Below are 72,089 nucleotides of genomic sequence, written 5' to 3'. Positions count from 1 at the left end.
CAGCTGTCTGATAAAATTTGCACTCCTCTGAATTTTGCAATGCAGTTTCCCAGATACATAGTGTGTACAAAAATGAATATGCTAGGGTAAAGTATACATATACTCATGAAAATAGTGTGTGTGTGTGTGTGTGTGTGTGTGTGTGTGTGTGTGTGTTAGGAGAAATTAGCACTAAAATGCTTATTCATTTTCAAGAGGATTTTTTTTTAAAAAAGTTGCAAACTGCAGAATGTGGAAAGTGGAAAATTGAGAAACTGAGACCAAAACTGATGTATCCATCTATCCCTAGTTGAAAGCCAGTGTAAGGCAAAATTAGGCCTTAGGTGGCAGGATTCAACTCCTAATTTGGCCACAAATATTATGTGCCAGTTATTGGGCCAACCCCTATCTCTCTGCCTAACCTAATTCACAGAGTTGTTGTGAAGGCAATATGTTCATTGCCCTGAGTTCCCTGGAGGAAATGTAATAAAAATGTAATTAAATAATAATAATAAATCAAATCAAATCTATATTAATGTGCAGAGATCATGCTTTGGAGTGCTAGGGAAGACCGCGAAAGCCGAGTTGTGTGTGGCCACAACACACCACTTCTGGGGAACATGAAGTTAAAGAGAGGGAGTGTGGGGTGTCACCAGGAATTTATTGCATTTACTTCCTCAAGAGTTTTCCAGATTTTTATACATTGAAAAGTTTACATTAGGCAAGTTTATCAGCCTCGCCTTGAGCTTTTAATAGATTTGCAGCTTCAGGCTGTGTCAGTGAGTTGTGAAAGCAGTATTCCCCTTGGCTCATTCAGGAATCCACTGCCTGAGAGTTAACATAAGCTGAACTCAAAATCAAACAGATGGAGATGGAATCTCTATGCATGCCCTTTGAATGTGCAGTGCCAATGTGGATCAACCAGGCTGTTTTGTTCTGTCCTCATTTCTTTCCTTGTTAAACTATGGCTTTGTTTCCAGGTGTCCCCCGTACCTCCCATTCACTCTAGTCAATAATGGATATTGTGAATTGGAATGCTGAGTCCTTGCACATTCATATATCTCATTTATAGATTTACTTTCTTCCTTGCCCACTTCAAGGTTTTGTTTTGGGTTTTTTAAACTACCTTCCAAGGGCACTTGGGTACATGAATCAGATATACAGCAGGCCTCTCTGGAATGAGCTTGCGGGACAACTAAGAGGGGATCCACTCTCAAACCTATGTCCTGCTCTTCTGTCCCGTTGTGCTGTTTCCAATGCTGTCATGCTGGAGCATCCTACATTGGAATTGTGGTTTGAGAGGAAGCCCCTCTGTTTTATTTATTTCCTGCCTTGCTCCTGAAGGGGTCAGGGCAGTGTACACAGAGTACCCACATGATCTTCCATCCATGCACAGACTTGACCCAGGCCACCAGCACATCCCTGCACCACATGTCTTCTCCTGGCATCCATTGAGGTCTCTTTCATATACAGGCCCTGCTGCCATATACACAAGGGATGTGGAAAGGTTCTCTGGTAAACTTCAACTGTTTTTTTATAATTTTTATTAAATTTTCTGTTTTGCAATTTGAAATACTCGTTTTTACATCCTTAAAATATCAATGACTTCCCTTCTTCTCTCCCTTTCCACAGTTCATTTTACATGTCATAAATCCCTGCATATTTTACAAAAACTATCCCATTCAGTATTCCATTATTACATCCATCAAAACTTATTTACACTGTTGAATTTATCTTAATGCTGCCAGTGTTTTCAGCTGTACACAGTTATTTCCCATATATTCAATAAATGCTTATTGAACTTCAACTGTTTTGAACCAGTTGAAGAAAGGAAGGAGAGGCAAACTACTGCTGTACAAACCTCTTTTAAATGAATTGGAGTTACCGGGAGGCACTGTTTAGAAGGCATTCCCAGTGGATTGCGCCACAAGATTTGCAATTATTTTGCATGGCTATGAATCACGAATACTTCTGGCTTTCTCCTAGAAATAAAGAGGCATAACCATTTCCGGCACAACCCTATGCATGTTTACTCCAAAGAAAATTCCACTGAGTTTCCTGGACTTCATCTCCAGGTAACTGCGCAGCAAGGATAGAAAACCTGTGACTCTTCAGAAGTTGTTGGACTTCACCTCCCATCAGCCTCAGCCAGGATTGCAAATGGCTCAGGAACATCTAGGGGACCACAGGTTCCCCAGCTCTGCAGCCTTAGGATCCCACAAGATTCTATTTTAAAGTTCACATTTTTAAAAAAACCACACATATAAATCTGTGTGCAGACATTGTACAGGAAGCACACATTCACAAGGCGTCCGTTGGGTTAGTCAGGGGCTCAGCAATCCAAGCTCTAAGTATCTCTCATGGTTAGTGGCTGCTGGTGATACACTAGCATATAAACAGCTGTGGCCAAATCCTGTTCAGTATTGTCTAGGAGGAACTTCAGCCAGTGTAGGGTAATCCATGGAGGCAAGCAAAGGCACTTTCAGTCCAGCAAATATGGGGTTTCAATCACACTTTTACTTAGTGAAGGTTTAGTTCTTTGCCAGTTTTGGACCAGTCAAAATATAACGAAGCATATTTTACAAAGATACATGTTTCATATAGACAGATTTTCTGCCAACCACTCTTGGAGTTGTGTCCAACCACTGCTACACATTTTAAAAGTTTGTGTTAACATTTCTTATTGGCAAATGTAGTTAATGGCAAAAGTTGTATGTTCTTTTAGAAAGCTAGTTGTCCCTGATTCAAGAAGGAAGGCAGATTCTTTGGGGGAAAAGAAGTTATGATTCACTTGAGAACAAAATGTAGACCTCCTCTCCATAAAACCATCCAATAGTGAAGATTTACTGCTGTGGACAGCTCTGTCCAAACTGCTGAAAGATAACGCCCCCTCCCCTCTGCCCTTGCAAAGAATGGTACCAATTACATTTACCTTTGATGCTGCTGTGGGTCTCTCTCTCTCTCTCTCTCTCTCTCTCTCTCTCTCTCTCTCTCTCTCTCTATCTTTTTTTTTTTTTCTGTGTGTGTGTGTGTTTAAATGGACAAAATTAAAGGAGCATGCACAGCCTGCTTTCATGTGGCTAACTGCAGTATGGGCCAGACTTCTCATTGCAACTTGATGTCAAAATGAGTAGTTCCCTGTTGGATCAGACCAATGGCCTATCTAATGACTCTAGTCTCATGGTAGCCATTCAGGTGCATCCAGGAAGTCCATAAGCAGTAGATCTCCCTCCTTCTTTGCTCCTGGTATTTGCAAGTATAGTGCCATTAAAAAAAAATTATTGAGGTTTCTGTTTAACTAGCGTTGGAAATAACCTCTGGTTGACCTACCGTTCATGAATCGATCTAAGCCAGGGGCAGCGGGTGAGATCCTTGTCTTTAATCTGTGATCTTTCTTCAAAAGTATAATATCAGGCCTTTGGTTTTACTGCAGGTCCAGAGATGTGGCAGCAGCTGTGTGTTGCATGTTGAGGTCCCCCAAAACACTCCTACCCCAATAACTCACACATCACACAGAATTTTTGTTTAAGGTTTTTGGCATAATTTTGGCCACAACTTTATTAACATACATGGATGTGAGTGGTCACTTAGGCATTGGTTAGGACTATCTGTCCCCCCACCTTGGGGACAGAACTGACTTCCGGATTCCAGCGAAAGTCAGTGAGGGGAAACAATATTGGGGAGAACTGGAGCTGCAACACAGGCCCTCAGCTTCTCCCCGCATGCTTACGCGGCCCAAACCCGATTCCAAGGGTTTGGATAAAAGGATGGCAAGCCCCTGAATTCCTTTAATGGAATTCCCTTGCAGCAGCAGCGTTGGAGGGGCAGGCCCAGCCAATCCTTACCCCTCCTCCAACCAATTTTAACCAATGCCTAACCGCAACCTTACAAGTTGTGACGATTTGCTATGCAGTAGGCAAAAACCAAATAGCACCAGCCAATCAGCCAAATGGACAAAATTCCTACCAGGCCCCTGCCCCAACAGCAGACGACCCCATGACAGGCATAGCAAGGTCAACGCACAGGACCCAAATCAAGGGAGGGAGGGCGGGTGATCCGGTGCACACAGTGAAAGAGAAAGCAGATCGCTGTGTGCACTGCTTAAAAACCTCTGTTCCCACCCCCAAATTGGCAACATCAAAATTATCCCAGCAACTCGGGCTACCAATCCCCGCCAGGGCCATCCTTCCTAAACTGCCTGGCAACAGCGGGGTGTCTTGTCTGGCCCCCATCGCAACACGTGCTCTCTTTTAATGAGAACACACTTTCTTCATACCGTCTAGTTCAATGGTTCTCAAACTCCCTCCACCTACAGACCACTTGAAAACTGCTGGGGGTCTGGGGAGGGCACTTAATACTTTTCCCCCGCTTGCTGTAACAATGCACTGTGCAAGATGCTGTATGATTTTTAATTGCTCTTTTACAGACACACTGCAGACACCTGAATGAAGCTCATGAACGTCTGGTGGTCCACAGACTGCAGCCTGGGGACCCCTTGTCTAGCCCCAGCTTCATGCACTACAGTCAGGTTCGGAGGGTTTGCCATCACAAACCTCCTTGAGAACCGACTGTGCAAAACGGCAGGTCATGCTCCAGGCAAGCAAATTAGATAAACTGCACTGTATGAACCGCGGAATCAGCATGGAGGGAAGAAATAAAAGCATCTCTCCTCCAGATATGTATTTTGGATCCTCTGGGACATTCTGTGTGCAAAGCATGTGACCTGCTCTCCACTGAACATGATGCATTCCAAACAACTGTTTACCAGTGTAGAAATTGCAACAATTTTATTTTATTTTTTTAATATGAAACTGCAAACTTTACAATTCATCCCTGCTGAGGTTTTTCTTCTTGTGGGTCTACTAGCACACTGGAATAATTAAAGCACATCTCTGCCTGGACTCCTCTGCCATGAAGTTACAGGCTGGTGCTGCTGGCACCTTCAGTTGGACCAATGTCTCTGGGTGAAAGTACATGTGCATTCTTAACCAGCCTTCTGTCCACCCATATTCTATGCTTGGCTGACTCCAGAGAGTCAGAAGGCTGGTTAATTAGCTACCTTTGAAAGATCAAAGTAGCCCACACATTCTCAGATTTATTTATTTATTTTATTTTTTTTAGAAAGGCATCAAACAATTTCCTGTCTTTGAAAGCATGTGCTTCAGCACTTTGTGTCAGGCGGAATTGCGGAGGTCCTTTCGTTTCGTTTTGTTTTTTCATTTTCCACATATAAAAGGTGACAGAGAAGGATAAGAATGCACTCTGTTTATGGCTCTGTGCCTGGAGTGATCCAGGAGTCTCCCAGGAAAAAAAATCTCCCTTGGAAATGGGATAATGCGCACCCCTGTTGCTGGGATTAGCAGCCATAGAGGGACAGCTGAATCGGGCACTCGGACTTTAATAGGATTACTTACTTGGGAACTCCAATCAAATCAAAGCTTGCCAGCCTGCGATTCAGCTCAAGGCACCCTCCCTGCGCTGGCTGGGACCCTGAAAACTTCCCCAAACATGAGACTCATAGTCACCTTTGATTGAAAATGTCATAACAAAAGGGAGTTGGCTGACCATTTGGTTTTGATATGCAGGCAGAGAGAAGGAAGAGCAGCTTGATCTTCTATTATGTTCAAAGGGATTAGGCCAGTCACACTGTGCCACATGCCACATGAAACAACTCTCTGCACTTTTGCAAATGAGGCTCTGAATACAAAAAGACTGCTCTGGAGAGAGGCTGGGTATATTTCTCTTTGTTCCTATCCTGTGCTGCAAGCAAGAAATTATACCATGCAAAAGACAGTAGCCATTGCCTAAAATTCAGCAGCTTTCTATTTTATTTTTACTTTCATGGACATATCTATAGGCTGATCCTATTTACCTGATATTCTCTCTATTTTCTAGTCCCTGACAAATCATGCTTTGCCCCTGTTTTGTCCCTATTTTTGCCTTTCACAGACACCTTGTTAAAACTGTGTTAATGGGATTTCCTTGGCTTCTCATTCTTCAGGATTCATTCCACTCTCTTCTTCCTAGCCATGAAATCCCAGAGGCCAGAGTGGATCCATCTTGCCTCTGGTGCACATGCATGTAAATGAAACAAATCAACATAATCACTAATACCAATGCTGCTACGGTTGTATCAGTTTACTAGATAAGGAATCTACAAGTGACTTACACAAGTTTAAAAGTGTAAAGGATAACATAAAATCAGAACAAGGAACAATTCATTACAATAAAAGTCATACCAAAAAACCTATGCAACAGACTCAAAAAAACTGCAGCAAGAACTTCAGCAGCAGCAGCAGCATCTCATCAATAGACAGTAAGATCATCATAATGCATTAAATGCCTGGGAGAAAAGAGAAGTTCTTACCTGGGGTTGAAGGGATGTTAATGATGGCGTCAGAGGGACCTAACAGGGAGTGCATTCCAGAAACAGGAAGTCATAACTGAAAAGGCCTTCTCCTTTGCCGCCACCCTCTGAACTTCCCTCAGAGGCTGGTTGGACACTACTGTCCAATGAAGTACACAGCATATCATTTGACACACTGCAGATGCTGTGTATATTGTGGGGCAATTGTGTTTTCTTTGTTAATGAATGAATAAATTTGAAAAACGCCATACTGTCCTGGATGATAGACCATAGGATCCCTGTAAAGATGATTCTAAATAGGGGTGCAAATCTATACAACAGTTTCCCATTATATGAGAGATACAAATGCTATGCATTTTGTAACCTTATTAACCTTTGTTTTGCATTCCTAAGTTGGATTGTAGTTTTAATTGATATGCATAAAAGGATATACCAAACCATGGATGAATATTGGCACCACTTACAGCATTTTTCCTCGAGCCTAAACCTGGACAAAACTCCAAGGAATGGAAATTCCATAGTCACAGGGGAGCCACTGAAAATCACTATCTACAAAGCAGGGTTGTCCAAATTTGGAACACCAATGTTAAGAGTTCAAAATGGCATGGTGGACTATAGAGCTATCAATAGGGAACAGTGATGGGGGGGGCATTTTCTAAAGTTTCAGTGGCTCAAGTTCAAAGGTCTTGTAGGTGGTCACATGTGTGTGAGAAAGTTTTGCAGGGCAATCCATCCACCATACCTTTCTGCCCAGCTCTGCACACATGTGCAGCCGCTTGTGTAAGCAGAAATGTCCACAGGGCACAATGGAGCCTTTCCAGTTTCCAAATGGTTTTGTCTGGGCACACAATGTTTCCTGCCCATGCTTTCAATAGGTGCCTATGAGTCAGGTCCCTTCCAAGGCCTTAATGCCTTCAGTATGTAACAATCCAGAACTCCGGTTCTGTGAGACTTCCAGTTCAACAGCAATTTGCACCTCTTTCAAACCTTCACGGCAAGTAATGATATCTAAGTCTCCAGCTCTTTGCACTTCAGCGCCAGCATTTATCAGAGCAAATAGTTAAGAACTTGGCATCAGAGAGGCTGAAAACATAACACATTGCCTTGATTACCCCTTAGATTTGGGGAGTAGGGAATTGCCAACTGGAAAAGTGATTGGCTCTGTGTGAGCAGAAGTTCATTATCTAGCAGTGCACGGGATGACTTATAAACATAGTCCAGCTGCTCCAGGCTTGCAGAATGCCTGGCCCCAACACACAAAAAGAAAAGAAATGTTTGTAGGTGAAACTGAGCAGATTATGGGAAACCTTGAGGCTTTCAAAATTCACTCTTGCTGCTGGCTATATATAGGAGCCCTTCTCTTCTTGCCTAAAAGAATGACTATTGAACAAACCTGGATAGTCTAAATTGTCCCACCAATATTTGTTCTCTTTTATTCTCATCTATACGCAGTCTTAAACTCTACACCTGTGTAGGGAGCTCTTAACCCGACCAACTCCACACTTGGTATAGGTATTTCTCAAACCAAATGACCATTTTAAAGATGGCTGGTACAGTTGCCCCTCATATGTGTCTTTATCTCTGGTTATTGTGGATGTATACAGCAGTAATTTTGCACTGTGAACGTAGTATGCAGCAGACTTTTTGGTTCTTGCTAGGAATTTTGTCTTCTTCTTGCCTGCCCCAAAACACACACATTACCTAAAACTGAAAACATTCCAGTGTTGTTATTGTTTTTATTGCACACCAGCCCAGAATCTTACTCTCGATGGTGGTAGGTAAGAGGGTCAACACTGGTACACAGCATCTTTAGGAATCAGCCCTGGCCACAGCAACTTGGCAAACTTAAAGGTCAGCTTTGATCTGATTTAAGCACAGACCAATTATCCTGAGGCTACAATCCAAACCCAATTAACCTGGGAGTAAGACCCATTGAGTTCATTAGAACTTAATTCTAAGTAGGCATGGTTAGGACCTTACAGTGAATGGATTAAGGTGGGATTAAAATTAACGGGTTCATGGTACATATAGCAAAACAAAAGGGGCAGGGCCTTTTCAAATATGGGCCCATATTTATGGAATGGTCTCCCCTAGGAAGTTTGTATGGAACCATCACTGGTTCTTTTTAAAAGAAGAGGTATAAAGTCAATTTTAACTTGGTTAATAGCATCTTACTTATAGTATATTTTATATGATTGTGTTTATCGGGTGATTCCTTATACAGTGGTACCTCAGTTGTCAAACACAATCCGTTCTCAAAGACTGTTCAATTTCTGAAACGTTTGACAACCGAGGCATGGCTTCCGATTGTTTGCAAGAGCTTCTTGCACTCAAGCGGAAGCCGCGTTGGACTTTCAAGTTCCGAGGAATGTTCGAAAACCGGAGCGTTTACTTCTGGGTTTTCAGCGCTCAGGAACCGAAACGTTCAAAAACGGAGCAGTTCAAGAACCAAGGTACACTACTTTGTGAGGGGGCAGGATCCCATGCCGCTGCTCACAGCCTTTACTTTTTCATCTAAGGATAAAGAATAAAGCCTGCATACATACAACAGTCAGCAAAGCCCTTTCTCCATGTGATCAAGAATCTATCAGGTTCTGTTCTGATCTTCAGATGAATTTGTGGGGGTCAGCAGCTGCCTCCACATAGTCAGTGAATGTGTGATTTGCTTTTTTAAATGTGAACTAAATGATATAATGAGAGACACCTATTTTACATATATATTACCGAGGGGAAGGGCTGTAGCTTAGTGGCAGAGCAACCATTTTGCGTGCAGAAGGTTCAGTCCCTGGCATCTCCAGGTAGGGCTGGGGAGAGGGCTGGGGAGTCATTGCAGACAGTACTGAGCTAGATGGACCAATGGTCTGACTTGGCATAAGGCCTATGTTCCCATTCAGTCTTCATTTTTGTAAAAAAAATCACCCCATACAAGCAGCAGCCACAGAAACAGCAGCTGTCTGAAGAACACAAAGTCAGGTTTCCTGTTATCGTATGGAGAAACATTCATTTATTTCATAAAATTTATACACCACTTGATTGCAAAAATGAAAAATAAAACCCTCAAAGCAGTTTTCAAAAAGATAAAACAATGAAATAAAGGGGGGAATCATAAAACTAACTTTAAAACATTTTAACAGAAGTTAAAATACTAAAATCACCTCAGCTTCCTGGGTAGGCGTGTCTAAACAAAAATCTGAATTTGGGTCTGGGGGCTTTCGTTTCTGTTCTGCTTATACAAAATAATGAAAGGCAAGAATTTATTAAGCCTCTTTGATTCCTAGGATGCTAGTCGTGGGCTAAGTCCAGAAAAAAACACACTTCAGTATTCCAGGTCCTCACACAGATTGTTCTTTAGGGAAGCAAACACGAATCCCCCCCCCCCAAAGAAGCTCAGGACCCACCTAGTGGGCCTAAAGGATAATTCCATAATCCGCTCATATCGAACTACGGCTCCCCCTTTGCCTTCTAGAACAAATGTTTACCATAAAGCATTTACCCGATAAGTCCCACCAGGCCCACCGCAGAAAGGGCGCTGCCCACTGAGAAGGGGGCAGACCCACCACATTACACTTGCCCCTGGATTATCATCTCAGCCAGTCTTCTTTGCAATTAAGCCAGAGCTGCCTCAGCCCAGGAAACGTCCCAGGCTCAGCTTGCTCTCCCCTCCTGCTGTCACAAAGGCTTTGTGAGGCTCAAAAATCATTATGCTGCATTCCAGCCATTGCTATGGCGTCACACTGGGATGCTGTCACTTTAGGAACCGGAAAGCAAATGGATTTGGGAGGCCCTTCTCCCAAACTCCCCCCATTTTGATTTCTGCTTTTGTAAAGTGATCTCCCCTCTGCAATGGCATCAATGCGAGGCCCTTTAACACTCGGGAGCCTGGATTAATGGCGGCTTTTGCCTCTCCGACTTCTAAAAAATTATCCTCCGCAGACAGGAAGGAAGCAGAGGTGCTTCACCCACAGACCTCCAAAGGGACCCAGAGATATTTATGGCACCTGGTAGTGATAAAAGTCAACATGCCCATGATATCCCAACATGTTCTTATCTGAGAGGCCTCAGGAGGTGGGAAGGAAATGGCAGAAACTCCCCTCTCCACAAAGCCTATCTGCTCTTCTCTGACCAGAAATGGGGTCTACACTTTCCATTTGCAACCACAAAGCAACAGCCATTTTACTAAAAAGAGAGCAATTTTCCCAATAAAAAAGAAGGGCTGCCCTTTATCTTGAGCAACACCGTGAGAACTTCGCACCCTGGCTTCATTCAAGCATAGTGCTAGACATAGCTGTCAACTTTTCCCTTTTTTAAGGGAAATTCCCTTATTCCGAATAGGATTCCTCACAAGAAAAGGGAAAAGTTGACAGCTATGGCACTAGCTAGAGCAAAAGTAACACAGCAAGCCACAGGCTCACATGGTGCCTCATTCGTTCTCCCTCACTGTCACAATTGCAAGGGAAAGGAAGGAAGCATCCATTTCCAGTTTTAACCATTCATTCCTGGATTTTAAATGGCTTGATTATTGCCCCGAAAAGCTTGTGGCAAGGATAAATCATTGTAGGAAACTCTTTCCTCGCAGTATAAATAAAGTAGCTGCCACCAACCTTGGGATGAGCTGGAGCCTCTGTATGACATGATGTCACTGAAGGGATTTGACATGGGCCTGTCAGCTCTAAGCTCTCCCAGCTCTGCCTGGTGACAGACAAACTAAGCCACACATGAAGCAGCAATGCAGCCCCGGTGAAGCAGCAATCCTTGAAAGGGCAAAAAGCAGGGTGCAAATCTTGAGGATTTACAGCCTCCCTTTCCCATAGTCAGCCCCACATTTTATCTCTACTGCATCAGATTGGCCACTAAGCAAGGTCTTCATATTTTTCAGAGTGACTCTTCTATTCATTTGGGCACCATCTGAATATTTCAAGTGGAACCTTATGCTGTTTCCTGGGATCAAGCCCCACAGAAATCAGCAGGACCTATTTGTGAATAAGCCCCTGTAGGAATTGTGATGTTCATTACTAAGCAAGGGCCCAATCCAACCTCCCCCCCTCGCCTGCCACCCAACTGGAGGGGCTTTACAGAGCAGTGGGGCCATTGCCCCATCCTCAGCCTCTTAGGAAAGCATGATCCTCTGCATCTGGGAGCTGACTGAAAAAGGAGCTTAATTGCCAAGGCAAGGTCCTGGCCTAAGATAACCCCAGTGAGCCGAGGCTTCCCATATGGTCTTGCAAGAATAAATGAATGCTTTTGGCCCATTTGAAAAGAATGAGCCAGCTTCAACCTGCTGGCTTGCCTTTAAATTCTAGCTGCATTCTGGTTCACAGAACACAGACATGTGCCCCTGCAGAATCTGGCCTCCAGCTGATTCCCCACCCACCTACTGCTGTGGAATGCACAGCCATTTCCTGCACTCTCTGGTGGACACTAGATTGCAGTCCTGAAAGGGAAGGCGGCATCCCTAGAAAATGCATTGCCAGTACTCTGCCATCACAGCATCATGAAGCCTGCTGCATGGGCAAATGGCCTAATAGGACCAATAGGGCCAACAGGATCATGGCCTATTATGTTATGGACAGGTGCTGGGTTAGTACAGTCCCCAGACCACGTGCACAACAGAGACCATATGCAATCAGTAAGTGCATCAGATTCCAAAAGAAGACCTAACCCACAAGCAAACTCACAGGGGTAGCCACAGCTGGTTCCTGAAATTATTTTGGCTAGCCAATGAGGGTCTAGCAAGGGGTAGGGAGTGGCCTGGGCTACACCACATTGGCCTCAACCTGGTGGAAGTTGTTTTCATCCCCTGAGGAAAGGCTCTTTCCCCAGCCTTGGCGGCATAGTTCTATTCCCACTAGGCTCTTAATGAGGATGACCCCCAACCCGCCTGGACATGCAACAGTATGTCATTGAGGCCCTCCAGGGATTCTCTCTAATAGTCAGCTGCAAAGCTTGCACTCAGCTGCAAAGCTGCACTCAGACTGCCTCCCCCAACCACTTTAACCACCAACACCATCAGTTCTCACTGAGCGTAGATCTTTAGCTATCGGGCTGCAACCCAATTCTCCCTTGCAGACTTGCCCAATGAATTGCCCCATTAATTGTCCCCTGAGCAGCTGAAGGCTGGCACTTTCCACTGGCATAGAGGATGATAGGTCGTAGGTTCTGTCTTCTGAACCAACCATGCAGAGCAAACATGTTAACTAGAGTGACATAGGTGAACTTTCAGCCATGTACAAGGCAAAATTCCATACTTTCCACTTCTGTATACAAAAGCCTTCATCGCAGCCCCCTCCCCACTTTGTATGACCATAGCAATATTATTTGGACTGGTTGCCAACAAGAAAGTGAGATGATGACAGATTATCATCTGGTAGGTAGGTAGGTAGGTAGGTAGGTAGGTAGATGATAGATAGATAGATAGATAGATAGATAGATAGATAGATAGATAATGATGATAGATGAGAGAGAGAGAGAGAGAGAGAGAGAGAGAGAGAGATGATAGATAGATGATAGATAGATGATATAGATAGATAGATAGATAGATAGATAGATAGATAGATAGATAATAGATTAGATAGATGATAGATAGATAATAGATTAGATAGATAGATAGATAGATAGATAGATAGATAGATAGATAGATCGATCCTCAGGAAAAAAGGAAATAAAACTGAGCATGGGAACATAGGAAGTTGCCTGATACTAAGGCATTGATGCATCCAGCTCAGCATCATTGACACTGGCTGACAGTAGCTCTCCAGTGTTTCAGTCTCTCCTAGTCCTACCTGGAGATACCAGAGATTGAACCTGGAACTGATGCCGTGCCAGTGCCCACTGTGCCATTATTACCTGATCTGCCACCTACTTGTCATATCTCAACATGGCACATTACAGGCTATTATGGTCACCTTATTTGTCTGTCTCTGTTATGGAGCTGGTTCATAAACCCAGCTGCCATTGCAATGTGCACAATTGAAAAAATCAGATTTAGAAAAAAAGCAAACCAAAACTCCTATTCGACTGCTGAGGCTGCTAGCAAAACAAATAGTAGCCACGGCAGTGACCGCCCCCAGAATTCAACACAATCAAGTCATCGCCCTCAGTGCTGACGGAACATGGAGAAACTCTGAAGTGACTGACCTCTTAAGAAAACAGAGCATTTATCCCTTTGAAGTTAATGAATCATGAAGGCATTTGAAAGCTAGACTTGTTTATTTACACACACTGCAGCTCATGTGGAGAAAACACGCACCCATTTGGTGCAGGCCACTAATTTGAATGAAAGATCAAATGGAGGCAAGCAGAACCGTGGGAGGCGGTTCGAAGGCGAAACGTTCTCTCCAGCGACCTCTCCCCATAGAAGCCTGGCCAGATTCTGACTCATGTCAAGCATCACTGAGCGCTGTTCTTTAGTATGGAAGCCAAACAAGTGAGAGTCTGGTTTAAAACTCAGTGGAGCCAATGGGAGACTTCCCTTTAGATCCCAAGGCTGGTATAGCATGCTGCAGAGAATAGATTTCCAGCATAACTCATTGTGTTGTAAATACCTGCCTTCTGAGATGAGTGAAAGTGAATCAACAAATAGAGTGCTGTCAGCTTGATCCTCTCGATTTATTCTGAGTGAGGGGGACTCCACTTACACATGGAACTTGCCTTCTGGAACATCTTTTCCATTCATATCAATGGAAGGAGACAATTCATGAACGCATTCCTCTGGACCTTCTAACAGCTCCCCACATCCACAGTGAATGAATGAATGTGCACATGTGCACATGTATATATAGGTGTTTAAGGATACAGGCCCAGAGAGAGAGAGAGAGACAGAGGGAGAGAGAGAGAGAGAGATGTTCCTGCATGAAAGAGAAAATCATGTTCTCTGAATCATTCTATCAATCTCCCTAAATGGTGTGTGTGTGTTGGCTTTTGTATAAGAAATGATGCTCATTTTCTTCATATTATCGGCATATTACTGACTCAATTTGAAGACATCAAATTTTACTGAGTTGGTCACTCAGTCTGAAAAGTCCAGATAGCCTGTTTCCCAAACTACTTGTACATACACTTCGTTTTTCCAAATGGGAAAAACCATTGAACTAACCCACGGCACAGTCCTCCTGAATCTACTCAATACATGGCTGCTGTTTAAATAACACAGCGTAAAGGCATGCTGCTTACCATTTCATTTCCTGTTTTCCTTTTTTTGACCAAGGCAAAGGCTGGAGCCTTTGGCTTCTATTGGCAGAGCATCACTAATGGAAGGCAGCTTCTGCCTTTGCCTTTTACCGCAATAGGCCATGAACTCCTCTCACACACAAAAACCCAACCCTGAATGTCAACAACACAATGGATCTGGTCAAGTTTCTGGCTTTCCTGCTTGATCAGATTACAAAGGACTCTTCCGAGGTTGAAAAGCAACATATCAAGGGGTAAGACTCACTATTGCAAAAGTCCCAGGAAAAAAGACATAGCATGAAATAATCCCAGGAACTCCATGGATAGTGCTTGGAAGGCTTTCTTATTGTTGATGTAATAGCAACTTTAGCAGGTTGTGGGTGGGTTAAAGCACACTTAGCAGGCTGATAGAGAAAAGATCCTAGTTTCAAATGACTCTGAATGCCCTGTAGGACAGAACAAGCAGTGTGGGGAGTTTTGACCCTCTCTCTTGTTAATGTGTTTTTTCCTTAAGGGCAGAAAACAGCTTACACTTTAGCTTTGGTCACCTGAGATGAGCAGCCACCTCTTCTGAGCATGAGTTCCACCATGAGGGAGTAAGAGAGGACACTTTGTATGTTACAAGAAGCAGATCTAATGAGCAAAATGCAAATCACTTTCAAATGTATTCAATGAAGCACGATTTTCAAAGTCCCCCCCCCTTTTTTTTTAGTGGAGAAGAGAAGATGCTTAACCATTTCCCAGGCAGCTGCTCTTCTGCTCAAAATCTCTCACACACCCCAATGGCATCTTCCCTCTTGGGTGTTCCAGATGTGCTACCTTTCCATGCACACAAGTGAGGGGAGAGCAGCTCCCTTATACTGAATCACACCATTGGTCCATCTAGTTCAAGTATTGTAGCCATTGAGTGACAGAGGTTCTGACGGCTTTCAGATAGCCCTACCTGGAGATGCCAGGGATTCAAGCTTGGACCTCTTGCTTGTAATGTGTATGCTGCACCACCAGAAATGAAAGAGCTAACTTAATGACCTACAGATGTTGTGGGACTACAACTCCTATCAGCACCAGGCAGCAAGGCCAGTGATCTAGTATGACGGGAGCTGTACATAAATTGAGACTGGAAGTCTTGTCTTCTTGTCATATTGACACTACAGACTTTATCCATGGGCTCCATGAAATTGTTTTGTGAGGATGCTGAGATTTGTCTATTAATGACCACCACCATCCCTAGCCTCCACAGAACCAAGCAAGGATGGGTGTTGTTATAATATATAATTGGGGAATGCCCACTGTGTGGAAGTTGGCTGGGGTTACTAAGGGCTGGAAATGCTCTCCTCAAATGCTCAATAGGACTCAATTATTATATTGCCTCACAGGATCCAGGAAAAAGGCCTGGGAGTCAGATGAGAAGACCTTGTGAAGACCTCTTTCTCCTCTTCTTTTCTGTATCATTTGGGCTTTAAATCAAAGGTAGCTAACCTTTATGGGGGAGGGGTTAACAGGTGCACTCACCCTTCAGGGGCTGGATTCCAGCAGTGGGTGTGGCCACTCTGTACTCTATTGCACATGTGCGCCCACCCACAAGGAGCACATGCAGATGCACTAAATCCATGCAGATCATCTGAGGAGGAGATTATTGCCCCTCTCCCTCGTCATCCAATGAAAAATCCAGTGACCAGGGAGGTGGCAATTTGCATTCTCATCAAGGTATTGAACTGGGCTTTCCATTCATAATTGTGTCTACTTTTGTTTTGTTGTTTTGTTTTTTCCTTTTCCTTTCATCACTACCACCACAATCTTGGGAGGAGTATTGCCCCAAAAAGCTGGGATTGGGCCTGATCTGGCCAATAGGTTGGGAAGGGGGGGGGAGTTATCCATTGCAGCTTTCAATTTTCTCAAAGCAGTGACAACGACATATTCTAGATTGTACACAGCAGTGCTCTGCACACTGGTGGCCCAATTCCGTGTTCAATAGTGTAATAGCATAAAGACATCTGGGGGATCACTGCACATTGCTGTAGGTTAAGGCTTCAAAACAAATGCCCAGGCTCTAGTCTATAAATATCAGTCTTTCTCCCACTATCCTCTCCGCCCTGGGATTGTTTTATAAATAAGTTGTAACACAATCATTCAGTTGGGTCTCAGACAAAAGAGCAGAGTCCCACAGGCTTTTGCTTTCTAGCACTGTAAATTAGAGAAGCCTAATTGGATTATAAAGCAGCGTCGGTTTCTGGTCTCAGTTTCTCTCGGGCCAAACAAAGTCGTTATTTCATCTGTTACAATTGGACTAGGAAGGAGGCTGGAGATTTGGCAAAGGGAGAAAGCAGAGATGCCAGCACTCCTGCTGATATCAGGGCTTGCAACCCTGTGAAATTAATTAGACACAAAGCAGAATGTTCCTCATAGGCACCTGCTAGAATCCAAAACACATACAGAAAAGATTGCAGGAGTTTAGCAAAAGTTTTTTGATGGCCCATGAAGGGGAAAAGGGAAGCATTACCCTAAGGTGGGTTTTGAACCTTGACAGTCGCTTGTGCAACTGTTTTTGCAGTGGGTGACAATGGCATGGCATTCCGAACCCAGCCCAGGGCATTCCACAACTGACAAAGCTTTGAAGTGCCATTAGCCAAAACCCAAACACAGCCATCCTTTGAAATTTGCACTTCTCTGAATTTTGCAGCACAGTTCTCCAGCCAGCAGATATGTACAAAAATGCACACGCTGGGGTAATGTATGCATGAATATGCATCTAGTCGGGAAAATAACATTAAACTTGCATTTGATATGGGAAAATTGCTTTGTAAAAATGTGTATATTAACCTGTGATCATTACCCTTTGAAATTGGCTCCATGAAAACGATGTACATTTGGTTTTATATCTGGAACTGTAATTGTAATTTTTAAGTCACCGAGAGAGAACCTACAGGAGAGCCTTAAAAATATTTTAAACAATTAAATGCTACAAACAATTAAATGCTACATAAAATCAGATCTTTGCTCTAATCTAGCAAGCCTCTTCTTAGGTTCTTATGCTTGGATTCTTCTATTTTTTTTTCTTATAAGGGTCAGTGAAAGCCATCATGTGTCTATGGAGACAATATTAGATTTGGGCATGAAAATTTCTTGATAAATATTTGCATCACATATAGCATTTCCCCTATACAGCATTATGTAGTAAAAAGCAAACCATGCTCGAGAAGTACACAGTGATAGGAAAACATAGTGCAAATGGAATGCTCTCCCTCTCTCCTCCCTCTGGACTCCTACTAAATCTGTCCTGGGGTTTCCTCCAGCCCCTCCCCCTCCCCCGAGCAGATTTGGAGATGTTGCAGGGCATGGAGGAGTGGAGGGGGGAAGTCTCATTGCACTAGCGCAAGTGCAAATATTTTGTCAGATACTGCCCCATGTTTTTCAATAAAGTTGTTTCAGAATCTGGCTTCTGCATAAGAACATAAGAGCCTGTTGGATGAGGCCAAAAGCCCATCTATTCCAGCATCCTCTTCTCATAGTAGCCAACCAGATGCCTACTGGAAAACTGATGGAGATCACCCTAGAATTCACACAGCAGGACCACTCAGTGTGGCTTCAGCATGAACCATCTTTGGATGGACAAAGGTAGGGACAGAAAGAAAATGGGGAGCACGTTACAAATTTATGGGAAGCCACATGAGCAGATAGGATGCAATTTATCCTGTACTGCTATGCATTACTTTATTTTATTTGAACAAGTTACATTTATATACATTTCAAATGTACTGTATATAGTTAATATCATAGTTTCTAAGCAATGTACAATGATGCTACAAAAACTAAGTTAAAATTAGCAATAAAATTGGGGGGGTACTTAAAATGCTGGCTGAAATTATAAAAAGGTCTTCATCAGAAGTCCAACAGGGAGGGGGCCAATCTGATCTAAGCCGGGAGCAGGGACGCGGACTTATAAAAAATATTGGGGGGGCCCGGGAAAGCTCATGAATAATAAATAAGCTCATGAATATGCAAATAAAGTGGCGCCACCTCCTCGTGAGCGAATAGGGGAGAGCGTGCTGCGCCTATTAATCAGCTCCAAAGGAAATTGGGTGGAGCTTTTGCTCGGGAGGGAGGGCAGGAGGCATGCAGCCCGACCCTCCCTGTGCATTTTGGGCTGGGGGAGGGGCGGCAATGGCGCTCTGCTGGAGGGGCGCCGGAGATTATTGGGGGGGCAGAGCCCCCCCAAATGAATTTTTGAGGGGGCTCGGGCCCCCTCAAGCCCCATGGAGTCGGCGCCTATGGCCGGGAGGCAGTTCCACAGGATGAGCAGGATGGGCCCACAATACTGAGCAAGCAGCATTCTGGGCCATGGAAACCCCCCAGCAGCAACTTTCCTGGAGACCTCAGTGATCAGGTATGGGTATAAAGGATTAGGCAGTCCTTAAGGTATCCTGGACCCAAGTTGTTATGTGCCTTGAACCCTGGAGAATACAGGCAGCCAATGCAAGCTTGTCAGTACTGAAGTTGTGTGCTGGTGGTAGTCTGTCCCCACCAACAGACCAGCCCTGGCATTTGGCACAAGATAGAGTATCTGGACCAGATCCACAGGTAGCCCCAAATAAAGCACGTTGCATAATGAAATACCGTATTTTTTGCACCATAACACTCACTTTTTTCCTCCTAAAAAGTAAGGGGAAATGTCTGTGCATGTTATGGAGGGAATGCCTATGGGTGGCATGCCTACGGATTTTCCTCCTCTAAAAACTATGTGCGTGTTATGGTTGGGTGTGTGTTATAGAGCGAAAAATACGGTACTGAAGTTACCAGTGAATGAATCACCACGGCCAGGTTTCCCTGTCCAAGAATGGCAGTAGTTGGCATATTGACTGCAGCTGGTGGAAGGCAATCTGAGCCATTGAGACTACCTCAACCTCCAGTGACAAAGATGGATCCAGCAGCACTCCAAAACTATGAACATGATGTTTCAGAGGGAGTTTGTCCACATTTAGAATAGGCTACTGGCCAATCTCTCAGACACAGGAACTACCCATACACATTGCCTCTGTCTTCCCAGGGTTCAAACTCAGTTTACTGGCCTTCATTCAATCCACAACTGCACCCAGATGATGTTGATGCAGATCATGCACAGACTCTCCTGACTCAGGTGGTCTGAAGAAATAGAGATGTGTGTCATCAGAGTACCAATGACACTTTGGCCCCAAACTAAGGATTGGTCCGAAAGGCTTCATAGAGAACTTGGTACAAGATTGTGCCTTGTGATGCACCACAGTGCAGAGACCACAAGACTGAAACACAATCTCTGAGTGGTCTTGCAGGTAGGAGTAGAACCACTGAAAAATATCACCCCTCAATACTAATTTCATGGTATTGAGAGCTGCTGAGAGATGGAGATGGAGAAGCAGAAACAGAGCCACACTCTTCCTGTCTTGTTCTTAATAGGCTGAAACAGATCCAGATAACTGGTATTCTCCAGAAACTCCTGTAAGTGCTCCACCACCACCCTTTTCACCATGAATGTATAGCAGTGGTGAGACCTGAACAGCTCAGTGGTATAACTTTGCAGGCTCAATCCCCCATGTTTCCAGATACAGTTAAGACAGTGCCTGTCTGAAACCCTGAGCAGTTGCTGCCAGTCAGTGTAGATCTTACTGAAATAGATGGAGGAAAGATCTGACACAGCATACTATGCTTATGTCCCTGACCCCTTGGGGTGAACACCCTCTTTATTAAACAAGCCCTGTGCATATGTGGCAGGGATGTGGGTAGGGGAGAAAGGAGTTATGTACTGGAAGATGTTAAGATTTCTGGCTACACCCCTGCTTGCTTGGCCTGGGGGGGGGGTGCAAGAAGATTATGGGCCAAAAGTCCAGGGTGCCCCTCAGCAGCAGTCTAAGCAAAGCAAGGGGATCAAGTTGGGGCCCCATTCAGTCCCTGATCTAAAATTATCCAGCTACACCGCTGCAAAGCCCCACGTCTAATATCAAAAGCTCCAGCCTCCCAGCCTGTTTTCTCCCTCGGGGACTTGGATCAGGAGCGCAGGCTGAATGGGCAGCGACAGGAGAGGCGCTAGGACCTCCGGGGGAGGGGAGGTGGATGCTTGCCTGCGCCTGCCTATTGCCCAGTTAGGGAGAGTTCAGCAGCGCCGTCTCTGATCTCTTCTGGCTCTGGCTCTCAGCAGCAGGTGGTGCCTGGGAGGGAAAAGGTGAGCGAGCTTTCAGCGAGCGAGGGAGGGAGAAAGGAAAGGCTGGGCGTGCGGGGGTAGGGTGGGGGGGACAGAAAGTGAGAGGAAGAGAGGAAGAGGCGTCCCAACTGCGTGGCTGTGCCTGCTCTGGCCCCAGCCTTGCCTTCGTGCCGGGGCGTTTTTGCCCAATGAGAGTCCACCGGAGGTGTCCGTCTTCCCCGCCTGCCCCCGAGCCCAGCCCTCCGGCGTGTCCTCCTCATCCCCCTTCCCAGCAGATGCCCGTCCATGGGGCTGCTTGCGAAAGGCTTCTTCCAGCCCCGACCACAACCAGCAGCGCATCTTGCCAGGGAATCGGCCGGCCAGCGGACAGCCGCCCGCGGGTGCAGGGCGTTTGACGGCGCCGCCTTCCCGAGCCGTGCCCAGAGCAGCAGCAGAAGCAGCAGCAGCAGCCGTCCAGGTCTGGGCTGCGCTGAGCGGATCGATCAGGCCCCGGTCGTCGTCAGCCTCGCTTTCTCCTTCGCGCCCGGTTGTAGAGACCCCAGGACTTGTCCTTCTCGCGACTACCTTCCCTCGGCCGGGGAATTATGCTGGGCTCCAGCCGCTGGGCTCGGATTGCCTGCGCGCCCGGGGACACTCGACGGGCGGCCGTGGTCCCCCGTGCGCCTTCGCGCCTCTGCTTGCCCTTGGTCCTGATGCTGCTGACACTCACGCCGCGGGCGGACTCCTCTTGGTGGTAAGTCGGCCCGACGCCGGGGCTCGCTCGAGCTCTCCTTCGGGGTTAGACGGCGGCTGCCGGCGAGGAAACTTGTCTCTCCCCGACGTCTAACAACGAGGCACCGCGAAGCAGCGGTGGCTGCTCAAGGTTCCGATTAGCTTGGCTGTGCGCTGCTCTGGGCAGCGCGCTGCTCGAGGCTGGAACTCTCAAAGCGTGCCACGGTGACGCAGTGCTCCTGAGCATGTGCAAAGCGCACGGTGCAAGCGCCAGGACCTGTAGGAGTTGGGGAAAAGACGGGAGAGTCGGAGGAGCTTGTTCAAACTACTTACCAGTGATGTCGTTGGGTCTTTTTAAACTCTGGACTTAATATGTATTGCTTATAGTATTTATATTCCGCTTTTCAGGCGGACTTCACAAAGAGGTTTACCTAAGGTATTACCCAGACGGTACTAATGCGTAGAATTTCACTTATTTCAAAATGAGGTTTAATCAGTCCCAGTCCTGCTGCTTTTGAGGTCTGCTAGGTGGGTCCCTGGACTTTTACCCCGAAGTGCCCGATGGCCTGGCCCCCGTCCTTTCGACATACAAGCAGGCCAGAGGGCCACAAGCGCCGTTGGTGATGGGGGCTCCTCGCTCCGGAGAAGCCCGCGGTGCCGAGAGGGGCAGAGCTTGGAGGGGGCGATATCGGGGTCCAGTTTCTCTCTCGAAGGGTTTCGGCTTGTCCTTGGCTCCTTCTTGGCTTAGACAAGCAGAGAGGGGAGCGCTGGTTTTTCATAAAACAACCAGGCGGGCTTGTTAGAGAAGTTAGGGTTTATTTATTGGGAGTGGGGGCGGTTGCGCTGCTCCGGAAGCCGTAGTGCGAGGCGTCAGTGGACAGAACCGAGAAGGGAGGCGGACGGGATGGCGCTGTCAGATGGGAATGCTGCTCAATGATGGGGCGATTTGATGAGGACGGGGATGGGGAGATGCCCGCTCACCGCGTAATTTTATAGAGTTCTTTGTTTTCTTAATTGTTTGATTGTAAGCCACTCTGGGAAAGGCGGAGATAAGTTTTAGGATTCGAATTTTTCTCCATCTCCTCCATAGGATAGGTGGCTGCAAAGCAGGTGCTATAAACCCCTTGCACACCTACAAATGCCCTGCTTTAAACACGCGCACGAGAGCACGATCCAGCCTAAGCTAAGCCCGCGTGCAGCCCCATCCTTACTCCGGAGTAAGTCCCACCGGGGGAGCCTTCCAGGCCGTTTCTTTCAACGGACGGATTCTGCACGTCCTCCCCTTGGGAATCAATGGGCTTCGGTTTCGAAGGGCTTTGGACGCATCCTGCTCCTAGTCTCAAAAGCGACGCCGTCCATTAAATCAGAGACCACGTCGTAAACATGGGAGCCTTTTCTACGGTCTGGCTGTCAGATCCTGAGTCTGTCGTTCTAGCTTGGATCTACCTGCCTGCTCCAGCAGCTAAGGCAGATCTCTGAGGTTTCGAGAACTGCCTTGTCAGGGGGAGGGGGGCGTGCCGGAAAAGAGGGGTAGAGACGGAGGTCCCTTCCAGCGCGTACCTGGCGATGCAGGGGGATCGAAAGCGGGACCTTCCGCACGCAAGGCAGATGCCTTGCCACTGAGCTATTTGGCCTGCAAGTGACAGCAGTTGCGCGGGCATGGCATTATGATGGGCTGCTCTCCTATGGGTTCCTTCTCTCGATCGTCTATGGGGCCTCCTCTTTTTACCCACCTGCCTGTGGACTCAGTCAAGAGTCTCGCGGCACCATAAAGGCTCACACCTTTTATTCCGGCGTAAGCTTGCAGGTGCTAGAAAGTCCGCTTCATCAGATGTAAAATGGAATTCACCGTTGCAGGTATAAATATACCTGGTGGAGTAGGAAGCGGAAAATGTAATGCAAGAAAGCGCAGAGAGTAACTTTGCTACAGCGAGCTAGAATGTGTGCGCAAGAAGCGCGCGCGGGGGGGTCATTTCCCCCAAAGAATCTTGGGGACTGTGGTTTGCTAAGGGTGCTGGAAATTTTAACAACGCGAAGGGTAAGCTACAGTTCACCGGATTCTTTAGTGGAAATAATGTGCTTTAGATGTGTGGTGTGTGCAAAAGCCTCTGAAAAAGCTGAGTTAATTGGGAAAGGAAAGCTTAGAATCGTAGAATGGCAAGAGGGGGAAAGGGTCATCTAACCCAACCCCCTTGTCTCTCTGCCCAAGCCCAAATGAGCCGAAGGTGGCGTCCCAGGGCAATGCCCACCATGTCTGATTGGCAGCGCAGCACTGTTTCATCCCGTGGGGACGACCCCACGGGGATTGGTGTTTGGATTACAGCCTTATCGATTCACCATCTCGTCCTCCTTTCCATCCCCATTTCTGGGATGTTAGCTATCTACTCTAGTCATCCTATCAATCGATCTGTAAAATGTCCCTGGATATTTCCTCTCCGTCAGGCATGGGGAGCCACTGCCCTTTATTTCCTCACTGCCTGAGTTGTGTGTCTGTCTGTTTTAATTCACCCTCCTATTCATCCTTAGCTCCCTTGAACTCTCTTACTCCCCCGACGTGGTCTGCCACTGCTGTCATTTCGACTTGCCCACTCACTTGCCCAGCTTTAAAGCTCGCCCCGGGCTTGGGTTGCGGGGAGCGCTTTATTGGGCGCCGGCCACCATTGTCTTCGACGGGGAGGAGTGGGGGCGATTCCTCCAGGCGGAAGGGCACATTCCCGTCGGGCCGGGCCGGTGATGGGCAACGCGGCCCCTTTCCAAGCTGCGGGTCTGACTCCCACGACATAAGCCAAGCCTACAGCCTGTTATTGTTAGAGCCGCTGCGGCCGGCGTAAACATGACTTGAGCCTTGTTGATGACAGAGCCGCTTTAATTTAAAACTGTTTTTATTGTTCATACTTGGGAGTTAAACAAGAGCTCCTTCTTAAACGGGAACAGCTGTCAGTCTGCTCCCAGGTGCGAAGCTGCAGAAAGCGGGTTGTTTCTGCAATTGCGGAGACGCGGGGTCGGTTCACAAGGACCGAATCGTCGCTTGAGGACCACAGCATCAAGGGATGACTTCCGCGGATCTAATTCCTTCTTTTCACATTCGTATCTCGCCCTTCTTCCACGGTCCTGGGGAGTCCCACAAGCAACCCTCTTAATTATTTTCCACAACAACCCTGCGCCCTAGGTAGGTTAGGACTCGAAGACAGAGAGACAGTGTCTGGCTCAAGATCACCCACTGAGGTCCGTAGTTGAGTCGGGATTTGAACCTAGGTCTCTCCAGAACAACACTCTAAAACCACGGGATAAAAATTATTCAATTTGCTGAGGGTTGAGCGGGTTCACACGCGCATGCTCATCACTTGAAGACTGCAGAATCAAGTGATGACTTGCGTGTTCAAAACAGGTCAGGACGCCCAACCAACCACTGCCCCTCATCCCCTCTCAAACCCCAGACTTTCTCCGTGGAACTAGATATGCACCTTCCACTGCCAGAGATGAAGGTCCGGTTCACACGTGTGTGTTCCGATGAGTGCCGCTTGAGTGTCTGGTGACAGGCACAACTTGCCAAACACGCTGCTTTTCCAGGCGTCTGGTTCACACATTCATCCACAACTCCAGAGTACAGTACCGTCAGTGATGCGCGGTCCTTTCGCCTTAAGCGGTAAAGGCAAGCTGGCTCTACATTTCCCAGCGATAGCGACATGCCAAATAAATACCCTATTCAGGGGGTGGGGGAGAGAGAGAGACATTTACGATGGTTAGATGATGGGAGCCAAATAAAGACATCTGTTTGCTTCCTTGGAATCATCTGCGCTTAGCACATACTTAGCAAGGAAAACAAAATGTTGAATAAATAGGAGTGCAGATTTGAAGGCAGAACGAATATAAACACCTAACTGCAGCATATATCCGAGGTTTTATTCAGCTGGAGTCATCTGGTTAGTGGTCTAACAAGGCAGTCCTATACTCAGAAGTAAATCCCACTGTGTCCAATGGGGTTTTCTCCCAGGTAAGAGGTTGCAGAGGTTGCAGCCTTACTGGAATTGAGCTAAATGGTATATATTTATTCTCGAGAAAGGATCCCTAGAACGGGTTGCATTAGGGTGTTTCTTAATTTCAGATTTATAGGCAAGATTTTTTGTTTAATTCTTTCATGATCTAGAGACATTTTAATTTTAGAAATCCAACTCCGGGTTGTATCTGCTTCTATGCGCCGTTTTTGGATTCTGAAACCCAAACGGTGTTTAAGCCAGTGCTGCAAAATTTAGGAGGGAAATCCGTAGCGTCACTCACAGAATAATACTCTTACTCTCTTATTCTTATTCTGGCAATTTAAAAGACGGTTCGGAATGCACCCTATTAGCCGATTCCCAAGACCCTGAATAGCAAGTGTTGAGACCGAGGCTGTAAATTTACTGAGGAGTAAGTCCCATGGAACCCAGTGGGGCTTGCTTCCGAGTAAGCAGAACTAGGTTTGCTATTCATCTTAAAAGACATCTTAGCCTTAATGTGCAACCCAAAGCGCTAGCTTCTAACTTGGCAATGCCTGTTCTGATGCGATCTTCTCAGTTTTTGCGTGGTGCGAAACCCAACAGGGAGCGTCGGCCAACCATAAGTACCAGTGACTCAGCTGATCTAGTAAGTCTAGCCCCACACCCACCCCTCTAAATAGCAGCCGCAGATATTTCCCTCCCCTGAAGTCTTTGTGGCTACGGTGGTTTCCCCATGGGGCTATAGGTTCCCCACCCCAGAACTAAAAGCACCTTGCCAGTCTGAAGGTGATGCTCTTAGCTTGTCTTCAGAAGCAGCTATCGCTGAAACATCTGCTACAACTGGGCTGCAAAGCTACCCCTGCAAGCTAGAGGAGACTTCCCTCTAAATAGGCAATTGTAGGAAATTAGGAAGCTGCCTTCAACTATTGGTCAGTCAGACCACTGATCCTTCTAGCTCAGCAGCTCTCCAGGATTTCTGGCAAGAGCTTCTCCCAACCCCATGAAGGAGATGTCAGGAAGCAGATGTTCTGCCATTGAGTTATGGCCATTCTCCCCAAAATAGGATTGCACTGTAAACATCAGTGTCCAGCTTACTTTCCCACCAATGGGTAAAGCCTCTTGTAAGTATGGCGACTTGGAATAAGGACTTCTCTGCAGTTGCATTCTAGTTACTGAACTGCCTCCCCCCTAGAGACATAGTTGAGGCAACACTGATGGGATTTCATACAGTGTAAAGTTCTCTTAAAAGCTTATGTTACTTGCTTGAATGTTTGGATCACTTTTAGCATTTAGTCTAGCATTTTAGCATTTAGCATTGGTGTATTGTTGAATTGATTAGCATTATGGTCAACATCGCAATTGTATTTTATAATTGGTACTGATATTGTTTGACTCTTACATGCAAACTGTGGTCACCTGTGAAGGAAAATGGTTTACAAATCTCTACATACATTTTATTGTGTGTATTATTGCATTTATACCCCACAATTCCTCCAAAGAGCGCAATGGTTCTCTCCTCCTCCTCCATTATCTTCACAACAATCCTGTGAGGTAGGTTGGGCTGAGAGTTGGTGACTGGCCCCAAGCCACCCAGTGAGCTTCATGGTCAAGTGGGGATTGAATCCTGGTCTCCCAGGTCTTAGTCTGACACTCTAAACCACCACACCACACTGGCTAACAAACCAGTTCCTAGATTTCTATATCTCCCATCCACAAAATAGATACAACTGCTTGGTTACAGGTCATCAGCAGAAAACCTCATTACTTACTGCCTCATTCCACACACACACACCCCAACACACACCATTCAAAGATACTGAGACAAGGCTAATCAGGTCTTTAAGAATGAAAAGCTTCAAATCTCTCAGCTCAGGTGGATATCTGTATGACTTCCCTACATAGGAAAGAACAGAGGTGGGATGGAAGCCCTCTATTCATAGCTCTTTTAGGAATTCAAGCTATAATTCATTGAAATCAGGGTACTGAGCACCTATTGTGTTTTCATAACTTTTCTTTCTCAATTAGCAGATTCATTTTAGCCCAGACGACTGCCTGAACTGTTATATATCTAATGCCATTAATACATACATGGTGCTTTTACAAAGAACAAATATAACATGTTCCTGCTCCAAGGATCTTACAATCTAAAACGTGGCTCATTCCTGATTTTGACTCAAGGTAAACTTTTTATTAAAGTTACTCCAGGCAGGTTCTTTATTGTTTGTTCTTAGTGAATTCTTAGAGACAACATTTTAGTTGACATACTTGAGAAAACAAACCAATGGTTGGAAGATTTGGGAGCTCTTGATTCCAGGTACCCTGGCTGTTTTCTCTTCAGCCTTCCATCCCTTTCTAAAACTGCTTCCAAACAATATTTAATCAACAAAGTATCCTCTCTTGGGGAAATAGCTATATTGCAAGCATATATGGGGATGCTAAACTTGGATCCAAAATCTGGAGCTGCCATTTATGAAGACTTTGACTTAAAAAAAAAAGAAAAAAAGACAATGTTTCTTATTAATTAAAACAAAACAACCAAAGCTTGCATTAAAAACAAACAAACAAACAAATCCATACATAATAAATTGGAGCATCATGAATCCAATAGTTGCCTTTTCTAACCCTTCTGAAACTTTCTCACTAAATTTCACTTTTCTTTCAAGTCTCCTGGAGCTTCAACTTCAACTTGGCAGCATAAGACACATTTCACTAAATCAACAAATCAATACAAAGAGTGGAGTGAAATAATGGAGGAGGATATTTTCTGAGTTTCTCCAGCAACTGCTCCAGATAATCAGAGGTTACACACACAAACACACTCCATCCTCAAAGAGGTGGAGGAAGACCTGTCACTTGTATCTGGTTTTTGACATTTTGCCTTTTAAGCTTCCAGCACTTTCCCTGTTTAGCTGGCTGGATTCAGTGTTTTAACCCTCATTGACGAATGCTTCTGCTGAGTGGGGCAAAGATGGTCTCTTATGTGGAGAGTGTGACTTCCACAAAACTGTTTCCTTAGCCTTTCAGACCTTTAAAAAGAAAGGCAGTATCACTGATATTGCAGCACTAAGAGTGGGTAGCATATTATCTGATCTAGACTGCCAAATTCTTGGGGAGATGGATGATCTCCAAACTTGCGCCTAGAGGAAATGCTCAGCGTTTTCTCCTGCCATTTTTTCCTGAGGCAGAATCATAGAAAGTATCAAGTCAGTTCTGCTCTCTGCTGTGCTTGAAAAGGAATTCACAACCAAATGCTTCTTCTAAACAGCAAGGAGTTATGAATTTTCAGTGATGTCAGGGACAGCACAGATTGCTTCACAAACTAGCCCCCAGGAATTCTTGGAACACCAGCATGGTGGTTTGCAAATGGATGTGTATATAAAAAACTTGTAACTCTAAATAAATGTTATTTGCAATACAACAGAAGCTCAAAACTGTGGCAGATGGGCTCCATAAGGTGGTTGCAGCAGCTTTAACTGAGGGATCCTCTCTCAGTATTGTGGTTGTGGTTGGAGAACTTCACAGCCTTCTGAATACTCTGCTTACTCAACGGGAAGAGAGTGATCTATATAGAGATGACATTTATAATGCCATACAAATACTCCTTGATCAAAGACCAGATTCTCAAATGGAATTATGTTGGTATCTCTGATATCAATACTTCCTTCTGATGGAACAAGATCCCTGCTGCTATACACACTTACCTAGAAGTAGTCTCATTGAACTCAGTGATACTTACTTCAGAGCAAGTATGCATAGGATTGTGTTGTTAGGCCATAATCCTACACACACTTAACTGGAAGCAAATCCTCCTGAATTTACAGCACAGGTGATCCACTGTGACTATAGTCCCTTTGTGAGTCCAAGCTTGGATGCAAAATCCATCTCTTGGGGGGGGGGATCCTCATGTTTTATTAATTAAAATAAACCAAAACAACAAAGGCTTGCATTGCAAAAAACAATAATACATTCCTAAATAATAAAATTAATTGGGGCATAAATAAATTCAGTCTTTGCCTTCTCCAACCCATCCAAAGCGTTCTCATAAAACTTCTCTCAGACAGCAAGTATCTGTCAAGCCTCCCAGAGCTCCAACCTTACTTTGCCAGTTAACTAACTGTCGCAGCAACACAGACAGACAGACAGCAGGACTGGCCCAAGACATTTTTATTCCCAAATTGGAAAATCCATAGCATGATAGTCAACAAAGTTTTACTCAGAGTGAATACACAGAGCTTAATGAACATGATTAAGTTAGGTCCATTAATTTCAATGGGTCTACAATGAGTGAAATTTAGCTGAATACCTCCCATACAGTGTATGTAATCGATCATCATCATGGTTGACCAGTGCCCACTGGCACTATCTCAAAACATGAAATGTTTTCTTTTTCATGATGGTTCCTGAGATCAAAGAGCGGTTTAGTCTATATTTGGATACAACTGGACACCATTTTGGATGAAGCTGGGGGAATGAATATTTTAAAACCACTAATTTTAACTACGGATTTCAAAACTGTTCTGATTTTTTGTTTATTAGAATTCCCAGGCAACACTGAGTAAGAGGCTGCCAGTAACTGACACCCTTTGAACAGCACCCAAAAAGTTGTTGCAGATACCACATTTTGCCTCACGGTAGGGCCAGCACAGCCTGCATTGTCTCACCAAAGGCAGTCTCCCAGGCTTGGAAAGCAGGCCTCAGTCCAGAGGTCTGTGGAATCTTATGCCTGAGGAATCCTCTACTTTCCCTTGTAACTGCCCACTGCATGTATTTTTATTTATTCATTACAATTATATCCCAGCTTTCCTCCAAGGAGCTCAAGGTTGTAGCCAGTGTGGTGTAGTGGTTAAGAGCGGTAGTCTCGTAATTTGGGGAACTGGGTTCGCGTCTCCGCTCCTCCACATGCAGCTGCTGGGTGACCTTGGGCCAGTCACACTTCTTTGAAGTCTCTCTGCCCCACTCACCTCACAGAGTGTTTGTTGTGGGGGAGGAAGGGAAAGGAGAATGTTAGTCGCTTTGAGACTCCTTAAAGGGAGTGAAAAGCGGGATATCAAATCCAAACTCTTCTTCTACATAGTTGTCAGTTTCCCCCATTTTTATCCCCACAAGAACACTTTGAGATAGGTTAGACTGAGAGATGGTGACTGGGCCACAGTCACCAGTGAAATTCATTGCTGATTAGGGACTTGAACCCTGGTCTCCCAGGTCCAGCACTCTGACCACTACACCACACTGATCAGAGGGGCCAATATTGAGCGAGTTGGAGGGCCAGTGTTATTATTGAAACGGCAGCATATGTTCAAACCAGCCAAGAGACACACTCAGGATCTGGCCCTAAACCTTGGCCATCAGCCTTGCTTCAGAGCTATTTGGAGCGGATTAGAGGCATGTGACTTCTAAACATAATCAGTGCAATAAACAATCTTGGTGTAAATATCTAAGTAGAGTTTACTCATTGCTGAGAAGGGGGTTAGCAGTCAGAGAGCAGGATTCCATTTTAAAGCTGGAAGTTGAGTTTAAGCGAACTGTACACAAGCACATGTGTTTGCAACACACTGACACCACACACAAAAAGCCACACAGACACATTTCCCTGCCTCTTGTAAACTCTCATTCACATGCACCATTAGCTAATCTGTTTAACTGAAGCTGCTGTTTCTAAAGTAGTCATACACACACACACTCCATCCAGCATCAGAACAGGTCAGACATCCAAGTTCCCATTTTGATATCGCTTCTCCATAAACGTGGAGAGGGAGATTTTTAAATCTATTTGGTAGGTCTGGTTGCAGCAAGGAGGGAAAGAGAATGAGGACAGATCCACACTATAACATACAAAGCATATTCACCACACTTTTTAAGCACATGACTTCCCCCAAAGAATCCTGGGAACTGTAGTTTTCAGTTACCTTTCCCCACAACCTTAACAACGTACATTTCCCAGGATTCTTTGGGGGGAAGTCATGTGCACTGAATGTGCATCAAATATATTCTGTGGATCTGCCCTCACTCTCCTCAGTGTGTGCATGAGTTTGGGCAGTATTTCAGCCATAGAACCTCCTTCTACTTGATACAAAGTAAGGATGGGGAACATTTTTCAGCCCGAAGGCCCCATTCCCTCATAGGCAACCTTCTGGATGCCACCTGTCAGTGGTGGGTGGAGCCAGAGACCTTTGTACACTAAAAGTCAGAAGCTTCTACATATACCCACCCCCCACCCACATCCTCCATCCAGGCAAACAAGAAGTTCAAGGACACTTTCCAGACAAGCAAAAGCACTCAAGGAGGCCACAGAGTGGGAGTATTGAGGGGAGTGGCCTGGGACAAGTCCCAAGACCTGGGGGGTCACAGAGGTTTCCACCCCTTGCATATGATGTCTGTAGAAATACACAGGATCTACTTCTTCCAGGTGCAACATCTCCAGCGAGGACAACCAGATCGTGGTTTATTTATTTCCTCCTTTCAGTTAGGAGAGACTCTGTGCAAGTGAGTTTTCCTTCCTTCTCACTTCAAGCTGCAGGTTCTCTCCTTCCTTTCTGAAGGTATCGTGGTTCACAATGTCAACTTGATCCCATCTCGGTCTTCATTAACACACTAACACACACACACACACACACACACACACACACACACACAACTCATTAGGTTGTCTCCTTCTTTTGAGTCCATTTCCCCTAGACTCCTCCCATTCTTCTAACTCCTCCCTACTGTTTATCCCTCTCCTGCTACCTTTCTGGATAAAAGACTGAGTTACAAACCAGGAAGACCCTGCTTCAAATAACATCTCTGCCATGAACTCACTGGGTAGTCTTAGGCAACTCACTCTCTCTTAGATTCATTTCTCTCATGCAACTTGCAGTATGGAAACAGTACAGAGTTGCCTTGAAGATTTGTTGTAAGGCCCTCCAGATGCTGCTGGACTACATCTTCCTTCATCCCTGGCCAGGCCTGATAGGAATTGGAGTCCAGCAACATCTGGAGGGCCAAAGGTTCCTCAGCCCAGCCTGTTATAAGGATTAGAACCAGATCACTTGCTTTGAACTCTTCACCATGTAGTACAAATGTTAAGTGTTGTTATTATTCCCTCTGATGTTCCTTCTATGTTCCCATTTTCCTTCTTTTGTCTTTTTCATTTTTGGAAGCTGTTGAAAGTGTCTTGGCCTCATTGTCTAGGTTTTGGCTTCTTCTACTTCTGTCTGCATCCTACCTCAAAAATATGTTGTCTGGGTTTGCTCAGATTCCATTCCAGAAGATGATTTGGGGAGGAAGCACAAGGATATTTGCAACCAAGAGAGGATGGGGTTGGTAGAGACCATAACTACTCTGTGTTGCAGTGCAGATTTCCACATCCTATAGCTGTGAGGGGTTTCATAGGCTGTAGGAATGAAAAATCACAGGAGACGAGAGGCAGGTGTAACAACATGAGGCGTCTAGTTTTCAGAACTCTGGTCTATCAGATAACAGTGTCCAGAAGGGGACTCTTGGATCCAGGGTTAATGGTTTGTGTTTCTCACTAGTATCTGACATTGCATCAGAAGCAGGAGAGGAGTGTGACTCAGTCTCAGACTCTAAGCTCCATAGCTAATGCATGTGCGAATTGGCTCATCATGTGAATAATTAGTTACATGATGCGTACAAGAGTAGCAAATTAAATGCTAACACATTGTGAAACCAGTATGCAATGTATAAACAAGGCCAGCAATCATGGTTTAAGGGTGCTAATGAAGGCTAATGAAGCCACGTGCAATCCAAGAGATACATCTTTACAGCAGTGTGAGAATGCTGGGCTGCAGCTTTCAGCTTGCTCACTGCTTGACCCAGCAACAAACACTGGACAGTCTGCCATGGATGAGGAAGATGACTGATGCCAACATGGATCAAATGAGTATACAAATCCAAGTTCACTTTCAGCAAATTGTCATAATTTGGTTCATATGTTAATTCATAATATGGAGAGACAAAGACACGCTAGATGGAAATAGAAGCTAATAAATATCGAAGGGCACAATGTCCCAACAGCTTCTACCTCAGACACCCCAAATTGATAAAAGTAAATGTTCTGCAGGGCTTGAGCTGAAAGCCACCAAACTAGTGGCAGTATTAAAATCTCCAGTGAAGCTGTCACCACGTTAAATATTTTCTCATTTGTAGACTCATTTAACTGAGAGTAAGTATTATTGAATTCAATGATTTTAGTTCTGAGTAACATGTATAGGATTGTGCTGTTATAGTTCTAGAATTCCCCCCACCCCACCCCAAGTATGAGAGCAGATGGGTTTGTTCTGTTCACAATTATTTCATCTAATTATATTCTCTGGTTCATGTTTCATTCATTGGAGAGTTCCCCCCTTAAAACAGGGGTTGAGAACTTTAGAAGTATGTCTTTGGCTTCTAGGGCTGCATGTAATTTGCATCTCATCATTGCTCATGCAATGAATATTAGTTTCCCTGTGTTTATATAAATGCTGTGCAGATGCCATAGTCATGTTATGTCTATTCTACAATTTCCTTTTCCCTTTCCTTTTTTTTTTGGAAACTATTACCGTCATATTTGATGATGTCAACTAAATCTTGAGGTACTGATTCTTGTGACTGAAATCCCATGAAAGTTCTGTTTTACTGGCCTCAATGCTTCCACACCTTTAGAGTTTTTATTCCTCTATTTATTTGCTACCCCATTGTCAAGCCGCCTTTTGATGTCGCCAGAGATAGAAGTGTGTGTGTGTGTGTTGTTGAAATTGCTTTTCTGCTCTATCCTACCTTTTATCAGAAGAAATAGCTTTTGATGCAGATGTATAAAAGACAGGTGGGGAGTCTCTCACAGATGAGGGCAAGCTGGGAGAAAATAGCTAATGCCAGTGATGGAGGAGCAGTCAGGCTTAAATATGGAATTAGTACAGAAACAGAATTTTGAAGAGGACACCAGCACAGCAATGAAAGTGAATCTTCGGTTAGCAGAGGCATTCCAAGCAACTTGACCAAAGGGAGGAAAGTGATAGCAGTAAGGGCAGCTATGCGTGGGTAGTCGTTGACTAGGACACAGATAATACAAAACTATCAGAGGCACACAACGCCATACTTGCATGTGCAGAAAGACTTCTGTGAGTGCAATGGAGCTTCCCTTCCTTCTCCTCCAACCTGTACACCTCCAAATCTACACTGGAGCATTGGAGGAAAGCTCAGAGCAGAAAGGAGGAGCATGGCAGAGGGGAGCGGGGAGCGGATTTCAGTCACTATATTGAATCTGCAAGTATATACTTGGATAAGGTAAAGGGTAAAGGGACCCCTGACCATTAGGTCCAGTCGTAACCGACTCTGGGGGTGGGGAGCTCATCTCACTTTATTGGCCGAGGGAGCTGGCATACAGCTTCCGGGTCATGTGATCAGCATGACTAAGCCGCTTCTAGCAAACCAGAGCAGTGCACAGAAACGCCATTTACCTTCCCGCCGGAGCGGTACCAATTTATCTACTTGCACTTTGATGTGCTTTTGAACTGCTAGGTTGGCAGGAGCAGGGACTGAGCAACGGGAGCTCACCCTGTCGCGGGGATTCGAACCACCGACCTGCTGATCAGCAAGTCCTAGGCTCTGTGGTTTAACCCACAGCGCCACCCGCATACAAACCAGTATTTCAGGCAAAACCTAGAATTTCTTGGGATGAATTGGATCTGCAACAAAAGTGCTGCAGTGTTGCATTCTCCCTCTTCAGGATGCTAGCCACTTCCCCTCTTATCTACCAACAACTTTTCCCTCCTAGTCTTTTCACCCCCAACTATCTATCAGTCAGCATCCCATGACCACTGAGAATGCTTAGTCCTCATTAGACTTCTTTTCTAAATAGTTTTGTAGGTTTCTTTTGTAGCAGAGATATTTCCTATCACCTGGTAAGTCGATCCTTTTACCTGAAGATGCCAGGGATTGAACCTGGGCCATTGTGCATGCAAAGATTGTTCTTTGTCACAGACTAAGCTAAGCAAATATCCTTTCTTGGAGCCAACTGGTCATTTAAAATTGCAAGCATTAAGAGCCTTCCACAACTATAGTTCTTATGCAAGCATTTGCTTTTCAGAGGAAACATAAAATAAGACAATGTGAAGGTCATTCATTTTATGACTTTGGCAAAAACTTGCTAGCATTATACAACCAATCTAAATCTATTTTCCTGCACTTTACATTCCTGGCCCCTGTGGCACCTTTCACAAATATGTGCAGCAATGGCACAGATTGGTATGTGGAGGTTTCCAAATTGCTCCAGACTTTAAAGATAATGGGGTTCACACCCAAAGTTCATGAACTTCATGATGAGCCTCATCTCATCATGGATCGGCTGTAGAACACAGAACTCATGTTGAGTTTTGGCAGTGGAACACATAGGCTGAATGTGGAAATCACCCAAAAAAATCATTTATTTTAATTAACCAGAGTTTGTCATGTAATTAATTAAACCCAAAAAGCTCTGGTTAATACTAACAGTGGTTTGTACAAAACAAGACAACTTCAAAGCATAGGTCATGGGCAGGCAAACTAAGGCCAGGGGACCAGATCTGGCCCAATCGCCTTCTAAATCCGGCCTGCAGACAGTCTGGGAATCAGTGTGTTTTTGCATGAGTAGAATGTGTGCTTTTATTTAAAATGCATCTCTGGGTTATTTGTGGGGCATAGGAATTCATTCATTTTTCCCCCTCTTCAAAAGATAGTCCAGCCCCCCACAAGGTCTGAGGGACAGTGGACCGGCCCCCTGCTGAAAAGGTTTGCTGACCCCTGGCATAGGTTATGAAGTTGGCTTGTTTCAATAAAAGAAGTGAAAGGGAGGCCAGAATGTCTCTAAGGATGTACAGAGTGTCTCAATACTTAGGTGGCTGAAAATAGGAAGCAGGTCTGAAGATAATGGCTTCTAGGAAATTTAAACCTCAGCATCTCTCCTTTGGAAATTAACAGCCTCCCATATCCACCCCAACCCCATGCATCCTGTATCTTGTTATAGAATACCCACAACATACATTTGGAGGAAATCCATTGATGGGCTGATTTGGAGTGCTTTCAGTGGTATGAAAGTACATTGCCCAAAATATGTTTAAAATTTTTATAGAATGATGACAGGGAAATAAAAATAAAGCCACCAAAATTAAGTCAGGATAAGGGGTAGCTGTGTGTGACCAACGGTGTCAATTCAGTACTGTGACTGTACATGAGGAAATGAGGACTATTAATCATTCCACAGCGTCAACTTATTTTAACAGGCCAGGATAACCTCATTTCCAACAGGGTTTAACGTAGTAAGAGTTTATAATAATATTACTTTTTTAAGAAAAAAAAATCTTGCTTTTATGCAACACTTTGCATTCCAAGGTGCTTTGCAACCCATTGCAAAACTGATATCGATGGCTGAAGAGATTTTTTTTGGGAAAAGGGGCATGCAGCCTATAGCTGGATCTGCTGCAGAGTACAAAGTACACCCAGTCTTTCCTCTAGACAAGCCAGCACTGGCAGCTGAGTGACCCAAACAGCTGCCCAAGACTGCACCACTGTCAAGATAACACGATGCCCTTTCCAGATCAGCAGACGGGGAAACTGAGAAAAATATGTGGCCCATTGCCTAGCAATTACTTGGGTCTTTTCCACAATTCTCCCCTGTCTGGCCAAAGAGGCCTCATGTCAACTTTGAAGTCATTGAACAAAGAGGGGGGGAAAGGCTTCAGGATCCATGTGCAATGTGGGCACATAAAAAGTTGACACTCCCTTTGCACTTCTTGGAGGAGCCTTAGCAAGGCTAAAGGAGTGGAATAATGCCACACCGAAAAGGACCAAGCACCATACTTTTTTTTTTTTTTAGTATGGCAACATCTATTTTCTGTGACTTCCTGCCTATTTCTACCAGGCAGGCAATTTTATTGTACTGTTTTGAGTGCGTACTAAATACTATCAAAACAGATTTTGAAACTACTGATTTTATCTGTATTTTGATGTTTTTATGTTAGGTACTGTTTTTAAGGTATGCTTTATCACACTCCCTGAATGTATTTATACTATTTTACATAAAACTGCTAAATTTTAAATTATTATTAAGTGGTATATAAATCTATAAAAAATAAAATAGCATGCCCCTTTCTTTAAAGGTGCAATCACTACCCTCATTTTGTATACTATTTTATACATTAACAATCCTGAGCGGATTCTGGGAAAGTCAGTTTTGGCTTGTTGCCTGAGATGTGAAAATACTGAAGGGGAGCATTGATCTCAGGTAGAGTTGAGGGACAAATTTGTTTCAGTTTGCATGGAACAGTTAATCTACCTAATTTGCATGTCCTAAAATAATACATAAACTGAAACACAGACATCCTTCGAAATTCATGCATGTCCAAATGGTGCCATGCTGTTCTACAACCAAAGAAGTGTTATAAGAATGGACATACCAAAGTGTGGATTAAAAAATGCACATATTAATGAAACGAATGTAAAAAAAAAATTACTTTTTGATTGCAAAAAAGTGTATATCAGACAGAATGTGCACGTTAGGAGAAATTCACACTCAAATGCTGATGAACTTTCACGAAGCCTTTAAAAATATATAACAAAACTATATAGAAATGTGCACGACTGAACTTAAGATTGGGGGGGGGGGGAGTGACAGAAACCAAAACTGTCAGACTCACCCATCACAGGAACTTGTATGACAGGTGGCTCCTGAGCTTTGCAGAATACAGTATCATGTACCATAATGCATTGTGCTTAATGAGTCAGACAACATCCCATGCTACACATCTAAAGTGTAGTCTTTAAATAACCAATTGCCAACCCATTCATACACCCACCTACCCCCTCTCCTCACCAGCCCACCCCTTAGAAAAACATCCTGTATATCTATAACTCAGGCTTCACTCTGAAATTCTAATTCAATTGAGAAAGCTGTGATGGTATCCACTGTTGAGCCGCGAAGGGATTACATGTTTAGCATTTCTTCCAAATGATACTGTGGGTAGTAAGCCAAACTATAGACCTGCTAAATATTACCAGCAGTCAGCCTTCAGTCCCAACACAGGCAAACAACAATACGGACATTTTTAAAGGAGTAAATTATAAAATTCTGACTTACATTTTGAAGTGGGGTAAATTATCATCTTGTTCCAGGCAATATATTGAACCAAGAAGGCACCTATAATCTTACCTGAAACAGGGCTGACACAATGTGTCATTATCGTTAGTAGAATCATGAAATCATAGCCACACACACTGGTTGCCATATAGATCAGGGATGGGCACTCTATGTGATGTTAAACTGCAAGTCTTAGTGGAAAGTCATCTGTCCCCCCTGCTCCCCAGTGTAACAGTTGGCTGGAAGAAATTGGCCACCCTGGCTGAGAATGATGGGAGCTAGACTCCAACACCATATGGAGAGACACATTCCCAACCCTGCCTCAAAGCACGCCAGTGACTCTTTTGGTTCCCAAGGCCAGGAGCAGAGGCTCCTTGTGCTTTGAGGGAAGGGATATATCCCTCTTCAACAGAAAAACATTTTAACAACTTTGCATTCCCACCGCACCCCTGGGCAAACCTTCTGTTCAATTTTCAACCCGTTGTACTGGGTGAGCTCTCTTTTCAGCTGAGAGCAGAGCAGAAAATCATCAGCTTGGCCACATGAAGAGGGTAGGATAACAAGTAAGATGAGCATCTGGATTCCCCTGAGATTCTGGCTCCCCACTTCCCTCATGGGAGCATGTGCTCACCGGGAATACATGCTTGTTGGGGTTTAAAATGAAACGTATGTTGCTGAGTAAATAGACAGGGCTGCCTCTGATTGTTGTGTTTATCCAAGAAGCAATTTAGGATTCTCCTTGTTTATTGGAAGAAGAGCCAAAGGATTCTTACAACAAGGGAGGGGGGAGCACAACAACTGGGAGGCGATATGTGACAGTTTTCTTCTGTTGTCTTGAGGGCTGCGTCAAGGGCAGGCTGCATTCAGGGGCCAGGGAGAGAACGAGCACTTGGCAGTTGCAGATCTAGATCTGTGTTGATAACAGATTCACTCATGGAAAATAAAGGCAGGCGGGGGGTGGGGGAGAGAGAGCGAGAGAGAGAGAGCCGCATAATAAAATTTCACTTCTCCCAGCCCATCTAATGTGAATTCTTCTGTGAAGTGCCAAGCAGATTCAGAGTGGGAGAAAGGAAGAGGGAGGAGAGAGGAGCGACTTATTCTGAAACCTCTTAGGCTTCATCAGAAGGGTAAAGTTAGGACCAAACTAGTTGACGCATTAAAAGCATATCAGGTCTGATTTTTCTTATTTAAATAACAGTGATGGGGAGAGATGTGCAGTCAGGATTGGGACTGTGGTGTACGGAGAGGGGTGATGAAGAGGGTTGGGGGAATATGACTATTTTGGCTTGTCTGTTTTTCATCCTCCCATCGTTAACAAGTTTTCCATGTTTCCACACCAGTTTGCTTTTTTTAAAAAAAAGAGTTCTCATGAAAATTCAAGAGCATTTTAGTGAAAATTCATCCTACTACACACATCTTTGTGTTTTGCTTAGCATACACATTTTTTTAAAGCACTTTTCCCTTATGTAATGCATTTCCATATGCTATTTTCAATAATATATATGCATTTCTGTACATTTTGCTTGGCTTCCAAATCGCATTGCAAAGTTCAGAGAACAGCAGATTTCAAAATGAGGCTGTGTTTTGGTTTGAGCATTGTTTCAGAAACTGCAAATTAGGTAGATTTGTCCTGCTTGCTCCACCACCTCTGCCAGAAGCAGAGAAGCAATGCTGATTTCAGGCCGGATCACACCAATTTTGGGTGAGATCTTGCCCAAAATCACATACGCTGCAAGATCACAGACTATTTTGGTGAGATCTCAGTCAAAATTGGTGCAATCTCGCTTGAAGTTGGCGCTGCATGGCAGAGTGCACAGCACTGGCAGAGCGGGCAGTGGCAGCAGTGGTTGTGGCAGCAGCAGGTATGGTGTTGAGAGTGGCAGCAGTGGCAGGGCAGGGTGGCACTTCTAATATGTACTGTAACCATGGCCTTTGCCTGATTCGCAGGTTAAATGGGAGTTGTGTCAATGATGTGGTATTCGCTGGAAGTACAGTTCATGGTTTGAAATGGAGATATACTTGGAATTCAGGCCTGAAACCTTTCAGTGACTGAGTCCAGTCTAAAAATGTGAAGGCATAACAATGGAAAGGGAGAGCATTTCTGAACATTTACAGAATATGTTTTCCCTCGGCGTGCTCAAATGAGTAAGTAACCAAAGCCATCTCCCACGCATCCAAACTCTCACCCATCTCATAGCCAATGTAATATATTCATTTCTCCTTGCTGCTCCAGTAAACAGGTGTTTCAGAAAGTGGCAATAGTGAAACAAAGGAATGTGTACAACATGGGGAGAGAAACTTCTTTCAAACCACTTTCAATGTTCTTAAAAATTATTGTTTCCCTGCAAACCCTGGTTAATATGCCAGCTTAGCTCAGATAGTGAGGTTCCTCACTTGTTTGGAAGGTTCAGCTCAAGTTTTAAAAATGCTACTGCTAATTATTTTGTTTGGCTTTGAAGAGCATCACTTTTTAAAAGTACAAAGAGAATCTGCATGGGAGTGAACAAAGCGGCTGAATCTCAGCAGATTTTAATCTTATTTTAAGCAACTGGCAGGCAGACTCCACTTGGAAGTTAGCTGGTGGTCCCTTCCATTTAGTACACAAAGACCTTAAATGTTACACACAATGAAGGAGATCCTGAGAAAAATATAATTCATCTGTCACACTGTTACAATTTGTGATCATTGTGATTCATCTGGAGGAATAATAGTGCACGCCTGTTTTAAAATGGAATGTGCTGCCTAGAATGGGATATCCATTATGTTCTTTGGGTCTGTAGCATTCTCTGAGGCTGAAATAAGAGATGCCATGTTAGAATATATGGCCGTCATGGATGTGGATGCAGGAAGAGCAGTGGCGTAGCGTGGGGGTGCAGGGGGGGCTGGCCGCATTGGGCGCAACATCTGGGGGTTAGGGTTAGGGGGCGCAAATCCATGGGTTAGGGGGCGCAAATTACTTGCCTTGCCCCGGGTGCTGGCAACCCACGCTACGCCACTGAGGAAGAGTCTGCAGAGTATGCAGGAGTCTCAAACATCCTCCACATCTTGGGTTCTGACATTTCACCAAAAGGCCTGCCCACAGATACATCTTAGCAACAAATGCTGGCTAAAAAGCTCATGTCAGATGGCTCGTTTTCGTACTCACCATTGACAGATCCTGTTTACATTTTTATTAACTCAAGAGGGCTTGAGTTAACTCATCAGTATGTTAAGCACATCATTTTTTATGATTTTAATTGTTTTCTCTTTAACCTCCTTTTGTTAATCCTCCCCCTATTGCATCCCATAACACAAGCTCTCTTCTCACTCTGGACTATGGCAGGGTTCCCCCCCCCCAAAAAAACACCTCAGTTATACCTTCTTCTTTTCCCCTTTGCATACCCCACAGGGTGTGTCTGTCCTCCTCTTTTTCTTTCTACAGTTTCTCTCTCCTCCCCCCCATCTGTTTCTTCATCCATCCATCAATCCTTACCTTCCTTCTCACTGAACACAGCACACAAGTCTTTTTCTCTCCCAGCCAGGGCCAGCCCAATAAATTTTGGCACCTGAGGCAAACCACAAAATGGTTCCCAGCTCCCTGTCAAGGAAAAATGGGGGGTGGGGGTGGAATAAAGATTTACATTGGGATCTGTTGCCCCTGTGGATCCTGCCACCTGAGGTGATTGCCTCACCTTGCTTCATAAGGGACCTGCCCCTGCTCCCCATAATCCACACACTGAGGGAGAGCATGTCAGATGGGCAGGAGGACAAAGTGGTGCCAACTCCATCACAATCTTCTGAATCCATGGAGAAAGAGAAGCCATGAAGATGTGCCCACCCAGATAGCATCCTTTCATCCCCACCTTTCTTTGTAGTGGGCTTGAACCAACTTGCCCACCAAGAGATGGGAAAGGGCAAACAAACAAGAGCTGTTAGAAAGATTCCCCCCATCAGCTGACGTTGCATAGGTCCCATTATAGTCCAGCTCAGGTTATTAATGGTACATGAAAAGAAAGGCCTAACTTCAGCCTGGTCAGAGGCTTTGCAAAGTTGTTGCTACTTTCCCATTTGGCACATTTCTGCACAATGCAAGCAGCTGGTGTCGGTTCCAGTTCTTTAGTGGCCCTAATTTATTTATGCCTGTGCGAACTAGATACAGAGCACGCCTGCTAGCTAACATTGCATGCAAAGTAGGTCTCCGAAGTTTCTTGGCCTATCACCGCAGACAGTAATCACCTCACACAGCATGACGCTGGCGCTTTGGAAGTGGGACTTTTGTTGGCAAGGTGGACCGCAGGGGGAAAAGAGCAATTAGTGACCTTCCTATGCTCTCTCCCTCTGGCTTTATCCTTAAAATAATATTTGCCTCAGTCAAGACCCTTGGCAGAAAAAGTGGACAAGAGTGTAAATCATTGGCTCCCTCTGTGAGTTGCGGACAATAACATGGCTTGAAACTTTGCCTTAGGGAGGCTCTACCTGATGGCTCTGCATGAACATGTTTGGGGTCAGGAAGGATCTTCCTCCATAAAAGACTGGCAAACAACCATGAGTGGTGGAGCTCTGCTATCTTCTAACGTCTGCTCTTGGCTCCTTCACTTGTGTCATGGCTTTGCTAACCCCTTTTTGAATCACACTGACACTTCTTGGCCCTTCATTGCCTCCCGCTTCTGCTTCGTAAGCACTCTTTCTCTAAGCTGCTGCCCTTCAGGTGCCTTGGGCTATAACCGCCACCATCAATTATTTGCCCTGCCACCTAAGGTTGATGGGAGTTGGAATCCAACCACATCTGAAGGACACCAGGCAGCAGAAGGGTCCTATAAAATGAAGTGCAGCAATGGGGTGAGGTAGTACATGGAGTATACATTCATGGGACAAGGTGCTGGAGAAGATGGTTCTCTTCTTTTGTTGTTCTTCGTGGTAACCTAACTCGACTGCATGTCTTGCCATGAGGGTAGGGTTATTGTCTTGTTTATTATTATGTCATGTGTTTTTGTGTTTTTATAATGTAAACCACTGTGTGATCCTCGGATGAAAGGCTGTATATATATTTAATAAATAATAACAGCAGTTATTTACAGGCATTGTACCACACTGGTGATTACCTCTGTCCTGTCCCATGCATTCTGGGCAGAGAAGACAAGAAGAATGGGCCCTAGTATAAGAGTGGGCTATGCGTCAAATTCTTAGTTCATGCTTATGGGATATAACCAGTTCTGTCTGTACAAAGGTGGAACAGAATTGGAATCATAGAATTGTACAGGTGGAAGGGACCATGAGGGTCATCTCATTGATTTCACTCGCCTCGCCTCGCCTCGCCTCGCCTCGCCTCGCCTCTTCAGCCTTCCACACATCCTCAAAATCTGCTCCAGAAGGACTTAGGAGACCTTCCAGAACAGATTTTGCAAGCATGCTGGAGGAAGGAGGAGAAGATGAAGATGATATTTATGTATTTATTTGATTTATATACCACCCTTTCTCCAAATATCCCAGGGTGGTGTACAACATTAAGAACATAATTTAGGAAGCATAATAATAAAAACATAATACACAGCATATTAGTGCACAGGTTAATGATAAAATAATCATAATAACTGCCGCCCCATTTAATTGTGCAACATCAGCATCTGGCGTTTTCTCAGTGTGAAAATTCAGCAGAGATTTTTGAAATTTCTCACAGCAAAGACAAGAGACCTCTGGCTACTAGTGGTTTATTATGCATCCTTGGAAGTTCCTTCAAGGAAAGATAGTCAGCCTTGGGATCCTAACATCATTGGTCTGGAAGAATGTTTGATCAACAGCACCAGAAGAATTTGCATCTTTCTTAAAACAAATACCTCTTACACAACCTTCCTATGTATCAGGGAGCCTTTCACTTCATCACTGTATGGCAATTTCCAAACTCCTGATATACACTGTGGAGAAAATAGTCACAGAATATTTTAATAAACTTCCTGATATTCAAAAATAAAAATGAATAAAGCAACTCCTTTTTTATCTGCATGTTTTTATTTTTTGTAATTTTTTTTATTAGTTTTACAATTTAATTTTACATTCACAAATAAAATAAAATCAAAAAGTGTAGAATTCTCTGAATTCTTGGACTTCCTTCCTTCCCTCCATAAAGGTAAAAAGGTTAAGGGACCCCCTGACCTGACCATTAGGTCCAGTTGTGACCGACTCTGGGGTTGCAGCTCTCATCTCACTTTATTGGCCGAGGGAGCCGGCGTACAGCTTCCGGGTCATGTGGCCAGCATGACAAAGCCGCTTCTGGTGAACCAGAACAGCACACGGAAATGCCGTTTACCTTCCTGCCAGAGCAGTACCTATTTATCTACTTGCACTTTGACGTGCTTTTGAACTGCTAGGTTGGCAGGAGTAGGGACCAAGCAATGGGAGCTCACCCCATCACGGGGATTCGAACCGCCGACCTTCTGATCGGCAAGTCCTAGGCTCTGTGGTTTAACCCACAGCGCCACCCACATCCCCCTTCCCTCCATAGAGTCCGCTAATAAACATTTTTGGCTGCATATCATATAGCCCTCTATTTGTCCATAAAACTCTATTTGTATCTATAGTTATTTTTGCATTGCAAGTGTTATTTCAATCCTGCTAAATGTTTTTAACTGTTTACAGTGTTCTCTCAAGTAAGTTACAATTTCCCCCCAGTCCTTGTTAAAGTTTTTATCGTCCTGGTTCCTGATTTTTTTCAGTCATTTTAGCCATCTCAGCATAGTCCATCAGTTTTGTTGTCCACCCTTCTCTTGCAGGTGTTTTCTCTTCCTTCCATCTTTGGACTAAGAGTATCTGGGCTGCCGTCGTCAAATTAAGCAACTCTTCCTAAAAATCCTATTCAGGGAGAAAGTGTAGTACAGTACAACTTTAATCCATCAAATGGGAGCAGGACATGGACTGAGAAACACATGCCAGAAAAAAACCCAAATGTTGCTTGCCTATTGTGAGTGAGCTCATGGTTGAATTACTGCAATGTCAACCAGTGATTTTAACCCTGTAGTTTGGTAAATCATAGATCTGTCTTGGTGGGGTGCTAGAACATCTTTTTCAATGTCAGGGAGGGGGAAATTTATTCAACCTGTATTCCTCCATGGGCAGCTTTCCAGGTGATGAGGGGCAGCAGAAAAAGTGGGTGGAGCAATGGATATGAAGCCCACCTCTGTACAGTAAGCTACGTTGCAGTCATGCAAAAGTCAGAGGTTTCTACCCAGACAGTGTTACATCAAGGCAAGCAAGAAGGCCGATCATAGTCAAAGCCAAATCCAGCCAGGCAAAAGCATTCAAAGAGGGCCAGAGCAGAGCTAGTGGGTGCTGTGGCCTGGGGAGAGTCCAAAGGATGAGATCGAGAAGCTTGATGAGTCACATTTGTCCCAAAAGCCTCAGGTCCCCACCCCTGCCTTACAATGCAATTCCATACTACAGATCGAAAATTGTTAAAGTGAGTGGAGCAGTTTATTCTTTCTGCCATATCTTATCTGTGCGTCTCCCTCTCTCTGTTGCCTGTCACGTTTAACATGTGGTTTCTTTTTTAGTGGCCCTTCATATATAGCCTCTCTTTTCTTCAGGAAGCTTGCATGCAATAACCCATTTTATCCAAGTAACAACTCTGTAAGGTAGGCTGCCTCAATTTTCATGGCTAAGAAGGGATTTGAGCTTGTGCTTCCCTAGTCCAAAATTCTTAATCACTGCCCTGCCCTGGCTCAGAGATAAAGGAACCAGATCTCTGTCTGTCTGTCTGTCTGTCTGTCTGTCTGATATTCATTTCCATTTATGAATCACTTCCCAGAATAAATTTTGAAGCATTTTCAAAATAAAAACATCAACAATAAAAACAAGGCATATAAAAATATGTAAAAACTATTAAAACAGTTCCACATATGAAAGCAATTCCTTTTATCCTTATTTAATTAATTGCCTTCCACACATGTCTCAAGGCAACGCACAAATGCAATAAAACCCCCCAGCCAAGAACAGTTAAAAGACAACACAGAAAATAACATCAGATATACAACCAACTGAAATCAATTCCACATATAAAAACAAATTAAAACAGTTTCTTATGTAAAAACAATAATTGTTATGCTATTAAGCCCAATGTAATGTGGTAGCAGTGCACAATAACTAGACATGTAATCAAAACCACATTGATAATATTATATTTCGTATTTTATTCCTTTTTATTTTAATGGATAATTGAGCAAAGATTTAATCGTGGGGAGGCTATTGCAATATCAAGTGACGGTGCCAAAAATGGGAAATTATTGGACACATTTTTGCATTAGGGATCATTTGAACAATGGCGTTAAAGCAGGAGGTACAACCATAAGTTTTTCACTGGCCAGTCATTAACCTTCCCATTAAAAAATGACAAGGAATAAGATATCTAAAATGTGGTCATTATCTTGGAATTTTGGGACAACAGGTTTAAGCTCAAGAGCAGGGCTTTTTTCAGCCAGAACTGGCCAGAACTCAGTTCCTGCACCTCTCAGGTGGGCACCATTGCCATTCTAAGAGAACAAGGGGCAGGGGTGCCCACTTGAATAAAATATTGGGGAACCAGGTAAGCCCTGCCCCACATCACATGACACGGTGCACACAGACCATTTGAACGGCAATGCACATTAACATTTGAGGGCCTGGCCCCCTCAAATATTTTTTGGGGGGGCTGAAGAGCCCTCAGCCCCTAGAAGTTGGCTCCTAAGAAAAGGGAGGCATTCGTGTTGGAGCCAGTGGCATTGGAGCCAATGTGGTGTAGTGGTTAAGAGCGGTAGACTCGTAATCTGGGGAACCGGGTTTGCGTCTCCGCTCCTCCACATGCAGCTGCTGGGTGGCCTTGGGCCAGTCGCACTTCTTTGAAGTCTCTCAGCCCCACTCACCTCACAGAGTGTTTGTTGTGGGGGAGGAAGGGAAAGGAGAATGTTAGCCGCTTTGAGACTCCTTCGGGTAGTGATAAAGCGGGATATCAAATCCAAACTCTTCCTCTTCTTCTTCATGGTGAGTTCAAGCACCTCTTTGTTCTAGAAAAATAGCACTGCTAAAGAGTATTTGGGAATTATGTTATCCTCACTGAGACTGCACAATGCATCTATCTTTTTTAGTCTGGTTTTACCTTTTTATAAATTCATACCTGTTTTAACTTTCATTTGAAAAAAAGTAAATGTGGGAGATGGCTGTCAAGGAAATATTTTAGCCTTGCGACTAAGGGGAGTTTGCAATTTTGAGAGAAATTGGAGCACGAACTTGGTGCTGGGAAACTGGTGAGAAAGTGGTGGTAGGCAAACAGGAAGGCTACATAAGGAATTGGGGACGGAGGAAACTGACTTACACTGAGCCAGACCATCAGGGCACCCAGCTCAGTATTGTCTATACTGAGTGGCAAAAGCTCTCCAGGGTTTCAGACCAGTTTCTCTCCCCAGCCCTAACTGGAGAGGCTGGGGATCAAACCCAGGACCTTCTGCATGAAAAGTGGGTGCTTTACCAACTGAGCCAAGTCTCTTTTGAAAGAGGATCAGGTGGCAAATTAGTTGAAAAAGGAGGTACGGACCAGAGCCATTAGGCAGTAGGATGAAAAGCAGGAACCCAAAGGGGGGATGTGGGGGAAGATGAGGCAGAAAGCACCAGGAAGGGGCAAATTGCAAAGGAAGGGCCACAAGGAACAGGGCAGGGGGAGCTAGAGTATATAAGAGATTCTCGTGGGGCCTAAGGACTGGAGGGTGAGGCTGGAAGAGCTTGGACAGGAAGGAAACTAGCTCAAAAGTGAGAAAGCCGAGGCAATGGAGAGGCCAAAAGGGGGACCGAATTTCACATATTGAGTTAAACGAACCGTGAAATTTTTGGCTGAAGATCTCTGAGCTTGTGGACAAACAGTGCGGCGCAATGGGAGCCAAGCAACTTCCCCCTTAACACTCTGGTGGAACTACCCCTGATCCTGTTTCGGGGGGGGGGGAGCCTCCCTTCAGTGTCATGAGGATGCGCTTAACGTTGAGAGAGGGAGGGAGAGACAGTTGTTTGTAAGGGCTGTTTTTTTAGGGCTACAGTTCAAACAGACAGAAAGTGGATTAACATATAAATACAGTGGTACCTCGGGTTAAGAACTTAATTCATTCTGGAGGTCCGTTCTTAACCTGAAACTGTTCTTAATCTGAGGTACCACTTTAGCTAATGGGGCCTCCAGCTGCCGCCATGCGATTTCTGTTCTCATCCTGAAGCAAAGTACAATTTCTGGATTAGCAGAGTCTGTACCCTGAAGCGTCTGTAACCTGAAGCATCTGTAACCCAAGGTACCACTGTAGTTCTCAAATGTGCGTAAGTCCAGTTTGCTACAGGCAATATGAAAAAAGCAGCGGCAACAATCACACCAGTGCATAGGTGCACATTTAAAGCACATTACCTCCCCCCAAATAATATTGGGGGCTGTAGTTTGCTAAGGGTGCTGGGAACTGTAGCTCTGTAAAGAACCAACTACAACTCACAGGATTCCTTGGCAGCACTTAGCTTTGCACTAATGTTTAGAAGTTTCTGAAGCTGTTTTCTTTTCACAGCATAGTTGTTGCCATAATATCAAGACATGGAGTTTGTGTTCTTTAATGACAGAATTCCAGTTTATTGAATTTGAAGTGAAAAAGCTGGATAAAATCAATAAGGCAAAGATTTTGATAAGAATTGTATGGTTGTATCAGAACAGGGGTGGGGAAGCTGAGTCTCTTAAGGTGATGTTGGACTCCAGTTTTCATCATCCAATCTTCAAGGGCTATGGTCAGGGATGATGGAAGTTGTAGTCTAATACCATCTGGAGGTTCCCAGGTTCCCTCCCCCTGCCAACAATCCCTAAGTAGAATATATCTATGAGACTCTTAATCTCAGGTTCATGGGTGATAGCCCCACAATGAACAAAAACATTCCTGCATCGCAGGGTGCTGGACTAGATGACCGTCTCGGGCCCTTCCAGTGCTATGATTCTATGTCCTAAATTGTTAATAAAGCTAAGATACTGAGTGAAAAGATCTTTCATTTGCCTCTATGAAACCCATGCCCTTCCTCTGTTGCGTCTGGAGCTGGAAGATTCAGTAAAGATTACTGAGAAACTCTGAAGAAGGATAATATCTGGTGGCGATGCAGCCTTAGCTGTCCACTGCAACCTTGGCTGAACATAGGCAACCATTCACCCCAATAGGTTCGCCACACTGTGCATGCAACCACTTGCCTCTAACATCCTGCTAAGTGGTGAATATTTTACCACACATCTACACCCAGTCAGGAAGTGAGGGAGTCATAAAACTCTCTCCACCACTTGGCAGGACATCACAGACAGACAGCTCTTCAAGTGGTTACACACACAGTGTGGTGAATGGCCACTAGGCAAATGGTGGAGTGGGCTGATCATCCTAGACTTTTTATGTTCTTCAGTCTGAGGGTCAAGAAAACATTCTGCCCATATCATTCGACACCAGGCTTGGATCCGAAAACCAGCCACGGGCCTGGACAGAGTTCCTCTTCCACAGGCCACAATTGAATCCCTGTCCCCTTCCTCATCCATCCCATGCCTCCTCACACTTGACCAGGGGCTGTTTTCCAGTGCCTCATCTTCTCCCCACCCCCACCCCCACCTTTTCTGTGTGTTTTCTGGCTGCTGAAAGGTTGATGAGCCAGCTTGTGAAAATAATATGTGTTAGCCAAAACAGCCCTCCCTTGCAAAGGCTGTGGGGAGCAGTGTTTATTATCCACCACGCCAGCCCTAGATGACCTCAACTTCTCACCAGAGTTTAAACCAAATATTTTAAAAAGGACAAAAATAATGGGCCCTTGTCTTTATCCACAGAGCTGCAAGCTATCTCCGTGACTAATACAAATGATAGCATATGGTGAGGTGGACAGTGAAATATTGCCCAGGCGTATTGCCTTTTTCGTTATTATTAAAGGGAGGGTCTTAATTCCAGTCTGGGAACTTGAAACACTGGAACCTTACCCAAACCTTTCCCTTTTCAGCCAGAAATACAGCTTCAGAGGTATTCTCTGAATTCTCTAGCCTAAAGAGAGAGAGAGAGAAGGATTGCTTTCTTTCTAGAATGAATGAAATGATGCTGTTTGATGGATATGGAAAATTCCATCCTTGACTCAACTGTCTGGGTTACTTTAAGATCTGAAGGGATGCCTTCAGGGCCCTGAAAATGAAGTCTTGAGAATATTAACAACAACCAATGTGATTTGTTCATCTAAGACAGGAATCCTATCCATTATATCTTGGATCTAAGTCCTCTTGAACTTAGTGGGACTAAGATTGGAGTAAACACACAGAGAGTTCTGCTGAGGATCAGATGCACCATGCCTGACTATATCTGTTCATGATAGAATTAATGCAGTGGGTGAAATTGTACCCAGGAAGACCTTGGTTCATATTTCACCCATCGCAAAATGACAGGTTGACCCTAGGAAAGTCATTTTTCTCCTATGAGTCCAGCCTCCTATCTAGAAATGGAAATATAGAATATATGAAATATATGTTTGCACCCTGATCTCTAAATGGTGGAAGGTTTCGGGGTTCTGGCCATGTATCTTAAGTTTGGTTTCCTTGGAGTGGATTTCACTGGAAGCTTATGGCACTTCTGTGATATAAGGCTTTATTTACACAAATACACCGGCTGAGCATAAGAGGGAAATTTCATAGCATGAACATTCTAGCAGGTCCTGCTTCCCCACTGGTTTTCTAGTGGTTGCCCCTAATGCCACAGCTCTGTCACAGAAAGCAAGCCATGCCTCTGCAGTTCTCAGACTCAGTTCCAAGACTGCCCATCTATAGCTGTCTTTCACAGAGAGACATCTTGATGACGTCACCTCAAGACAAGGGAGAAGAAAGGTATGCCCCTTTGCAGAGGGGTCTCAAGTTTCTGTGGCGACACATCACCCGCACTTGGCTATTTCTTCGGTTCAGCCTCCTTAGGGAATCACGCTAAGCTTGTCCACCCAATTTGACCTAGTTGCCAGTCTCATTTGACAAGCACAGTCACAGGGTTCATAGAGGTGACCCCCCCCCAAACCCACTTAGTTCATCCTCAGACAATACTATCCTAGTCTTTCAGGGCTGCTTGTAAGGATTGCTGAAAAACAGTAGGAAAGCTGTCCTCAGCACTATATAAATTATACCGTATTGGCCTGTATATAAGCCACACTTCCCCCCAATTCGGGCTGTGAAAAGTTAAAGTGTGACTTATATTTGTGAGCCTTATGGCTCTCTGCCCCCCCCCCCAGGAAGCAGCCCGCCCTCCACTCCCAAGCCTCCCCTAGCCGCCTAAGGAAGGGGGAAGGGGGGGAGGCCTCCAGCAAAGCCGTGCAACTCCCCCCCCCCCCCGAGCAGCCCGGGAACGCGGGGCAATGGCGTGCAGCCCACCCACTGCTCCCAAGCCTCCTTCAGCGCCGGCTTGGGGAGGTAGTGCTGGGAGTGCCAGAAGTCAGTAGTACCAGGAGGCCGGCATGCAGTGCGCTCAAAAGCGAGCGCCAGTGCCAACTTGGGGAACAGGGCACTGAGCGCTGGTGCCAGCTGCCCCCATCCCCTGTTCAGGGCAGTAGTGCCGGGACCCACAAATAAGCCTTGAATTTTAAAGGTGCGGCTTATTTGTGTTGGGATACTGCCAGGGAGATAAAGTCCATCATGGCCCCAAGCCGTCTGCCGGACGATCCATCGATCTCCCGTAGGCACGCAGTATCAGCAGTTAGCGACATGACTTTCTAGAAAATATCTTGCCACATTCTAGAGCTCATGCACACTCTATCAGCAGATAATTCACAGCAGAAGTCACACGCAGGAGAGCATTATTTACAAGTTTATTCAGCGTTGATCAGAACAAAGAAAGACATGACTGCCTGCGTCAGTGTCTCCGACACAGAGAGAAAATGAAAGCAATAGAAACATAAACATCCTGTGAACAGGACATGCGCAGACTCTCTGACTCACAAGGCCTGCTCCCTTTTAAGGTGGAACGGAAATATCCTAACAATTTGTGGGTGTGTCTTATATTCAGGCCAATACTGTAATAATTGTCACCATCTATAAAATTCTGACTAGGCAAGTGTAATTGAGTAGTACAATAATAATCTGCAATGAGTCTCGTGATAGTTGGTGTTTCACTCTCTGGAATCGTACAAAAACTTTTTTTTTTAATAGCCTTTTGCCTTCAGGCTCCAGCTAAAAACAAGTTCTTGTACAAGAAAGTGCTTTAAAGTGTTTTGTTTTGGTATGAATGGTTCATGGGTTTGGAATTCCTCAAGCTGGCACCAGCACTGCACTTGCAGAATGTACCAGGAATCCTCAAACACCAAATGACATCTTTGAAATATACACCTTGCTGCTCTGCCTTTTAGTGCTGCTGCGAAATCTTGCTCTTCAACTTGCCTGGCTCCTAACACCATTCATTCAGCAAAATGTTGCAGGTTCTTTTGAGCCAGGGCACTGGCTTGGGATAATTTTGTTAGACCCAAAGCAGCACCCTGATGGCTCAGCAATGCCCTGTCCCGTATTGACTGCACACACACACACACACACACCCACACACACCCCGCCGGGTCTGTCTGGAGTTTTAGTGTAAGACCGGCATGATGGCAACTCAAATCCAAGTTGGAACATGGTGCAGTTTTTACTCCTACAAAATTCTCTTCCCTCAGGGAGAAAAACTTGTACAGAAGGATTAAATAATAATAAAAAAGTCTGCCTTGTTCTATCAGCTTCAGACGCAGCCAAAAAGGGGGGCGGTTGGAATATTGCTAACATCAGGTTATCATGAATTAGATATTCTCGGAGATGTATTTTTTTATTTTAAAAAAATCCAGACTGTCAATGCTGGATTTCAGAACAGTAAGCTCATATAAAAGGTCCCAAAATGGCAGAGGCATGGAGTGGGGGGGGGGAATTATGCCACTGTTTATTGCTTTCATTATAAGTTTCAAATATAGGAATAGATAAGAGTGCTCAGAACAATAGCAATTGGCACATTTGGGCGGGAGGGGGGCCTGCATTTTCCCAATGAGAAAATATTGCAGTTGGAGAGATGGAAAAATGCTACTGCCCTACAGCAGAACTACTTCCCCCAAACAAACAAATAATCGCTGTGCATTTAGAGTGCCCTGAAATTGCCAGAAAGCCCACCCCAAAGGCATGGAAAAAACCACACACCTTTGTTTGGCGTGCATCTGTAATTTGCACCGAGTCAGTATTTCCTAACCAGTCTCCATTCATCCCAATCATTAGACATAGGCCAAGGGTGAAGAACCTGTGGTCCTTCAGATGTTCTGCTTCCAACATCCTTGACTATTGGCCATGCAGACTGGCCTTGGTGTCAGGTTTTTTCAGTGCGGGAAACATATCCTCCAAATAAATAAGTAAACCTAACTAACATCAGAAAACAGGTCTATTGTTGCGGGTAGATGTGGTAATTTAATGAAGCCTGGAGAGGCCAGAGCTATCTACTCTCTGTTGTTTCTCAATGGGTAGAGTGGCTGTCCATCTGCAGGTGGACCTGGCATGAAGACAATGTCTTCCCTTCAGTTCTCCCCCTGGATCCTTTTACCTCCATTTACACCAGCCCTTAATTAATTGCTTTGCTGCCATAATTGGCTTCACAGCCCCCAGCCCACTGCACTTCCCTTAAAAAGGTAACACCCAGGATAACAATAGACTATCTTTCAAGATTGTCATACGTTACTGTCAGGGAACTGCCATCAGGGGGAAGAGGAGAGGAAAGTCGCTCCGGTGATGCAGGGGAGGGAACTAGCAAGGAGAGAGAGAGAGCTTCCATGGGGGAAAGAAATCCAGGGGACACCAGGGAGAAAGGGGAAGCTGAGAGTAAGGCGGAGGGGAGGCTCAGAGACTCTTTCAGTGAGATCAGCGGAGAGAGCACAGGACCTCCGCTTGGCACGCCCACGCTGCGCAGAAGGCTTCCGCGCAGGGAATCTAGGAGGAGACTTGGAGTCAAGCAACTTTTATGTTGGAAGAAATTTAGGTCCCGCCCACTGACGGATTCTGCCAGTGACTAAGACAGTCGCGTTTCAAGGGCTGTCAAACCAGGGAAAGTTTTAGCTATACGGCTAGCTTGGAGCAGTTTGCAGTTTACGCACAAGCAACCCCAATTCCCATTACAGTTACTCTACAACCGGCAGAGTTGGAGTAGGACCGGGGAGACAAGGGTTCAAATCCCTGCTCAGTTATGCAGCTCATCTTGGGCTAGTCACTGTCTCTTAGCTTAACCTACCTCACAGGGTTGTTGTGAATATAAAATGGGGACGAGGAAAATCATGTGTGCCACACTGAGCTTTGTTGAAGAATGGTGGGATATAGATTAAAATTTTTAAAAAATGATTATTTAATTAATAACTATTAATATTCACTGCTTTGTTTCTGGTGCCTGCTAAATACTTCTTTGTTTAGGCAAGCCCATGTGGATATGTATCTTTATTATCTATTGTTTATGGTGATGCAGATTTTTAGCAACTGCTGGTTTTACTTAGGTTTTGACAAATATTTAAGTTAGATTGCTTTTAACGTTCAATTTTTATGAACACTTTTTACTGAATATTTTATATTCTCTGTAAATTGCATAGAGGTTATGGATGATTAAGCAGTCTATACACCCTGGGTTTTTATTTTTTTAAAAAATGAAAATATAATAATTTATAACATATATTTTATTCTTAGTATATTTTAATTTCTTTTTTATATAGAATCCATTTGTTTAAATGGGATATCAATAATTAGAAACAAATACATAAATCAACAGTGTGAAGCCATCCTAAGTAAGCGCTTGTGCCAAAGTGAGGAAATAGGAAATTGCCACTTGGAGGAAAAGTGTCATTGTCCCAGCTGCCCCCCTTCATTCTAATCCACCAGTAGCTGCTAGACTTTGAACCAGTTGGCAGTTGTGTCCTGCTCTTTTTACAGGGTCACTTTCTCTCTCCCTGCAGGTACATTGGGGCCCTGGGGGCAAGGGTGATCTGCGATAACATCCCCGGACTGGTCAACAAGCAGCGGCAGCTGTGCCAGAGTTACCCAGACATTATGCAGTCCGTTGGGGAGGGAGCAAAAGAGTGGATCCGGGAATGCCAGCACCAATTCCGTCACCACCGCTGGAACTGCAGCACTTTGGACAGAGACCACACAGTCTTTGGCAGGGTCATGCTACGAAGTAAGTCCCCAGAGCAGCTCGCCTTTTTGCAGAGAGCCCCACTGAATGGTGCAGCATAGGAATCTTTGACCTGTGATTTTGATGTTCTCATTTGAAAAAAGTCAGTGTTGCCTGTCTCTTTGTGCATTATTAATTAATTACTGATTTATCATTCCTATGAGGCACCTCAAACCAACTTCCTGCATGTTGGTGGCATCCGCCTGTCTCGAGAGACAATGGAGGCTGCCTCCAGGGTAGGGCTGCCATATTTCAGAAAGTGAAAATCCAAACACAAAGATTATTGTGCTTCTTTTCAAAATCTCATAAAAATAAAGTTTTGTAGCTACTTTTTCAGAACCTGCCATAATCGGCACCTCCGACATGGGTTGCCGTACGTCTGGATTTTCCTGGACGTTTCAGCAATTTCTGCCCAGATGCTGTTCCCGATGACTGAATCCTGGGTATGTCCAGGAAATTCTGGACGTATGGCAACCCTACTCCAGGGGTGAAGCCAAACTGCTGCATTAGCAGCACTTATCTCCCCAGGCCGCAAGCTTGGGCAGTGTGTATGGAGGTCCTGGTCTGCTTAGATGACAAGACTCCCCTCTTGGCCTCGCTGATGTGGTCCAAAGGAAAGGAGAACAACATGTTTGGCACCATCTTGGCTGCAGGGGTTGCTGGAAGGAGGCATACAAGGTGCCATCGAACTGTTTTAGGGACTCCACTCTGGATTTGTGTAGGGTTTGCTCCTTAGCCTTTTAAAAGAGTATTAGACAAATTCCTGAAGGATAAGGCTATCAGGTCTACTAGCTATGATGGCTATGGTATATCTCCACTTTTGAAGGGAGTATGCCTCTGAATACTAGTTTCTGGTGAACACAATTATGGAGGGAAAGTGGCAGGCATGATGCTGATTACCTTAATCACCTGCCTGCCTGCCAAGTGATCACATAATGATTTCCCCTCTGTCATTTAATAAGAGATCTGCAACAAGCTGTTTATTGTCTAGGTGGGTTCACTGTGAAATAATTTTATTGAAAATCTTGAACGCTGTGGCTTTAGCACCTTTCCAGGCTTCAGGAAACAGAAGCAAATAAAATGGACCACTTACTTATTATTTTGAATTTAAGATTTATGGAAGCAGGTACAACTTTACAAGGACTTGAGGTTGGCAATATCCTTAGTATAATTTCATGGCTTATGTGCGCCAATTCAGAAAGAAAGAGCCCCACATGGAAGTAGCCCTTATGAACATGAGAACATAAGAAGATCCTTCTGGATTAGGCCAATGGACCATCAAGTCCAGCAGCCTGTTCTCACCCAAGCACAAGATCACTCTCCCCTCCTGTGATTTCCAGCAACTGATATTCAGAAATAATGTTGCCTCCAACTGTTATTGCATCCATCCATCCATCATGGTCCGTAGCCTTTCTGTGTCGCTCCATCTCTTGGATCATTTCAGCTGCCGTTTTCTGTACCTTTTCCAACTCAACAATATCCTTTTTGAGGTGTGGCGACATGCACACATACATGCAAATGTGTACAGAGATAACAGGGTGGAGAGGCAGAGGGAGGGAGTTTGGGAGTTTCTTAGAATTGGAACTCTCAGATCCGGCTTCATACCTGACTGGGACAGACACACATTTACGAGACAAGTCTGCAGGCATAGCATTTAGCTTTGTCCAGGAAGGAAGAATCTTTTGCTAATCGCTGTGGACAGAGCAAGGCCTAAATTACCCTGCATGATGTCTTGGCTTCCCCTGTATACTAAGCAAACAGTAATAGGATATGTCACTGTGCTGGGAAGTAGCCACTTCAGAATAGGAGAGAACACCTCTGGAAGCATGAGCTTGAAAGTAAACTGTAACAGGATATATAAATATTTGGCTAGCGGGAGCTGGCTGGGAATCAGCTGCTGGGGCAAAGTTTGTAGTCACCCTGCATAGTGCAAAAGGCCAAGCCACAGCTTTGACCTTCCTCTCAAAGAGGGACTGTGGTCAGGGAGTAAAATGCACCCCTGTGGAAGGCCTCAGACATCAGTGTCTAAAAGCTCCAGTGTGCCCTGCACTGGCTGTGCCGATAGATACGTTTCAGCCCTGCCCCAAATGTTACAAACACTTGCTTTAAATGATACACAGGGAAGCATGCAGCGGCAGAAAGTCAGTGTTTAGTGTGTATAGAAGTGGTTTTGTGCACTACCCCAATGTTCTTCTCAGTCTACATACAAGTATAGGTAAGTGCATAGACACCTATTTGTCCTTGATTTTTACAAAGAAAATAGTGCAGGGACAGGATTCACATCTCTATAATGCCTTTTATCATAATGTTGTGCAATGTGAGACTGATATAGGCTAACACCAAATCAGTAAGTTTGCCTACCAGATAAGCATCTCAGCCTACTTACATCTAGTGTGCGAAGTGTTAATATTTGGCAGGAGCCTGCCTTCTCTTTGCAAATTTGATTGTAGTCAGGTAGTCCATTAACAAAACAGTTTTGTATCTGTAGTAGTCTATTTTGCTTCCACGTTTGAGCTGATCTTTCTTTCTGCTTGGCAGATTGAATATAGTATAGTTGTTTTCCCACTCCCTTTAACATTGTGGTACAAGATGTTATGGGATATGCCATACATCTCACATAGTCCCTAGCAGGAAATCTTTTTAATGATAGGCACGCTGCTTTAGCACAAGTTATGCATGTGAATATGTTTAATGGAACCTTGTCTTAAGTTAAATCAATAAAAGCCAAGCACTGTCCGGCTGATCTTACCTTCGGTCCCTGTTTCTAGAAAGCAGACCTGCCATTTGCTTCTCCAGCTTCTGCTGAAGGTTGCTAGATTGCACCACTGGCTTTGAAGCTGTTATCCGAAGGCTGCGTCTGAGGAACGCAACAGTGTGGTTTTGATTTGCAGCTGTTTTTATGGCCATTATAAAAACAGATGCGAACTCAAAGCAGAACTATAAAATACCAGGCAGCATCCTGCACTGCATGGGGACTTGCCAGGCGATTTACAGCTTCTGGAAGGAGCGGTACTATATATGCATTTATCCAAAAAAAGACAACAGCCACCCAGATATGATGGGAGGATCATGCTGTTCAGACTCAGGGGGTACAAGGAGAGAGGTGTGGAACCAGAAAGAATAATTTCTACAGATGCATGCAAACATGTGAACAAAGAAGTCCCAAGATATTCGAACCTTGGCACATTGTGGAGATGAAGGCAGGCAGACAGAGGATCAGACAGACTCTCCAAAGAAAATTAAAAACAATATTGAAATTCCTCATCTTCTGTCAGCAGACCTTTCTTCATTAGGGCCCTACACCCTTGTCTTCCAGGCTGCTTTTCAAAGACATTTTACCTCCAAGAAGTCCATTTTCATGGCATCCTCTTCAGCAGGACCCTCACTGTTGCTTGATCATTGAATTTACCCAACTCCAGTCCCTGCTCAAAACCAGAAAATAATCTAAGGATCTCAGATGCCTGACTTTGTATGCCTTGTTTTGTGCATCATCAACATAGTGAATCCATGGCTCATCAAGGTAGCAAGTGAGCATTACCTTTGTGTCTTTGTGTCTCATCAACTTGTGTTGCACCCCCCCAGAATATCTCCTCTACAATGGTTAACATAGTTTCATTGTTATCCTTGCCAATCAAATAGCCGATGAAATAAGTATCTGATATTTTACTGTTATCACATATTGCCAACTATCCCATGAAGTCCAAAATGTTCTTCTGTAGGTAATGGCGTGTACTTTTTATTGGATCACACTGACCACAAACGCCCCCTTCCTGATAGCTTCCATAATCTTCCCTGTTATTATCCCTACCCCAAATGAGAGTCAGTGTGGTGTAGTGGTTAAGAGTGGTGGACTCATAATCTGGTGAACCGGGTTCATGTCTCCGCTCCTCCACATGCAGCTGCTGGGTGACCTTGGGCTAGTCAAATTTCTTTGAAGTCTCTCAGCCCCACTCACCCCACAGAGTGTTTGTTGTGGGGGAGGAAGGGAAAGGAGATTGTTAGCCGCTGTGAGACTCCTTTGGGTAGTGATAAAGCAGGATATCAAATCCAAACTCTTCTTCTTCTTCTACCCCAAAAGAAGCAGCTGGGACTGTTCTGTGCTAAAGGATAAACTAAAACCCTTGTATACAGCAGCTTCTCCTACAGGTGATTTGCTCTTCAAAGAAGAACTAGTAGAGCTGAAAAAAGAAAAAAAAAAACATCCATAGAAAGAGTGGCACAGCTCACAAAAGCCCCAGAGTCTCACAGTTATTACCATAACTGAATGTAAAGGCTGGCTTTTGTCTTTCATGGTTACTACTATGGATGCTTTATTTGCTTAATTTCATTTTAAATAACAATAATGCATGTAATTACCAATAGATCAATGATGTTTTGGCTGCTCAGATGACCTGCACTGCTCCCCATGCAACAGACCTCTAGGAGTTCCATAAACCTTATGGCTTGGAATGTATAGTAAAAAGCCCAGACTCTCCTTATAATAAGTAGACTGTTCTCTATGATTTAATGCTTTACTTCAATTATGAAATATTTGCATACTCTCTCTAAATTGCTAAATATGCACAGATGTGAAAAATAAGAAGGGAGAAAAAATGTTGAAGAGATAGCTGTGATTAGTGAAGATTGCTAAAAATCATGAATGCACATAGACTAGATTAAAATTAGATTACGAAATCAGTTCAGAATGGAGAAAGAGAAGGCAAGGGGTTCTGAATATATACACTTCAACTTCACATTGAAAGTTAGTTCCAGCGGTTTTTCTTATAAGAGAACAATGGCAAATGTAGGAATCCAATTTGTAAGATTTCTTAAGGAAAAAAACCTGGAAGTAATGATCTCATTGTGCTCGGTTGACTGCACTATTCTAAGTGTATTTTAAAAAGAAAAGAAAGGGTATATCAAAGACTTTGATCTTAAGCAAAAGTACTTGGAAATTGATCTGAATCAGTGTTGCTATTGTAATTTATATACCGCCTTTTATCCAAAGATCTTCGGGCAGTGTACAAAACCACTTAGCTTCTGACTCCTGGCTCACTATTCTTGTTTCTTGTTTCCCACCCATTTGGCAGGTAGCAGGGAAGCTGCCTTCGTCTATGCAATCTCCTCCGCTGGAGTTGTATACGCCATCACCAGGGCTTGCAGCCAAGGTGAGCTCAAGGCCTGCAGTTGTGATCCCCACAAGCGGGGCCGCTCGAAGGACGAAAGAGGGGAGTTCGACTGGGGGGGCTGCAGTGACAACATCAACTATGGGATCAAATTTGCAAAGGACTTTGTGGATGCCAAAGAGAAAACAGTGAAGGATGCCCGGGCCCTGATGAATCTGCACAACAACCGCTGTGGCAGAACGGTTAGTAGCATGAATTCTTAGCAGCTTGGCAGTGGCTGATATGAGTCGTCCTGTATGGTTCAATTCAGTTGTGGTTGAGGGGGGGGCGAGATGGGGCGGGGTTGCTTATCTGCCTTCCTAACATGGAGCATTGCTGCCAGTTCCTGACAGCCGGAGGGCAAGCTCAGCATGGTTTGGGTGCAGCAGCAAGAGCATAAGATTGGTTCTACCACCTCAGGCACATGGTGCTGAGCATCCCACAACTCACCCTCTCAGGAACTGGCAGCAAGATGTAGTGATGGGAACCCTACCCTGCCTGTGTCACCCCACTGATTGTGCCAGCTAATAATTTTGAATAAAACCACCCAGAGCCCTTTCTGTGCTACAGATCTCAGCCCGTGGAAAACGCTGACATCTCAGATTTAATCGTCGGAGAGAGAGACCTGGAGTTTTGTTAGTGGGGCTCTAGTCCTTTGGACAAGAACAAGGCCTCATTCAACAGGAACTCCCTTCCCCTCATTTAGACCAGGCTTCCTAATCAAAATAAGCCAATGGATGGGAGTCTGTGGCCCTCCAGATGTTGTGAGACTAGCTGCCATCATTTCTGGCCATTGACTTTGCGGGCTATGGCTGATGAGAACTGCAGTCCAATAACATCTGGAGGGCCACAGGTGCTCCATCCCTGGCCTAAGAAGAGTTTAAACCAGGGGTGGTTAACCTGCTGTTGACTTCTATCCATTCCAGCCAGTTGGCAAAAGGTAGGGAAGGGGAAATCATGCCATACTCAGCCACAGACCCAAGGAGAGATTTGGCATTGCACTGTGTCAAACATTCTGCCAGTGCAAGCATTTCAGCTTGCCTGACAAAATGACCCCCCCTCCCCCACTGTGATGCTGTTCTGGCGAATTCTACACACACACACACACACACACCAATTTCAGGGGGCATGCAGAGGAAGGGGAGAAGCCCTGTTGCACAAGTGGCAGTCCTTGCATTGGCTTCCACTGATGTCTTTCATTAGTTGAATCCCTTCCATGCCTGCATATGAATACAATCAATTTCTGTTCTGTCAAGCTGGCATTCTTTTTAGCCAGAAAGGCGTGCCTCTGTAGCATCATTACAGAAAATTTGCCTCCATTCATGCAGTGATAGTTATCCATTTCAGCACACGCATTTTCAATCAGGTCATTAAAGGTTCCTTAGATTTGCTTCCAGTTGGGATGAATCTTGGCTCTAATAGACTAGTCCAAGGATTTTGACAAAAGAAGAGCTGCAGGTATTGTTCATAGGGCTGGCGGGTCTTTTCTATAACTAGTGAAAATGCCCTAAATGGAAATATAGGAGAGGTAAGCAAGGCAAAAGTGTCTGAGGAAGCGATAACCAACACAGGAGCATTATTAAAGCAGTTTTTGTCTATAATGGGAACACGTAAGGTCATTTATAGAGTTGATACTGTCTCTTCTGTTCCAGGCTGTGAAGCGTTTCCTGAAACTCGAATGCAAATGCCATGGTGTCAGCGGCTCCTGCACTTTAAGGACTTGCTGGCTGGCAATGTCGGACTTCCGCAAAACAGGAGACTATCTCCGGAAGAAATATAACGGTGCCATCCAAGTAACTATGAACCAGGATGGCACTGGGTTCACTGTGGCCAATAAAAACTTCCGCAAACCCACCAAAACGGACCTTGTATATTTTGAGAATTCACCCGATTACTGTGTGATGGACAAGTCTGCAGGTAAATGCCTCCTTTGACCAAACAGTAGGCTTTCTGTGCCCTTACTCGCTAGCTGTCCTTCTCTCATGGGGACCAGCAATTTTATTCTAATCATAAATGCCCAGGACATCTTCAACATTGGGGTGAACAGCATGCTCCCCCATATTTCATGACAGCAGGCTAGTTTTGGGAGTGTACAGGGTTATGGGTGAATAGCACACACAGCAGAATGGCAGGCAGGGGTTCAGGAGGACTATCTGGTGTCTCTTGTCAGTGCCCCCTCATGGCCTGCAGCATCTGCCACTTGGGACAGCTGCCTTACTCTGCCTAATGTTAAAGCTGGCCCTGATGCATTTCCTGCCTTGCCCAAGCCAGTTTATTGTTGTTGTAGCACATTATTAAGACTGGGCATATATTCATTCCCAGGAATATAGGAAACTGCCTTATGCTAAGCCAAACCATTGGATCTAGCTAGCCCAGTATTGTCTACAATGACTGGGAGTGGCTCTCCAGAGTTTCAGACAGGGGGCTTTCCTAGCCTCACCCACAGATGTCAGGGACTGAAGCAGAGACCTTCTGCATGCAATGCAGATGCTCTGGCACTGAGCTATAGCCCTTCCCTATCAGTCAAGGGCAACCTATACAAGTCAAAGGCATTTTTCGGGTGCTTTAGGTTGCACTGCTTCAGATAAGTGCTTGTAGAATTTGCTGCCATGTACACTGTGGAAAGGAACCCATAACTCAAGTTGACATAAGCCGAGTGTATAAGGTTTCCAGATTTTCGCTCTTCATCAGCAAACCTAATGCAAAATCCAATGAAAGTATTCTTCTGTTTTTACAGGTTCGTTAGGGACAGCCGGACGAGTGTGCAACAAGGTCTCGCGTGGGACCGATGGATGCGAGGTCATGTGCTGCGGCCGAGGCTATGACACCACCCGCGTGCGGCGAGTCACCAAATGCGAGTGCAAATTCCACTGGTGCTGCGCTGTCCGCTGCAAGGAGTGCGAGGACACCGTGGACGTTCACACATGCAAAGCACCCAAGAGGGCAGAGTGGGTGGACCAAACCTGAGACAGTGTGAACCAGAGGGGGGAAAGCAAAACTCGCACAGTGCCCCAGGGCTTGGGCATTCTGGGAATTGTAGTTCAACTGCATGGCTTTTATTTAATTAATTCTGCAAAGCACTACAGAGAAGACTACATTTCCCATGGGGATAGCGAGCTCTTCTGCTCACCCAGTAGAACTCGCTCCTCTAACTTTAAAAAGGAATTTTCAAATGACAGGGAACTGTGAAGCTTCCTTTGCCTGGCGATATTGTCCAAAGAACAAATGAATAAAAAGAGGGAACAATGCAGCTGCGTAGGAGCACAAGAGACTGAGGAGCAGGTTACAATTAGCTGGAGAACCTTGCCTCTCTCCAGGGAATGTTCAGCAGTATATTATAAAATGTTGCCTAACCTGCAGAAATCCCTCCATCTACCCTGGAAGAAAGTACTCTATTTCCCAAAAGAAGATGGCTGTATAGTCCTAAGGAACGACATGTTCTGCTATGGATCTCCACTCATACAGAGGCCACCATGCCTGCACTATGGACATTAGCTGAACAACAGCAACATTGTGTAAAGGGACTTCGTTACCTTTTCCTTTCTAATGGAAAGCAAACTGTGGAGTTACAAAGTTGGCAGCCGAAAGAAAACCAGTATCTACATGCAGAGGGGAAAAAGTATGAAAGTTGAGAGTACATGTGTATGCCTGGACGCGCTGGTAGGTTCTAAAGGAAACTAATATAAAGGTGACTTTTTGGTACAAATGCACTTGTACATCATGTAGACTGCTTTAAATACTTTAAATCAAAATCCCATATAAACCTGTATCAGAAAATGGTGTTCTTTGCTTTGTGGCTTTCTACAATCGTGGCTAGCAAGGTGAGTAATGGGCAGGTTCTTGCCCTATGTTATTGCTGCACTCCACAACTGTGGCACTTCTAGACTATAAGGTCAAAGCAAAGTTCTTGAGGCTAAAGGCAGCATAACAGTGCTATCAGATCACCAAGCTAACACTTCTCTTTTGTCTCTGCATCTCTGAAAACTTTCATCGCCACCCCCCACAATCCTTGCATATTCTGTCAGTCTACGTTCCCTGGCCACACTGTTGAATGTTTATCTTCTACCATAGCCTCATGTGCAACTGTTGGAGGTGCTTCAGTTTGGGCCTCTGCTGAGATTACAAAAAGGCAGCCATTGTTGTATCAGTTTTCCACTCCTTCCAGGGTGGGACGGGCAAACACAAATCTCTTATGTTGTGATTCTTGCCTTGTGGGGGTTGAACCAGATGACCCTTTGGGTCCCTTCCAAGGAGTACTTGGGTCATGGTCTCATGGAGTCACATGCAGCTCCTAAGCCATAGCTTTGATCACCTGAAATCTAGTGCAGGGTTTGACCCCCATCTTGTGAATCAAGTCATTAAGCCAAGCTCTGTAAATGAATCCTTTAGGATGCAGAGTCACTGTTTGGCCCCTTGCACCAGTAGAGACCTGCAAGTATTAAAAGGGTCCTATAAGGATCATTTTCAAAACCACGATTATAAAAGCTGTTTGGCAATACAAACCCAAGTGTCAGTCTTTTGTGCGACATCATTTCACTGTTTCACGGCGACTGTGTGGGCTTTGTCTCTGGAACATAACTCCTTAGGATGAAGCCAGGACTGTTAAGCTTGTTTAGGTTCACAGTGTTGTTATAGCTTTTGCGAGCTCAGCAGAAGCCAATGAATCAGTCTAAAGCCACATGGCACACCCACACCACAGGGGATGAACCAGTTTTGTTGAATAAATGCAAATACCCTTCGCATCTGCAATCAGCATATTGTCCTTACTGTTATGCAATAGCTGCATTGCACATGTCTGCCCAGACAGGCCACAGCAGTGTCAAAACCATATTAACTTACTGAACCTGTATACATCTCCTTAAACACAAATCTCACCTTGTTTGGTGGGACTTACTCCCAAGTAAATGTGCAGAAGTTTGCAACTTAACTTAAAAAAAAACATCAACAAAACCCCTGTTAATAACCTCTACAGAACTTTTGAAGGTACAAAGTGCCTGATAATCCTACACAGTCATGTCCAAACCAAATATTTCACCTAATGCATATTTTAGGAAGTCTCAGGTCCAATGTCCAGCATATCTAGATAGAGTTAGGAAAGACCCAAGCTGAATCTCCAGAAAGCCATGGGCCAGTCATTGGGCGTTGACATTTCTGAGCTAGGCAGATCAATAATTTGACTCTGCATATGTCAGCTTCCTGTGTACCAGCTCCCTTTCTCTCTCTGATGCAGGATCAGGGATGGAGACCATGGCAACTGGACCTGCAGATTTCAGACAACAAAGTAGCCTTTTCCTAGGCACAAAGACCAAAGATGTGTTGAGAGAATATTAATGTATGGCTGGGAAACGTTTGTGGGGGGGGGAGTTTAACCCAAGGGCCACATTCCCTTCTTGGAAACCTTCTGAGGGCCATATGCCAGCAATTGGCAGGACCAGAGGCAAAAGTGGGTGGAGCAATGAACATGAATATCACTTTTGTATGGTAGACTAGTTTCTACACATATCCACACGCCCGTCTCTGTCTTCTATCCATGCAAGCAAGAAACATTATTAGAGTTTATGGAGATTTTTCCAGTCTACAGAAATTCTCAAGGACCATACCGGGCTGGAAAGACGGTGTGGCTGTCAAGAGTCCCACAGAGACCTGGAGGTTCTCCATTCCTATCTTAATGGAAAATATAAGCATTGCTAGCTTAGACAGTGGTGTACCTAATAATTTTATTGGGGGTCAACAGCAAGATCCTATTTCATCCCTGGCTTTTTACAAATTCAAAAGGTGTTTTCCAATGTTCAGATATATGTTCAGATATATATGATGAAGAATTGACACTGCAGAAAATTACTAGCCTGCACCTTTCAGGGTGCTGTTGCTGCAGAACATCTAAGTTCTCATTGCTGAAATAGAAAAAGAAACAGATTTGATAAGCTCTTGCCAACTAATAGTGAATGAATTGCAATGCTACATAAAGCAGTCTTCCTAAATTGCATTCACACCTTTAAGGAAGTATTTTAATGGTTAAGCAAAACTGGATCATCATTAGATCATCCCTTATCAAACGTTATGCTGAAAGTCTCCTAAGGCTATTGTGTGCCTGAAAGGGGTATGTTCATAAGAATAGAATAAGTCCAAGAAATATTGAGAACAAATGACACCTAGCTTTCCCATTGTCTGGTTGGGGAGAGAACACAAACCTGGGAACATGGTCCTCTGCTGCCATGGCAACAAGCAGCTCACCTTTGAAACTTTCCCCACCTTCACAAGAAGGTCACATCTCCTATTCTTTCTGGTGTGGCATTGACACAGTTTGCTGCTGGCCTACAGAAGCTTTGATGAGAGCTATACACTCAGTACCAGGCAATATGAACAGCAAGGAGCTCAACTTAAGGAAAGAAAGAGGAAGAACATTATGAAAGCATGGGCAATGTCAAATGTTGCATTACAAATCCAAACGTTTTCCTCATTTGTTTCAACAAAATAAGCAATATATACCTTTATATATACTTTTTCAAAATCCCCCCACCTGTTTTCACCTTTGTTTTAATTGGATTCTATTATTTGCATTCCAATTTGACACTTGAAAGACTTCTAAAACCCTTGTTTCACCCAACCAGTTTATCTTCTCATTGGCCTGCTTACCAATAGACATACACATACATTTTCTCAGTATTCCTTACTCCAGCTCTACAAGGTAGGTCAGTATTATCATCTCTATAGCACAGCTGAAGGACTAACGCTGGAACACAGTAGCTTGCTTAAGACCACTTAGTGCAGGCATGGGCAAACCTGGCTCTCCAGCTGTTTTAGGACTACAATTCCCATCATCCCTGACCACTGGTCCTGTTAGCTAGGGATGATGGGAGTTGTAGTCCCAAAACAGCTGGAGGGCCAAGTTTGGCCATGCCTGACTTAGTGCAATGGTGAGGAACCTGTGGCCCTCCAGATGTTGCTGCACTACATTTCCCATCATCCCTGAAAGTCGGCCACGCTAGCTGGAGCTTATGGGAGTTAGACTTCAATAACATCTAGATGGCCACACGTTTCCCACCACTAACTCAACAAGTTCAAGGCAGTGGTAAGATTCAAAGCATTAGCTTCCTGTTTCACAGTCTTTAAAAATGTCTTTTTATTATAAAGAAAAATAATACAAAGTATGCTTTCCGTTGCAATTGCAGGCTATGTTTCCATTGCAATTACATTTTTTAAAAAAATCAAAATAAGCTTGAACTGGTATTACAAAACTGAAAAGCAGTTATAAATATTTATGTCAATGTTATATTTAAGCAGAGAAATTAATAAATCGGCGCCACAATAAACTTTCCCCCTGTCTTTTGTTTTCTCTCTCAGTGTCACAGTTTATGTAACTTGGCATTTAGGCAGGGGGCCAAATTTTAGTAATCAAGTCTTTCATAGAATATATTTTATGCACTTCATCCTTTTTCTGCAGTTACAATTTTAGCAGTCATCAGCAAACCAGAAGTTAGGCAAACCATAACCATTAGGATTCCCCTCTCATATTTCTAACTATCTTACATAACAAACCGCAGCAGTTCAGAGCCTATGAAATGTTGCTCACATTGTTTCTTTTAGAATGTTATCTCAATATGCCTGCATCTTAGAGCACTTCCACCACCTACGAATGAAGTATGTACAAGAGTAGTTGCATCTCAAACTCCTCATGTATTAGATTAATTTAGGGAGAAATAAGATACCAAACACATAGAATCTTCTTTCATGGGAATATAAAACAAAGGAGAATTGCTTTTGGTAAGGGTTTTGGGTGGAATTGAACATAGTATTATTACAAATTTTCCATCTGCACAAGCGTATCATCTTGCTAGATGGAACAACCCCCCCCCCCCCGTTCAGTGTCTCTCAACTTGCCCCCAGAGCCAATTTGGGGTGGGCACATGGGGGAGGGGGGAGCAGCATTGCACAATTGGACGCTTCCGCTCATAAGACTTGTTAGCTGAAACCCACCCTTTGTATCAGTCTGCATCACTTATTGCAATTTCAAGCATTTTCTCCCAATCTTGTTTTTAAATACCTCTTACATCACAGTCAGGGGTATCCCAGAGGTAATCTGTGACCCTCCAGATAGTACTTGTCTGCAACTATTATAATTCCTGGGCATTGGCTTAGTTGACTGTGGCTGACGAGACACAACCACCATCAGTCCCAGCCAGCATGGTCAATAATTGGGGGTTATGGGAGTTGCTACAATGGAACAGTTTCTCAAAATTAGTGTGCTGGCTCTTCCTGTTCTGATCACCTAATCATTCCAAATTGAAAACAGTGAAAGCCCATTCAGATCCTCCTTCAGCCATCATTCCTTGATATCTCACAATCCCATTTTTAATCTATTTGGAAGACTTGGCTACAATTTTAAATTGTGAACGGTTTATTGAAGTTTTGGTTTGCAATATTTCACTTGCAGTCCATTTGGACATGGGACTTCTGATAGCCTCGAATTTTTTACATTCTATAGGAAATTTCTGACATCCACATTTGGAATGATATTGCTTCTTACATTTGTTCATCAGATGTGTATCCATTTATGGGGGTGGGGAGGGAAAACTCAGTACACTCACAGCTCCAAGAGTGATCATTCAGTCTAACTGATTTCTGTGAAAGTCTAATTCGTTCAATACTTTGGAATTAAAAATGGTTCTTATGTATTAAAGGGTTTAAAGTTATCTCTTGTGCTAGTTATTGCTTGCTCTTATTTTGTCTTTTATTCAGCAAAGCTGATAACTGAATAAAAGAATGCCAGGACAAAAAAAATGCTTTTCTGGCACCCCACACAATCTGTCAATCTACTTCAGATGAGTACTTAAAAAGAAGTATTTCTGCGGTTTCTGCATAACCTCATGTCCCTAATCGCATGTGTAGATCTCGCAACCAATATCAACGTGCGGTACTTTGTATAAAGAGGCTGATGCAGACCAATCTATGCATGCAGGTGCATGATCAGAAATTTCTCTTGCCAATCAAGATCCACTTGAGAGATATGTTGTCACATATTGCTCACCTTTACCAGGATTATAGCAATCCTAGAATAACTTTCAACAGAGCAAGAATAATTTCTAGGTGAAGGTTTACATTCCATCACTACTTTGAATTTTGTTATTATATGACTCAGAGAAATGGATTCTCTTACGATTCCATGTGAAGCAACATCTATTGCCTGGGTATTGGTTAGAATACCTTGCGGGATGTTTTCGTTCCCGTCTTTAGTCATAATGTGCTTTTGCCCTTAACGTCATGTGCTTCAACAGGATTTGGAAGAGCATCCTGGGCAGCTTCTCTATTCCTATTCAGTACCACTTTGGCTTATGTTCAACAGAGATTTTGATGGGAAACACCCAATTTATACAGGAGTCCATACTTAAGATTCATTAGAAATTTAATTGCTCCTTTTTCATAAAGTTATGCTGGAGAGAAATCTTAACTCAGCTCAGAAATCCAGGGGATCCAACTTCTGGTTCATCAAAAAGTCATTGTTTCAAATCTTGTCATATAGAATTTCTGATTCTAACTGAGACCGGAGCTGAAAATACAAGAACAACCATATTGCGGCAAGTGCCCTACTAAACGTTACTGAAAATGTGTGGGAAGAGCTGGTCTGCATCAGCTCCCTCTTATGCTCTAAGATTTCACAGGAGTGCTACCGGTCACAGCAAGGAGTCATTGTTGCAAAAGAAGCTCTGCACTGATGGCTGGTTCTGCACCAGACTTGGACTTTGTCAGGTCATCCATCCCATCACCAGTGACACTTGTATGCTCTCATGGCCTTCTTGGGATCTTCCTTCCCCATCCTGTTTGCTGCTGCATTAGCAAAATGAGTTGCCAAAGTCAGGCATGTCTGTGGTCACAGTGCAATTTCTAGAACAGTTGACACATTTCAATGTAAATTCACACTAGTTGGTCCCAGTTGATCCACACTGCATTTTCATATGCTGCTTTTGAACAAAACCCAAATATTAAATACTTTATTTTCAACCGTAGACAGTCGTGCTGTTGCTTAGTCAAGTCTCACTGCCAAAGAGGACAACAGTCAGACCACAATATCCAAAGGGAAGATGCAAAGAACTGAAAAGTATTTGTGGACTTTAGACTCAGTACACTGCCATTCTGCTTACGTTTTCCATCAGTGATCTGGGAACAGGGACTGCCCTTAAAATATAGGCCACCTGACAAGCCTACTGCCCTCCATGACCGTGGAAATTACTAAATTATATATACAAACATTTTTAAAATTACAATTCTGAAATATATTTCAGTGAATAAGAAAGTCGCTGGATCAAATGCCATGAACACACAATATCTACTGAAGCTACTTTTTTAGCCTCAACCTGCTCATCTGTAATATGGGTATAACATGAACTTTACAGGCTTGCTATACAGACCAAGATAGTGTATGGGTAGTTTCTCTAACATCCGGAAAGTGTAATATGAATGCCAAGGATTCCACTATTGTGGTATTAAGATTTTGCAGCAGCTCCAAAAACCCGGTCAAGTTTGTATTTAAATTTTGGCCAGCTGCAGGCTGGTGCCTTCAGTTCAGACCGTCCAAATCCCTCCAGCATCTACAGATTACGTGGCTTGTACTCAGGTTTGCTTCTCCCCTCTCCAAATGGCATTACTAGAATTTCTGAAGGTGAAAGGGGAGACGAGAAGTTGAACTCAGCCCAGAGCCTTTCAAGCTTGCCCTAACAGACATGTTCATCAGCACCAAGATCTAATCTGCCGGGAAGAGCTCCCTTCATTTATCTTCATTATTGCCTCACCTGCCATCAATTTAAGACTTAAACCTTCACAACAAAACAAGCCTTCCCCCCCCCCCCTTCCCGGAGGGTAATGCTCGCTCAGTGGTCTGGAAAGGACCTCAGTGCTAAAAAAGAAAGAAAAAGTGCTGAGGGGCAACAGCCGTGGATGAACACTTATTCGTCCTTGCAAAACTGCTTAGGAGCTCCCCTCTGGCAGGAATACCAACGCTGAGGAGGCTTCCAGACCTACTTGATGAGTGACAGAGAATTTGGGAAAGTGGGGTGGGGTGGAGTTTTAAGATGCCTTGATTCATAAACAGTCCTGGACTACTTCTTCTGAGCCTCTGTGTGTGTGTGTTCAGTAAGCAGCAGAGGTAGTTAAGGCCTCATCCTAAGGCCTCATCCAATACAGCCTGTCTCTGCAAAGGTGTGAGGGAGGGCAATAGTTCTCTCCAGCAGCTGCGTATTTTGGTAATTTCAGGAGCATTAACACTGAAGGAGGACTCATTCAGGGACAATGTGGTCCTCAAAGCCCATCATGCAAAAAGATGCAATGCTGGT

The 72,089-nt window shown here is 44.4% G+C and overlaps 1 protein-coding gene across 2 annotated transcripts; it reads left to right on the top strand.

Annotated features, from left to right (window-relative positions):
• Nucleotides 1–20,614: 20,614 nt before the first annotated feature.
• WNT2B (Wnt family member 2B) lies at nucleotides 20,615–68,080 on the top strand. 2 transcript variants are annotated; one of them, XR_014527500.1, is made up of 6 exons: nucleotides 20,615–21,417; nucleotides 55,401–55,621; nucleotides 60,688–60,965; nucleotides 62,415–62,679; nucleotides 63,500–67,539; nucleotides 67,646–68,080. XR_014527500.1 is itself a non-coding variant. In XM_083509046.1 (5 exons), the coding sequence occupies exons 1-5, from the start codon at nucleotides 21,269–21,271 to the stop codon at nucleotides 63,727–63,729; spliced, it is 1,143 nt and encodes a 380-aa protein (XP_083365172.1). In that variant the 5' UTR covers nucleotides 20,615–21,268; the 3' UTR covers nucleotides 63,730–68,080. The 2 variants fall into 2 exon arrangements, 1 of the variants encoding a protein (XP_083365172.1); XM_083509046.1 differs by having other exon boundaries at nucleotides 63,500–68,080.
• Nucleotides 68,081–72,089: the final 4,009 nt, after the last annotated feature.

This window comes from Podarcis liolepis (assembly GCF_965112155.1).
Source record: "Podarcis liolepis genome assembly, chromosome: 6".
Lineage (NCBI taxonomy): Eukaryota > Metazoa > Chordata > Lepidosauria > Squamata > Lacertidae > Podarcis > Podarcis liolepis.
This window is presented reverse-complemented; position numbering and strand designations above follow the sequence as displayed.

What these genes read in the sequence shown, in the direction of transcription:
- WNT2B (XM_083509046.1), top strand. Translation starts at nt 21,269, where the DNA reads ATGCTGGGCTCCAGCCGCTGGGCTCGGATTGCCTGCGCGCCCGGGGAC. An exon ending in CGGGCGGACTCCTCTTGGTG is followed by an intron (nt 21,418 to 55,400) that starts GTAAGTCGGCCC and finishes CTCTCCCTGCAG; the next exon opens with GTACATTGGGGCCCTGGGGG. An exon ending in ACAACCGCTGTGGCAGAACG is followed by an intron (nt 60,966 to 62,414) that starts GTTAGTAGCATG and finishes CTTCTGTTCCAG; the next exon opens with GCTGTGAAGCGTTTCCTGAA.